Source organism: Arachis hypogaea, chromosome 13 (assembly GCF_003086295.3).
Source record: "Arachis hypogaea cultivar Tifrunner chromosome 13, arahy.Tifrunner.gnm2.J5K5, whole genome shotgun sequence".
Lineage (NCBI taxonomy): Eukaryota > Viridiplantae > Streptophyta > Magnoliopsida > Fabales > Fabaceae > Arachis > Arachis hypogaea.
Window position 1 is genome coordinate 118,507,922 of NC_092048.1, and position 72,089 is coordinate 118,580,010.

General features: G+C 33.1%; 4 protein-coding genes across 5 annotated transcripts; 2 read left to right on the top strand and 2 right to left on the bottom strand.

Moving 5' to 3' along the window:
- The first annotated feature begins 5,051 nt into the window (after window positions 1-5,051).
- Window positions 5,052-10,377, top strand: LOC112732906 (dual specificity protein phosphatase PHS1). Of its 2 annotated transcripts, none has more exons than XM_025781725.3 (11): window positions 5,052-5,246; window positions 5,578-5,667; window positions 5,762-5,919; window positions 6,149-6,350; window positions 6,704-6,880; window positions 6,983-7,143; window positions 7,375-8,452; window positions 8,770-8,916; window positions 8,987-9,214; window positions 9,438-9,595; window positions 9,798-10,377. In XM_025781725.3, the coding sequence occupies exons 1-11, from the start codon at window positions 5,187-5,189 to the stop codon at window positions 10,153-10,155; spliced, it is 2,817 nt and encodes a 938-aa protein (XP_025637510.1). In that variant the 5' UTR covers window positions 5,052-5,186; the 3' UTR covers window positions 10,156-10,377. The 2 variants fall into 2 exon arrangements, with proteins under 2 accessions (XP_025637510.1, XP_025637511.1); XM_025781726.3 differs by lacking the exon at window positions 5,052-5,246 and adding an exon at window positions 5,359-5,493.
- A 623-nt stretch (window positions 10,378-11,000) lies between these two features.
- LOC112732908 (chaperone protein ClpC, chloroplastic) lies at window positions 11,001-16,795 on the bottom strand. The gene is made up of 10 exons (XM_025781728.3): window positions 16,455-16,795; window positions 14,927-15,508; window positions 14,470-14,585; window positions 14,237-14,359; window positions 13,964-14,149; window positions 13,603-13,818; window positions 13,181-13,398; window positions 12,784-12,859; window positions 12,622-12,711; window positions 11,001-12,460 (listed from the first exon to the last, which is right to left on the bottom strand). The coding sequence occupies exons 2-10, from the start codon at window positions 15,489-15,491 to the stop codon at window positions 11,282-11,284; spliced, it is 2,769 nt and encodes a 922-aa protein (XP_025637513.1). The 5' UTR covers window positions 15,492-15,508; window positions 16,455-16,795; the 3' UTR covers window positions 11,001-11,281.
- Window positions 16,796-19,992: 3,197 nt separating this feature from the next.
- LOC112732910 (uncharacterized) lies at window positions 19,993-24,466 on the top strand. Its single transcript, XM_025781730.3, has 4 exons — window positions 19,993-21,483; window positions 21,655-21,915; window positions 23,311-23,481; window positions 24,150-24,466. Exons 1-4 carry the CDS (start codon window positions 20,287-20,289, stop codon window positions 24,240-24,242), a joined length of 1,722 nt encoding a protein of 573 aa, XP_025637515.1. The 5' UTR covers window positions 19,993-20,286; the 3' UTR covers window positions 24,243-24,466.
- Window positions 24,467-24,939: 473 nt separating this feature from the next.
- On the bottom strand, window positions 24,940-29,947 carry LOC112732909 (auxin response factor 2B). Its single transcript, XM_025781729.3, has 15 exons — window positions 29,464-29,947; window positions 29,252-29,364; window positions 29,062-29,157; window positions 28,904-28,960; window positions 28,623-28,778; window positions 28,443-28,527; window positions 28,231-28,321; window positions 27,985-28,149; window positions 27,683-27,802; window positions 27,453-27,528; window positions 27,200-27,371; window positions 26,191-27,104; window positions 25,912-26,102; window positions 25,620-25,819; window positions 24,940-25,464 (listed from the first exon to the last, which is right to left on the bottom strand). The coding sequence occupies exons 1-14, from the start codon at window positions 29,579-29,581 to the stop codon at window positions 25,642-25,644; spliced, it is 2,532 nt and encodes an 843-aa protein (XP_025637514.1). The 5' UTR covers window positions 29,582-29,947; the 3' UTR covers window positions 24,940-25,464; window positions 25,620-25,641.
- Between the last annotated feature and the right edge of the window lie 42,142 nt (window positions 29,948-72,089).

Genomic DNA, 72,089 nt, shown 5'->3' on the forward strand with positions numbered 1-72,089 from the left:
ATTAAGGAGGCACTCTTTCCCTTTACCCTCCACACGAGGTAACAGTAAGGGGTTTTAACGAGACCTACTGTTGAAAACCAAGTGATTAATTTACGTTATTCTTAGTCATACTTGTGGTTTATTATTGTTTTATAAAAACGACAACCCGGGACTGATCACCCCGGAGACCACGGTGATTGCAATTAACGGATATCTAACGTATAGCAGTTTATGGCCTAACAGCCAAGCAAAGAAGCAACAAGTAAAATAGCCAAAACATTCTATGAATGAAAATGTTAGTTTAAAAAAGGCATCACTTCGGTCCATTAACGTTCTAAAGTCGATGGCACCAAAAATCACGACAACAACTTAACGACAATAAAAGTGAAATTGTTTCAAAGTTATAAGTCGGGGGTACCACATCGGTCCAATAAAACAAAACGCAAATAGAAAGTACAAGATTTCCATTTTTACAAAGAGGCCTCATTTCCTCGGGATGTCCACAATTTTTCCGTCTTGAACCATCTTAAAAGCCCCAATCAAAGAGGCATTAAGGTCGGGAGCATGGAGGGAGACTTGATCCTTAATCCCCTCTTCGGTAGCCTTGACCACTTCTCGAGCATCCTTGACAATTTCCTTATTCTTTTTCTTCAAATCCAAGGCATCTCGTTTAGCAGCCTCGGCCGTCTTCACGGCCTCGGAAAGCTTTTCCTCTAGCTCCTTAACCTTTGCCTCAGCTACGGTGGCCCGACCTTGAGTAGTGTTTAGTGAACTTGAGAGTGAGAGGTCGCGCTCCCCCAGGTGATTAATCTCATCAGCACTCTCCTTAGCCTTCTTCTCCTCCTTGGCAAGCTATGTCCTCAGAAACTCTTTTTGGGCTTTCAAGTCAGTGATTTCTTTTTTAGCAGTCTGGAAGTTCCCCTCCCAAACTTGTCCCTGCGCTAGGATGGGTTCCACCTTCTTAGCAATGGCGGAAGCCCGGAGGAGGCTGCGATATATCCACCTCGTTTGGGCAGCCAGGTCCTCTTCCTAGAAGAACTCCTCTCTATCATAGTAAGAGTCTTCCCGGACTCCAGGGTTTTTCTCTTTTTGGGGTTGGTAGTAAGGATTAGATCGGGATCACCCTTGCCCTGAGCCTCTTTATCCCGTCCCCCTTCATCAGTGATCGGGATCTCCTCAACAAGCACCTCGGGAGAAGGTTGAGGTTCAGTCTGAGCACTTCCCTTGACGACGACCTGAGGTCCGTGCTCGGCCGAAGGGGTCGCCGAGCTATCATCATCGCTATTGTTATCAGGGAAGAGGTGTGTCATCAAACAAGCCATCGAGGTATTCCACCAACCATGGCAACTACAAAAATTAAAAATAAATTAGGAAGTCAGGAAAACAAGAAAGTTTTGAAGCAAGCAAAGCAAACAAGCTAATCGTGAGAATAGAACGACGAATAAGTTCAAGCTTTACCTACACACTCATAACCGGATTCCCAATCGCCTATCAATAGGTGGGGGTTAAGATTCTTAGTGCCAAAGATCGCTAACAAGATGTCTGCGATTTGACCGTCCTCCAGACTCAGCCACTTGTAGGACACTTTTATTAGATTTTCAGAGGCAACACCGAAACTCCAATAAGTGGGGATTCGCCTCTCACCCTCCAAAGTAAGCCAAAAAGGTGATGACCCTGAGCCGGCCTGATCATGAAGTAGGTACTTGACGAATGGTTTTTCTGCTAGTAAAGAATTCACAATAAATTCTCGTTGTTAGTATAGTTTCTAAACCAACAAAGAATCCTTTCATACAAAAAATTATTTGGTTGTCACAAGTAACAAAACCCCTAAAAAGTAATAACCGAAGTATTTAAACCTCGGGTCGTCTCTCAAGAAATTGCAGGGAGGTGTGTTACTATTGGTTATGGGTTTTTGTTTTCTGAGAAATTTTGGAATGAGGAATGGAAAAATAAATGATTGTGAATTAAAGCAATGTAAATTAAAAGAGATTTATGTATTCAAAATAAAAGCCTTGAACGGGAGAAGATTAATTGGAAGTTCTATCCTTGTTGAATTTTTCTAAGTGTAATAATAAAAGGTTGTTGTTCTACTTGGTCATCCCTTACTTAATAAGGGAAAGTCAAGTAACTAACTAACTAACTCTATCACCCAAGTCCTAATCCTCTCCTAAGGGAGGATTAGAGTCAGAGACTAGAGAGTCAGCCAACAACTTCCAGTTAAGATTAACACTTGAGTATTCCAACTCAAGGTTCTCCTCTTAATCAACTCCTAATCAAGTTAGGGAACTACTCCATTAACATGAATACCATCTTCGTTGATATGAAAAAAGAATAGAAAAGAGACATGATAATTGAAATAAAATTGGAAGCAATTAAATAAATAATAAAATTAAATGAAAAAGTATTCCTTGCATTAATAAATTCTAAAAACAATCCAATTATAATTCTGAACAAAAATTAAGGATATGAAAGAGTAAGAGAAAAAGAAAGCAAACTAGAATAATAAAGACTTCACGAAGGTAGTAACTCTTTGTAATATCCAACTCAAAAGTATAAAACTAGGAATCCTAAATTCTAGAGAGAGAAGAGAGCCTCTCTCTCTAAAAGCTACATCTAAAACCTAAAATTCTGAATAATGAGCAGTCTTCTCCCATTCCTCCACTCTGCAGCCTCTAATATGTGTTTTCTGGGCCGAGAACTGGGCTAAAAACAGCCCAGAAATCGCTGGGGCCGAATTCAGAAACGCTGAGATTTCGCAGATGCGACGCGTGCGCGTGATACACGCGTGTGCGCCATTTATCTGTAGAGCAACTATAGCAAATTATATATCATTTTGAAGCCCCGGATATTAGCTTTTCAACACAACTGAAACCGCCTCATTTGAACCTCTGTAACTCAAGTTATGGTCAGTTAAGTACGAAGAGGTCAGGTTGGACAACTTAGCAATTCCTTCAGTTTCTGTATTCCTTCCACTTTTGCATGCTTCCTTTCCATCCTCTAAGCCATTCCTGCCCTATGAACCCTGAAAACACTTAACACACATATCACAGCATCAAATGATAATAAGAGGGGATTAAACATAGCAAATTTAAGGCTAAAGAAGCATGTTTTCAATCATAGCACAAAATTAGGAAGGAAAATGCAAAACCATGCAATTAGTATGAATAAGTGTGCAAAGACTTGATAAAAATCACTCAATTGAGCACAAGATAAACCATAAAATAGTGGTTTATCAGTACTCTTGAACCCATGAAAAGAATCTTCGAAGAGTCCGAAGATTCCGCAGTTTTGCACTGCTCAAAAGGACATGTAGCCTTTTTTGTGTTTGCCTTCTCGGGTAGGGTTGGTGAGCAGAAAGAGGTAAAGGAACACGTTAACAGAGGCCGAGAGCTCCAAGTACTCACACACCATCTCGAAGCAACGGATGGCTGCCCAGCTGTTCAGATGGAGTTGTGACGGGGCCACGTCATATCAACCAGTCGGCCACCCGAGGAGACGACATATTTATTTGGCATATGCGCTCCCGGTCCCCCGGGACGAAAACGTTGTAGTTCGCTTCTTCCAAACCACCTCCATATAAACCCCCCAGAATTGCGAAACTCTTCAAGTTCCTCTTGGGTTTCCAGGAAGCCGTATCCTTTACATCAGAGGTAACCCAAGCATACCGATCTACCAAGTTTGGGTTCGGTCGCTGCATCATACCTACAGTGGGGGCACCACTTAAGTTAACTCGGGAGATTAAAAACCCAGAAGAAAGGAAAAAACGAAGATTATGTGTTGCTACATTACTATCCTACACTATTTCGTATCACTCTAAGGACTAAATCCAGGAAGAAGACACCTATGGTACCCTCCTAAGAACTACCTAACAATGGCAAGTCTAGCCCAGGCAGACAAAAGTCACGAGAAAGACAGAAGGAAACAAAACGCACCAGAAATAATGCATGCAGCAACAGTGGTAGCAAAAAGCAAGCATGATAATCAACAACGAAAAAAAATGCTTACCAGTAAATGAAGAAGGAATGAAGTAAGCACAAGTGTGATGGGATTCGCAGCAAGCAAGGCGTAGAATTTCGGATGCGCAGTAGTGAGAAAGTGAAGAAAGGTGAAGAGAGTGTGTGAAAGAAGTGAAGAGGTTGTGAAGGCAAAGGATGCAAAATGGTAACCGTTAGAGGGAGCGCGAAAAGACAGGGGTAAAATTGACTTTTTTCCCTACTTTCTCCAGTGCGCGTGAGTTGTCTCTAACCGACGCCCCAAGCAACGATTAGGGACAACTCACGCGCACTGGAGCCATGGACCTCGTCAACGGGTTCCCGGACTTATCAGGACTCGACCCGAGTGAGCGCGAGTAACTCGAACACACCAACCACGACTTCTAGCTTCATGGTTGATAAATTGGGGGCACTGTTCCGGCCCAGTCCAACAAGGGTCCCGGTCCGACTGTAGACCGTCGACCCGCCGGGTCACTTGATCCGAACCTAAAGGTGACCCGCGCAAGTGCGCACCATCCCACGCCCTGCTGGGGAGACCTGACCAGCTAGCAAAAGCTTCCAGGCAGATGGACCCAAGCGAATGGCCTACCCAAATTCAGAGTATAAATGGAAAAGGACCTACCCCTCTCCAAAGATACGTTACCTTTTTACCCTAATTGGCTGCCTCATCGTACGGACACTAATTTTAACATCGAAGTATCTTTACAAGTAGCCCCACCTGCCGATCCATCAACGACTTAGACGGTTATCCTCCTCGAAAAGCTTGCACCCAGGTCCAGATCTCCCGTGTCACACCAGTCAAATTACCACCCAAACCTCCCATCACCCGAGCAACCGAACATAAATGATTCTGAAGGCATATCACCACCATCATAGGAGTCACGATTTGGCTGAAACCTTAAATAGTTAAATGTTGTTCCATCTCCAAGGCCATTTCGACCCTACACGGGACCCACGACCACCACCACTCCCTCAACTGAAAGCTCATAAAACTACCCAATTCTACCAATACCATACTACATGCAATATCAATATTCAGTAGACATAGCTACTGCTGATCTGTTGAGTGTTTCCGATGTTGAAATCTTGCTGTGTATGAATGCAGTGGGTATCATCATTATTTGACTTCACTTCCCCTTTCTCACGAAAACGGAACACCGAACACCACACGCGTTTTCAACTCCATATTTATAGACAAGACTATAGTCTTAAAATATGGGAAAAGAGCAAAAGCAGGAGAATGCAATCATCACCACCATACCTCCACAACCCCAGGTTAACAACTTAACACCCTCTATCACCTACATATATATAGTCATATATTAAAAACATTATAATATAATAATAAAAAGGAAAATAGCAAATCACACCGCAAACTCCCATTAATCAACCATCATGATGACATCTGTATTTAGATCATTATGTGCATGCCATGAATATTGAATTGTGTTGCGAATGTGATGATGATCTTTACAGCCTCGTAGAGTTGTAATCCAAATGCGTGCCATCATCATCATCATAAGTTCATAGCCTGAACCTATCTGTGATGTAAAGTTACTCTCTTTTTCTTTTCTCTCACATTTACATGTGGGAGTGTACTCTGCAGGACAAGGGCCAAGAGAACCAATCGGAACCCCAAAACGACGATTTCGAGCCTGAAATTGAGGTCCCATTGCCTCTCACCGATACTTCCCGGGTATGAAAATTCCGCAATTCCCATTCTACTTCATTGTCTCTCATGGCATTATGAAAGTTGTTTGAAAGTATCTGACATTGTTAGGGGAATGTAGGTTTTGTATATGTTGGGAGATTTCACCGCAGGGCCTGCGTTTAGGTTCACGCAATGGCTCCAATTGGTTCGTAAACGCACTGCCAATTCCAATTCCAATTCCTCTGGATTCCCCCACCGTCGCTGCCGTTCTGCCACCACCATGCCTTCTACTCCGACGTCAGTTGTTGCTTCCACCACTCACCATTCTCTTTCATTTTTATTTGCAATCATTGCCTCTGAAAATTTCAACAATGTCACTATGTTTGATTATTTATTCATTCTTTAATCCTAAAATCTACTAGTATCTGTAGCTCAGCTCACTGGATTCCATTACTTTGGTTTTGATATGCTTTGAAGTGCGGACCCTGTGTATCTGTTGCTAATCTTCATCATGGTTGTTGTTCAGCATTGGCGAATCAATTCAGGGTGCAAAATGCGATACAGCCCCTGAGCAAACAGAAATTAGTTTGTGGGATAGGCTTGGGAAAGCTTCCATGTTGGACATTGAATCGAGTTCATTTTCTTGGGACAAGCTCATTTCACTTCACCACATTGAACACAGCAGTAGCAATGAACTTATTGAGGATGAAATGAACAAAGCTCTTGAGGTTTGGATTTATATACTCATAATATAATATGTACACTCACCAACGCACTACTTGCTGTGTTTAATGGAAGGTCTTTAAGTATTGAGATGTGAATATGCAAACAGGGATAATATCTTTCAAGGCTGAGCTTGTCAATAATTGTTAGCTTCAAAACTCAGAAGTTAGAAAGAACTATAATTTCTTGCTGGTTTAGCTTCTGCCCAATTGATTGTCACTAAGTACTTCTGTGCATAGCATATGCACCTATCCCATTAATTCATATACTAGTTTATTTGTTTGTAGTACCAAATCAGAGAGAAGTGTATATGCATACTTTTTGGTTAAAACTGTTTTTATCTCATGTGCACTCATAGGTAACTGTAAATTCTGGAGGGGTTGTCTTCTTTGCCTTTTTCAACTGCACTGGGAATGATGATGCTGTTCCAAAAGAAGCAGCAGCTGTTATAAAGATATCATCATCAAGAATGGCAACACAGTCTGAACGCCTTGGCTATGAATTTGCCAGGTGTTTGGGAGTCCAAACGCCACAGGTTGTTTGCTTAGTTTTATAACACAAACACCATATTGGCAAGCTTAGGCTATCGGATTGTGTTCCTACTCTATTCACTCTCTTCTGTCATTTGGAAATGCAGGCTAGAGTCATTCACAATACCAGTTCAGAATGGCACCAAATAAAAGAAGCTGCAGAAAAGGCTAAAGAAGCATCATCTGATGAGGGTGATGAAATTGGGGAAGTGACCTGTTTTGAACTTTTGGAAGCTCTTGAGCTTAGCAGATGTCTCTTTTTTATGAGGTGCAATCTAAGTCTGACAAATAGCTGATTTATTCTTTTGTACTCTTCCATTAGTGGCATTGAGATATAGATGTGCAAGTACTCCACCTTGTCCCTATCGAGTAGGAAACTAAATGAAGTAATAAATGATATCTATAGAAGCCTAGAAGGATAAAAGGATATTAGGTAACTAATATTCCTATGAAGATGTCATTAACTAGCTTATTCTAAGTATTTCCTATCTTCTTGCAGTTATGTACATGGATCACCTTTGCTTGAGAACTCTAGTGCCTTTGAGTCCGAAGAATTTGCAGAAAGTACATCAGCAGCTCTTGGCAGGGTGCTGATGTTGGACCTAGTCATCAGAAATGAAGATAGGCTCCCTTGTCGTGAACTTAGGTGGCGTGGGAATTCTGCAAATTTGTTGTTGGCTGAAAAGAAGATCTCTACAAATACAGATGCAATAGAAGCCGCCTTTGATTCTGCAATAAATCGATATAGACCAAAAGCAATTAGGGCTCTTCAAAAAGAAAGAAGGTCAACTTCAGTTGACAGCAGACTCATTTCTCATAAGCCTGACTTGATATCACAAGCTTCTGATCTGTCTGATATTTTAGAGTCTCCGAGATCCGTTGACATGAGCCTGGAGAGGCAAAAAGAATCTCCCGATTTTAACATTGTAGCCATTGATTCTGGTGTTCCTCGCCGGCCCCCTGCTGGAAAACGTGCAAATGACCAGGTTAATTATCCTAAGTTGGTTGAGTTGTTATTGCATAGTTCTGAGTTTGCCTCAAACCTTTTATATGATATAACTGGAGGGAAATTAGGATGTCCTCCACCAGAAGACATGGATACACTTGATACACATGATACACATGCAAGTGACATGACACCAGTAGTTCATGCATTTCGTACCGGATTTCGGTCTTCTCTTAGAGATTTGCAGGGTTTCCATATATTCCTACTAACACTTCACCAAAGACTAGATATCTTGTTTCGATCATTTATGAACATTATAAGCAAAATATCTTTGGGGGAAGGTGACAAAGAGGATTCAGTGGTACCTGAGTCACCTTCAATGGCTACTGGTAGTAATTGTTACTCTCCAACCAGTAGGGAGAGGTTTTCTAATGATAACCATCAAGATTTTACTGATTCAGAATCTCAGAGATATGCTTCAAGGGCATCATCTTGGGGAAATAGAGATAGTTGTGACTCTGCTTCAACATCAAAAGAAAGTCGGTATGGAAAGTTCTATAGAGGAAATGGGGAGCCACTTCGCAGTCTCCGCTTAACAACTAAGATTCGTGACTTTCACAAATTCGCAAAGGTTGTCTCATAGGTAGCATAATATTGTTTACTGGTTCCATCGTTTTGGAGCTGCCAATGAAAATTTTGATACATTTTTCCCCTTTGATTTTATGGATCAGAAATAATGATTCAGTTGTTATCTTTTGCAAAAGAAGAAGACTTTTATCTCATGTCTATCTACAAAAAACTGTATGTTGTGGACATTGCATATGATTATGACTAAAATATCGTTTTGCTGCTTTCAGAAGTGAGAGCATAGATTTTGTGGATCTGTTTTGGCTATTTTGGTTTTGGAGATGCTATGAGTTCTCAAATTAAATATATTATGATTTCCAGGTCGATGCTGAATCTAATAAAGAATTGGAGCAGTGGAATGAAATGCTTAAAAGTGATGCTATCAAACTATGCCAGGAAAACAACTTCTATACAGGATTTTTTGAGGGTAGTGATAATAACATCATTGTTGATGCATATGAACTTAAGGTATCTTCATTGTCACTGATTAAGGATTCATATTTATGAAATATGAATACATTACCATTTTAACTTTCAGGTCAGACTTGAGCATATTCTTGAAAGAATTGCATTGATATCTGACGCTGCAAGTACAGAGAAACCATCTGCCGTTACAAGCACTGTGTTCATTGGTGGAGCACTAGCTGCAAGATCTGTTTATACATTGCAATACTTGGGAATCACACATATTATATGCTTGTGTACCAATGAAATTGGTCAATCAGATACTCAGTTTCCTGATCTATTTGAGTACAAGAATTTCTCTGTAAGCAAGTCATATTCCAGATTCTAACTAATGCACTCAATTATTCTACACTCAATTATTCTATCTTATTTTTAAAGATCTACTTTATTTGAACTAGTTGAACTCCTCCCACTTAATTTCTGAACTATTCTTTTTTGTTCAACTTTTACTTTTAATTCTAATATTAGGTTACCTTCAGGAAAATGTCTTGATATAGGTTCTGTTCGCCCTCCTATTTGGACAGGTGTATGACAATGAAGATTGTAACATCAGCAGCATATTTGAAGAATCATGTGATTTTATAGATCATGTTGAACAAAATGGCCAGAAAGTTTTAGTTCATTGCTTTGAAGGGAAAAGCAGAAGTGTGACAGTGGTCCTTGCTTACTTAATGCTCAGGAAGTAAGTAATGGTAAATATAGAATCCTTGGTAAAATCATAGGAGAGAATCGTATTTAAATATTTGAATCTTAGTTGCTATCAATTCTTCATGAGCTATTTATTTGAACAGCCATCAATTCTTCATGGTTTGATACAATGAAGTAACTAATATGATTCAGCATGTGGCCATTATAAGTAGTATATCTTCTCTGATATGTTGCAGGAACTTAACTTTATTAGAAGCATGGAATGCTCTGAAACGAGTTCATCGCCGGGCACACCCTAATGATGGTTTCGCAAAGATCTTACTGAAACTAGATCAGAAACTGCACGGGAAGGTGTCAATGGAGTGGCAGCAGCGGAAACCGAGCATGAAAGTTTGCCCCATATGTGGGAAGAATGCAGGACTAAGCAGTGGCTCACTGAAACTGCATCTGCAGAAAGCACATAAGAAGCTATCATCTGGGAGTGTAGATAGTGCCATGTCAATGGAGATCCAAAAGGCATTGACAGCTTTGAAGATTAGCCGTGGCGGAAGTGTCAGCCGGACACAAAGGTCCTCTCATTCAACAGATGAGTGAATACAAGATACTGTAAATCCAACTTACTTTACTCTAGCAACAGATAGTAAGTATAGGAACTAATGAGGGTAAATATTTTACTTGAGCAGCTACGCCTGAAGTATAGTTTTTCTTCTGTCCATTTCTTCTAGCTTCTCTCCTGTAAAACCTAAAGGGTTAAAGGTTGCAACATGTGGGGGTTATTATAGGTGAATGTTCTTCTAAGATGATATTTTCTCAACATTTGCATAGTTGTCTCACCGGTAAATATGATAGTGATAGATAAAATAATCATCAAATTTACTAATAAGATACTGTAACTAAAATATTTCACTATTGATACATAATTTACTGATAAATACAAGCAGATTATTCAGAATCAGTTACTGTTTATGGGAGAGGGGAATATCACTTTCAAATTGAGAGCGTGCAGTTTACTTTGAAAAAGGTTCGAATACCCAAAGAGCATACTGCTTGGAGATCTCTCGGTAATCAGTTATCATACAATTAGAGATGGCATGTGATGGTGATCGGTCAAACTGGGCAATGACTTCTGAATTATAATGCACTTTTTTTTTTTTATAACTTTTCTTTCTTTTCTTTTTTTGGAAGCACTATTACTGAATACTGATACACTTCAGTTATAATAAACATGATCTTCTTAATCTGTTTTTTCGTCAAGTGTTATTTATCGAGTTTCGATTAGTTTTTTAATTTTATTTTACTATATATGACTTACCCTAATTAAATTAAATATCATAATTATAGTTTAACAATGTAACTATTCTTTTAATTCTTGGGCTACTAACTTGAAATAATTAAGAAAAAAAACCCAGTAATTTGTATTTTGTAGTTCACCGTAATCATGAATAAGTGAATATCGTGCTTATGATTGGAAGAGTAAAGACATCCCGCTTCCACTAAAATTGTACATTGATGCACAATATCCGAGGTACGGCTCAAGTTCTCATTGTCATGGTATTGGTCCCTGTTCTATTTTCTTTCTTGGTGATGGGCAAAACACGCCATCGGACTACCAGTGTTGAAATGAACAGCTGTAGGTTCATTGTTGACAACTAAACAAAACTAAGACTGACTATGTTCAAAATGAAACAAACACAAAACATCTTAGACAAAGGCATTAACGTTACACAGGAAGAGGCTCGGGTAGTGAATCCGGGGCACCACTGCTACCATTGAGCACGATCACATTGCCATCAGAATCAGCATCCACAATAACACAGTCTCCCTCTTTGATCTCTCTAGCAAGCATCTTCTCTGCCATGCTGTCCTCCAAAAGTCGCATTATCGCTCTTCTTAGAGGCCTAGCCCCATAACTAGGATTATAGCCCTCCTCAACCACTCTCTCTCTGAACCTCTCTGTCACCGAAAGATCAATATCTTTAGCTTTCAGCCTCTCAAACACCTCCTTCAGCATTATGTCAGCTATCTCCTTCACCTCAAGTTTCGTGAGTTGCCTGAAAACGATCATTTCATCCAGCCTGTTCAAAAATTCTGGTCTAAAGTATTGCTTCAGCTCCTCGGTCACCAAGCTCTTGATTCGGTTATAGCTGCTGTCCTTCTCATCGTATTCGAGATCAAATCCTATTTTGCGGCCTCCCTTCTCAATCACACTACTTCCAACATTTGATGTCATTATAAGAAGTGTGTTCTTGAAGTCCACAGTTCTTCCCTTACTGTCTGTTAGCCTTCCATCTTCCAGGATCTGAAGCATCATATTGAACACATCAGGATGGGCTTTCTCAATCTCATCGAAAAGTACAACTGTGTAGGGACGACGCCGAACTGCCTCGGTTAGTTGACCACCCTCAGTATAACCAACATATCCAGGAGGGGAACCAATGAGTTTTGACACCGTGTGTCTTTCCATAAATTCACTCATATCAAGCCGAATCATGGCTTCTTCAGAACCAAAGTAGTATGCAGCCAGTGCTTTCGCCAACTCAGACTTTCCCACACCAGTTGGCCCAGAAAAGATGAAGCTGGCAATTGGACGATTAGGGTTCTTCAATCCAACCCGTGCTCGACGGATAGCACGACTAATGGCTTTTACTGCTTCATCCTGACCAATGACTCGCTTGTGTAATGTCTCTTCCATCTTGAGAAGACGATCGGATTCATCTGTTGATACTTTCTCGACAGGAATACCTGTCCAAGAGGAGACAATGTGTTGTATGTCAACTTCAGTCACAACTGGACCTGCATCTCCTGCCTCACTCTCTGCCTTGCTCATCTCCTTGCCTTTCTCAACAAGAGCTGAGATCTGTGCCTTGAGATCCATTTCTCTATCTCGTAGCTCTCCAGCCTATAAAGAAATGCATGCTTCATTATTCAATTAATTGAGGTGAAAAAACCAACATACTTTCTGTTAAACTAAACAAAACTAGAAACAGAGACAAATAAAAGAAAAATGCCCTCCATCTCTATTGTACAACTTTATGAGTGAGATAGTAAGTAAAGCAGTACCTTCTCAAAGTCTTGGTTGCGTACAGCTTCTTCTTTCTCCTTCACAATCTGCCTGACCTCCTTGTCAAGTTCCTTTGCTTCTTCAGGTAACTGTAAGTACATAAGCCCAATTAGCATAACAGTGGACTAAAATAGCAATTCTAGTTAAGACAAACAATTTACCTGTGCATGTTGAAGACGGACTCGAGAACCAGCTTCATCAAGCAAATCTATTGCTTTATCAGGCAAAAATCGATCACTGCAGGAGACAGCATTCATTATAAGCTAGAAAACACTTATGATATCCCAAAAAGCAGTATAGGTTTGGGTGTGGGTGAGTGTAACCAGCATTTTGATTAATCTACTGATATCAAACAGCTATATTAGACTTTCCAAATAAATACAGATAGAAGTAATACAATTCAAAGAGGAGAATTTATGCTCAATTTCAGACGATTAAATGATTCTACATCAAGTTTAGTAGAATGGTTGAAATTTAAACATGAAAAAAAAGGTCTGATCCAGCACTATATTAAAAGACAAAACTCCACAGAGAAGGTGTAGAATAATTATGACAAACCTGATATATTGGTGTGACAACTGGGCAGCAGCTACAAGGGCTTCATCAGTATAGCGGAGCTTGTGGTGAATTTCATAGCGCTCTCTAAGTCCTCTCAGTATTTGTATGGTTTCATCCACAGTTGGCTCTGGCACTTTAACTGGCTGGAATCGTCTTTCCAAAGCTGGATCCTTTTCAATGTGCTTCCTGTATTCATCCAGTGTCGTAGCTCCTATACACTACATAAATTTTAAGCCAAATACATAGTTAAGTGTCATTTCTTTAATTGTATCAAAACAGAGAATAACCAGAACATAAAAGAGCAACTCTTGTACCCATGTTGTATTTTTATAATTTAGTTCAAAAGGATGCAAAAACAAATTATTGTCAAGTTCAGACAACCAAGTAGCCTCCTTTTTCAACTTGTTAAGGAAAATGACTACCTGCAATTCCCCTCTAGCAAGAGCTGGTTTTAATATGTTTGCAGCATCAATCGCCCCTTCAGCTGCTCCTGCTCCAATCAGAGTGTGAACTTCATCAATAAATAGTATTATCTCATCACTCTGTTTGATTTCCTCCATTAGTTTCTTAAGCCTCTCTTCAAATTCTCCACGATATTTAGTTCCAGCTACAAGCAGTCCCATATCAAGGGTTATAACCTAAATCATGCAGAACAGAGGGCTGCTCAATAGCGTAGAAATGAAAAGGCATATATGGGTAACTAGCACAAGTGAGAGTATAACATATGATCAATTATAAAACGGATCACCATTTACATTCTACAGAGAGAATAATCCTGCTTACCTTCTTTCCCTCTATGGTTTCAGGAACATCCCCATTTGCAATACGTTGGGCAAGACCTTCAGCAATAGCTGTCTTCCCAACACCAGGTTCTCCAATAAGGCAAGGGTTGTTTTTGGTACGACGACCTAAAATTTGAGTGACACGTTCAATTTGTTGCTGCCTTCCGACAACAGGATCCAATTTTCCCTGAGGTTGGAAGGAAGAAGACAAATAAATACAGAATGATACCTAATCTACAATCTTCATTGAAGAAGACTAGGAAAAGCCAATTACCTCCTCTGCTAACTTGGTCAAATTTGTGCCATACTCCTCCAAAGTCGGCATCTTATTGCTGCTACTACCTGAGCCTACAGTAGCACCAACACTGTCAGCACTCTCACCAACCATACGGATAACCTGCATCCAACCCATAGAGATTATAAGATTAAGAAAAGGAAGTTAAGATAAAAATATGCATATATATCGGAAATATGCAGAAAGGAAGTAAACAAAGCCATAATACTAGCCTGAGTGCGAATATTAGCTGGATCAGCACCCAGGTTTTCAAGAACACGTGCTGCTACACCTTCACCCTCACGAAGGAGACCAAGAAGCAAGTGTTCAGATCCAATATAATTGTGACCTGCAAGTTAGTCAATTTTAATCAGGGTAATTCATCCAATCCTCTGCTCCTTTACTTTGTTCATCCAATTCAAAACTCATCAAACCTTAACTGACTCTTCAAATAAAAAATAAATAACAATTACAAAAATTTGGGGAAAAATAATATGATCTTGACCCAATTTAACCAAATCATTCCTACCACATTTCAGGCTACATTAAGTCAATAACAACAACCAAAAAAAAAAACTGCTAAGTAATAGACAAATGGGTGACGGGAAGCAATTTCTCTGTAATGGACATCTTCTTTGCAACTACTTAATTAGATATATGAAATAGCAAATAAAGGTAGAAAGTACTTACCAAGTTGACGAGCTTCATCCAGTGAGAGTTCCAGAACACGTTTTGCACGGGGAGTGAATGGAATCTCAACAGCAACAAATCCACTACCCCTTCCAATTATCTTTTCAACTTCTACACGTGCATCTTTAAGGTTAATCCCCATAGACTTTAGAACCTTAGCAGCAATTCCAGTACCTTCACCAATTAGCCCCAATAGAATCTGTTCTGTTCCAACAAAATTGTGACCAAGTCGTCTTGCCTCCTCCTGGGCCAGCATGATTACTTTGATTGCTTTCTCCGTGAAACGCTCAAACATGGCTTTAGGTATGCATCTGCTAGCCCTTGCTCTCCTTGAAGAAGAAGCAGTTAACACCTTTGAATGCAAATCTTGAACATGTCTCGACTTAGTATCCAAAGGATTAAGAGTACGTAATCCTGAGAAACCTATCAGCCTTGATCCAGGCACTTGTAAGGCAGACATCATTACCACTGATCTTTTAAATTTTCCTAATCCCCTCAGTTGACTATGCCTTTGCCTAGCCACTAGGCCAGGTAAATTAATTGACTGAGCCAAAACCGTCGGCATGATTTCTGAACTGCTGGCTGCATTTTTCAATTAACCATAATATTAGCCAATGGGTAACACACTTGAAAAAACAGAATGCAGCCCCCCCCCCCCCCCCCCCAAAAAAAAAAAAAGCCACATCTTTGGACACATCAACCAGCCAAAATTATAAAATGGAACTGCAAACCATAAGTACAAGATTACAAGAAACAACTACAACCAAGCCTTTTCTCACTAAATGGGGTATGAAAAAGGTGTACATGGGCTCCGTCATTTTCACTAGTGAGCCCTCACTCCCACAAGCAAAGAAAAACTTCCAATGTATATCACCCAGGAGATTAAAGAGACGCATTACACAATCATTGTACAATTCCAAAAGAAGACATTACAGCTATGGAGAAAGCTGAAAACAAAAACATTTTCCATTCTGCTCGACAACTTCCCAATTTAAGCTAAAGTAAATCATTCAATCCATCAAAAAAACAAAGTACAGCCACCACTCCAGCAAGGAAACCGAACTTGACATGATGCCCACGGAGGTTCCAACAGAGTATCGAACGTGGACTAACAAATCAACACCATTGAACCAAAACGAAACCAATAATAATTATAACAAATAACAAGGAACTTGAAGCTTTGGAAACTTGACAGTGACAAACTTCATAAAATAATAGAGCTAAAGGCATATGAGAGAGAGAGAGAGAGAGAGAGAGAGAGAGAGAGAGAGAGAGAGAGAGACAGAGACAGAGACAGAGACAGAGAGAGAGACAGAGGGGTCAGCCCAACAACAAAGGCACATTAAAGCATTTAAACAAACACCTGGTGCGCAAAACCAGAAACATACATAGTAAAACCCACACAAGCAAACGGAAGGGAAAATGCAACAACCCATGTACTCAACACAACCTTAGCTGCAAAACCTAATCGAAGCAGCTATTGAACTACCACACCGAACAACAAACGCAAAAAGCGCAATGAACTCACCAGAAGCCCTCGCCACACAAATTCAACTTCGACCCAGAAAAGATTGAGAAATATAAATGGAAAAAATTAAAGGATTGTAAAATAAATTCAGATAGAAAGATAAAGAGAGGGTTTGGGTTTAAGTTCGGTTTGTATGGTGGGGCGAGGAGGGAGGAAAAAGGTAACAGATAAAATGCGGTCGTCGACAACAATAGAACTACGACAGCCTTATATATGTCGTTTGCGCCCCTCACCTCTACCTACCCTTCCCTGCACCCTCTCTTATTATATCAAACTCTCCCCATACTTCGATAACACGTGTTCGCCTTTTATTGGTTCACTCTAGTGCTTTGGAATGTGACACGCAAGAAACGAAATGCATGAGGCTCTTTTTGTTGGGATGTGAATTCTGATGACCAGTTTGCAATTGGCAACTCATTTTATCCCCTTCTTAGCCATTCATGGGTAAAGCGTAATTATTGTTCAAAAATGTTATTTTTTTGGGAGATAAACAATGACTTTTTTAAATAATATGAATAATTATTAATCAAATAAAAATATATTATATTTTTAAATTATTTATCTAAATCTTAATATTAAAATAATTATTTGTACACTTAATGAAATAAATATTCAATATATCTATTATTTACATTATTTAATATTTTTATTTTTTATCTATATTTTTCTTATTTCTTTTCTTCTCTATTTGTTTTCTATGGACAAAGCGGAAAAGGAACGAAATTGAGTTCAATAAATGTTTCTTGCAAGAAAGATAATCTATTGTTTCGTGCATAATGAAATTACTCAAATTCGTTCATAACTAGATTAGGCATTAGATTTTTGCCTCAATCCGCAAATCAATGTCAAGGGAAGTAAGCATTCAAATGAAAGCAATGGGCTTTCATGTACCTAAATATTGGGCTTTTCTCAAGGATCGCCGCTCTGAACCGCCCCTTAAATTGTAGCAAAACTTAAAAGTGGGTAAAGTATGGTCCAAAAATAAACTGGGTTACCCAAACCAGTACTTTAAGGTGGGCCTTATTCAAAGACCAAGAAAAAAGTTGTGGGCCTTATTTTTAAAAACTAGTACTTTAAATGCTATTTATTTTTCACACACAAAAAAAAAAGAAGTGTTATTCTCTAAAATTATTATTTCATAGTGAACGAAATTAGAAATAAGTTGCCCACCAAAAAAAATTATAAATAAGTTATTTCAATATCATGAAAAGAAAAATAATAATGAGAAATATTTTGAAAATTATAATATGTATTGGGGGTGTAAACAGCCAAAGTTTCCTTGATGGTGGCGTTTTTCACCGCAAAAATCTACTCCTTAAAATAGCCGTATAACCGTAAGTCATTAAATTTTTTTATTTTTAAAAATGTTAAGTAACTTTAGTTATAGTTAAACTAGAAAAACCTACTACTGCTGTCATTGATTTCGCGGGATGATGAGATGCATCACTTTCAGCACATTGATGAAATGATGTTGATTTAAATAACTTGGTATTGGTATACGGCATATGCCCCACACCATCAGACACAGGCAAATTAAACGTACGTTCTGCAACATGCTCACGAGCTTAGTGGACAAACATTAATACACCATATATAATATATACTCACAGCACAGCTGCATGCAACTTAATTAAGATCTTGTCCCCCTTTGTTTTTCCAAGCATATTGGGCATATATCTTATGATGATTTCAAAACATTTTTACAGAATTCATATACATGCAGCGGGCCTCAACGGTTTTGGAAATTCGGCTATGATTTTGAATGGTTTTTGGTAAAGATACTTATTAGATCGATCAGTATATTTTTATATATAAAAAATTATAGTGTAATTTGAAGCTAGCTTTTATCAGTACTCATTAGTAAATAATTCATGAGTTAGAAATTTAAAATTATAACCGTATGTAATTTTAATAAATATTTTGAAAATAAATAAATAAAATATATAAGTTGGAGAAGTAGGGAAAACAGATGAGCGTTGTGGTGCGGTGGGGAGAGAGGTGTAAAATTGGTTTCAAGATTGGGCAGTAACTGTTGTTGACAAAGAAAGGGGATTCACGAGATGCTCGAGATTATTCAAACTGCTATATCCATATCCATCATTTTTATTGATTCTCATAATTTCTCACTTTATTTAACCATGCCCTCTTTTTCTTGTTTTTCTACCATCTTCCTCTCTCTCATATCAGACTTGACTTTCAAAACCCTAATAAGGTACTACTTCTTTTAATGCAATCCCATGACAAAACACAGCACTGTATGTTTAAGTCCTCATCAGAGAAAAACTAAACTTCTCTTATATTAATAGAGTTTAATTTTAAAAGATGATTCATATAATTAATATAAAAATTAATTATTTTTACTGATATGCATTATGTAATTAGATATATATAATTTTATATTATTAATATATTAAAATTAAATTCATATTAATATATACATAGCATATGTAGTGGCTGAATATCAAACTAATATACATCTGTATCTAATACACTTATACACATAGTATATAATTTTTTTAAAATATTTATCATTATATATAATTATAAAAAGAGAAAAGGACAAATAGATCCCTGACCTTTTACTCTGTGGACATTTTCGTCCCTGACCATTGAAAAATACTTTTAAGTCCCTAACTTTCACAAAACTTGGACGGATCAGTCCCTCACGGAGGCATTTGGACAGATCAGTCCCTGACGGAGGCATTTGGACGGAGGGACTGATCCGTCCAAATTTTGTGAAGGTCAGGGACTTAAAAGTATTTTTCAATGGTCAGGGACAAAAATGTCTGCGGGACAAAAGGTCAGGGACCTATTTGTCCTTTTCTCTTATAAAAAAATTCTTTTTGAGATTTTTTAATTAAACTGTAAATTATTGATCATTTTAACTAATCTTAATTTTATTATTCTTACACATATTTAATAAATAAAAATTTTAATAGATATATTAGTATCTATTGATATAATATATGAAAAAGAGAAAAATATAAAGAAAAGAAAAACGTTTACCTTAATAAGCAAGTGTTCCCCGCCCTCCTCAGCACTTTACCGGTTTATATTCTTTTGATATAATAAATTATTTATTTATTTTTAAGAATTTAATTTTAACACATTATCAATATAAAATATTTTTATATATGTATCTAATTATGTAACTTTACATCAATCAAAATAATTAATTTTTATATTAATTACGTTAATGATTATTAAAAAAATAATATGATTACACTATTATAAAACACTCTACATTATTAGTGTTTTAAAATTAAATTCTATTTTTAATTGATATATATTCAATTAGGAAAATATTATTTGTATATTAAACTTAGCCACCAATATATTTATATATAAATATATGGGTAGTTTAATTTATTTTCAATGTGTAAAAATGTATTTTATACGAAAAGTTAATTTTGGTGATTAATTTTGGTGTCCTTTGTAGCATAACCCATTAAATTATAACCGAAGGAACATTAATCTGTACTGACTTGCACACTGGTATTTACAGATATATAAGTACAGAAGTGGGAGTGATGCAAGCAATAAGTAGCATGTTTAAACCCTGTGGTGTTATTCATTGAATAATTAATTAGTGATATATATCTCCAAGTCCAAGAACGGAACATGCTGGTTGGCGGTAAGGAAGTGACGATATAGCGTTACAATACGTTACGCGGTATTGGGTGGTTGTTGAAGCTGGTTTTGCGTTGTTTCCCCGGAAAAGAAGCCAAGGCCTTGAGACACCTTCAGTAAAAGCAAATCCCTTTACACCTTTAACTTGTCTACTTTGTTTTTTTCCCCCCAACTTGCGTTACTACAACAAGAAGCAACAAGCATGTCCAGCACAAACAGCACTTGTCTCATGGAAGAAAGAGAGCTCTCTGATGCCAACAACACCTATGAACTTGTCCCTATTCCTATCATGCCTCCTCCTCAGGTAGTCAATGAAGATTGGTACATGCCAAACAACAACATCAACAACACTGTTACTACTATCCAAAATCAACCTCCGGATTCAGATTCAGATACAAGGGACATGAACTTCTTTCACCAAGATAACAACAACAGCAACCCTTTCTTCCATCCCTCTTCTTTCCCTTCATCCATGTCCTTCATCACCAACCTTCAACACTACCCTCATCAGGCCACTCCAAAACCCATATTTTCTTCTCTTCTAAGTGGCATGATGATCCCTAGCAGCACCACCAATAACCCTTTGTATGATCAAAATGGTGGAAATAATAATAGTTGCCAACAGGTGATGGGGTTTCTTGAACCTCAAGCTTTCGCTACCTCTTCATCAAACGTAGATGCTACTCTCTTGGGGGGTTTAGGATTTCCAACAAGTTTGAACAACTCATCATCAGACCCCAATAATAATAGCTTATCAGCAACCATGAGCTGTGTAATCCCACAAGAACATGAAGAAGAAGATAAACCGCCCAATAATAAGTTTGGCCTCTTTGAGGGTTTTCACAATAACATTGAGAATAATACTGGTAGTAGTTCATCATCATGGATGATGAACAACAAGTACTCCAACATACTCATGAGACCTCTTGAATCTTTACCTCCATCATCAGGTGCACAACCAACACTCTTTCAGAAGAGAGCAGCACAACACAGGAAAATCAACGTCACAGATGAAAGAGGAAAGGGCAAACTTGATGAGGAGGAACAACAAGGGAATAATAATGAAGAAGAGAAAAGGAAGCTGGAGATGGAAGATACTGGAGATGGAAGTTTGTTAAACAGCTATGATGATTATTCTGATCATGACATGGTTGAGGATAGTATTGACAACAACAACAACATGATGAAGATGGAATCAGAGAGTAGTAGTAAAAACAAGAATATTATTGGTGAAAACAACAACAGAAACAGTAACAATAATCTCAATTTGCAGAAAGGGAATAATAACAAGAAGAAGACAGGGATGCCTGCTAAGAACTTGATGGCTGAACGCCGCAGAAGGAAGAAGCTCAATGACAGACTCTACATGCTCAGATCCGTTGTTCCTAATATCAGCAAAGTAAGCAACGTGTTCTTAATAGCCACTGTTTTGTTCATTCTTCTTCTTTCACTCAAATAATGTGAACTGCATGAACTTAAGGTCTTAGCTTAAAGCATTCAAAAACGCATTTTTTATTAAGCTAACATGTATATATAGCATGCATGGTTATTATATATGTGGTTATGAAAGATGGACAGGGCTTCAATACTTGGGGATGCAATTGAATATATGAAAGAACTTCTGCAAAAGATTAATGACCTTCATAACGAATTGCAATCAATGCCTCCTACGGCACCTGCTTCAAGCTTGCATCATCCTTTGACACCAACTAATAATAATACTGCTACTCTACCGCCAGCAGCTGCTTCTCTTCCCAGCCGCATGATGATGAAGGAAACTGCTTCTTGCCCCACTTCTTCATTGCCAACTCCCAATGACCAGCCTGCCAGGGTAATATTAACTATTATTGTTCTTGTTCTTTCTTATTAACTTAACTTTATTTTAACAATGAGCAATACCATGTCTATCTGGAAGTTATATGTTCAGATGATTCTTTTTCTTGATATGAGACTTACTACAGACATTTGTTTAGGAAAAGAGTGAATTGGACAACTTTTCATGTATTTTATGTTGCTAAATTTAGATGTAATTAAGATGAGCAATTCTAAGATGAAGAGGAAAGTTAGGTGAAGAGTGAAGATTATATACTCTTTACACTTAAAAAAATACAAAATTAAAGACATCATGTGTAATGTACACTTTTTTTCAAAAATTAACTATATTCTTCATTCTTCACTGTGAGGAAGTCAAAATCAATTTAAATTGTTAAAGAAAATTTTAGAATAATCATAAAATCAAGTTATTAATGTCTAGTTACACATGTCATACTGTGATATGCATAAAAGGTTTGACTATTACTCATGGTCAACGATATATATACAATTTATATTATCCAACTTGTATACAAGACCAAGAGTCTCATAGTTAGTGGTGTCTTGTTGCCTCCACAAAAACAATATAAATAAGTGGTTTGGTTAACTTAGTTTTATGATGATGCAATGGAAGTTAAAATGTAGTAATTTTGGAAAGAAAATTGTAAGGTTTTTTTTATATGTTGTGTCTTTATATTTATTTTGTGTATTAAGTTATTAGTCATTCTTTTAGTTAGAGAAGACTGGTTTTTTAATTTTAGTATTCTTTTTGTATTTTAAATTAAGTGTTTACATCATTTGATTTGGTATTTTGAGTGGAGTATCACAAATTACTACTTTGTATTTTTATATCAGAGATTTGATTTGAGTTGAGTGATTACCATTTAGGATTTCTTTAAAAGAAATTTTGCTAAGGTGAAGTAACATCACTAATTACTACTTTTTATCTTACTAAAAATTTGGTTAAGATAGAGTGATTATCAGATTTTATAATTTTGTTACATTATGTTGTTTTTAGTAAAAGATTTAATATTCCTTCATTGTCAATGGTGTAAATTTTGCACTTCTGCTTGCACACTCCGTTTTTTAACCTTCACCAAACATCACTCTTCACCAAAAAAATTTCAAATATGATTTGTTATTTATATTGTTGTTGAAGTGTTCATACAATATTAGATAGTGGACCTAAAATTCCTTCTAATTCAAGATCAGGTTTATTACTAAAGAGGGAAAATGAAAGAAATTCTCTAAAGATAAGTAGTGTTGTTATTATAGGAGATGATTTTAAATTCGGATAAGTATATTAGTTAAGAGTTTGTATATGCATATAGACTATCATTAACACAATGCAATGCAGGCACGCAATTATTTGTGATTTCTGTTTTTATTAATTAGTTGTGTTCACTATGTAAAGGTTGAGGTTGGGTTGCGTGAAGGAAGAGGAGTAAATATCCATATGTTTTGTGATCAGAAACCTGGTCTGTTGCTCTCAACACTCACCACTTTGGACAACCTTGGGTTAGATATCCAGCAGGCTGTTATCAGTTTCTTTAATGGCTTTGCTATGGACATTTTTCGAGCTGAGGTATATATGCGTGCTAACATGCACTCTTTTAAATCTATATCTTTTGTTCCATACCCACGAAATTATTACTTGATATATTCCCAATACTTACCACTTCAAACTCTTGGTATAAGTTCATATTATTATTGTACCTTATACAATACAATAAAAATGCTATTTGTACCCTAAAATCAGCCACCATGTATTTAGTTACCCGTGGTCTCTTAAATGAGTATGGGGAGACTATACCATTTGAGCTATAACTCATGGCATATAGTTAAGTAGTTTATTTCATTTTTAATATGTATTTCTTATTTCAATGTGTATTCTATATTGATGACTGATTTTTAATAGATATATATGTTATCACAAAAATGCTATTTGCACACCCAAACCAGCTACCAAAATTAAGTATCATGTATTTGTGTATTAATACATGTGTAGTTTAGCTCATTGTCAATATGTATTTTGTATTTCAAAGTATATTTTATTCAGGTGGTTAATTTTAGAGGCTAATTTTTTTTATATCTAGCATAGATGATGTTATAAGTGGCAGTTTATATTCCATGCATCACAAGAGTTATATTAATGCTACTATGATTTATGCTTCTCTAGTACGTGCATTCATTAAGTTTCTTGTTTATTTCATGTTTTTTGGGTGAAAGGGTTAACTTTCCTACCTTTTTCAGCAATGCAATGAAGGTCAGGATCTCCACCCAGATCAAATCAAAGCAGCACTCATTGAAGCATCTGAAGCATCCGGCTTCCATAACATCATTTAGTGTGTGATATTGCTAGAAACTCATAAGTTTCTATTATTTAGTTCTCTTTTGGTCAAAGTGGGAGAAATTTTACATGGATTTTACCGGATAAACAGCACGAGCACACTGTTTAGCACCGAGTACATGTACATGCACATGTTGAACTTGAATTAAACTTAATTTCAATTCATGGTCCCTATGTATAACGCTTTTAGCATGCAAATGCAGGAAAGATTTAAGGGTTTAGCCAGCCAGAGTCCCCACCGGAGCCTACTTTTAGTAATCAAAATAAATGACCAACCCTTAGGGCCAAAGCTTGATAGACATAAAGGACAGAACATGGAAGATGATGAGGTCCACAACGTGCTACAATAGCGTTTGTGTTTCTGGTTGAAAAGTTGTGTTTTTATTTAAATGAAAAACTATAATTGGACCTTCGACCTTGGTGCTTTCTAGGAAGGAAGCTTTATCACGTAACATTGGTAGAAACTAGAAACTAGAGAGGACCACATTGCAAGTAGTAATGCCACATCAACAAATACCCACGACACATTACACTACTAAATAATTTTCAAATCCCCCATCAAGATTTTCGGACCAAAGTGTCCACTTTCTTCTATCAGGATATGACTAGAATTTTAATCTTCACCGTTCACGCGGAAACCCTATGACCGTAATGCTACCTCACCCACCAAACACCAAGGCACAAATGTGGAAAGGCACAGAATTATAATTATATTATACATGTTGCAAAATCCAAATTGATATCCACAATGATAATGATCTCCGATGAGTTCTCATATACTGGCACAAGTTATCACTAAAATAAAGAGAACAATCAAATTTAACAATCAGATAAACCGCCCTTGTATATGAAACATAGTTACATTAATTAATGGGTTGGGGTTCTAAGGATATGGTAGAATAACTATGTACACGGCAGGATTGTTGAAAAATGCAAGGCCAACATAACCCACCATATCACCTTGATCAAGACATCATGCATTAACACTATACTAAGCCTATTACTAGAAATGCATATATACTAATACTACTCATTCCACGACATGGTCCAAAATTGGATGGATACCCATTCATGCCATCCATATTCTGATTCCAAATACATGCGTGTACTTCAGAAGCAGTCAAGTTCAGAATTGGAAATTTCTTCATATGGTCATATTCTCCAACTGGATGGCTTCTAACAGTCGTCCCATACTATATATCCACTCCAGTCCGGAATCTGGATCAAGACAAAGTTAAGTTAGACCGGAAGATTCTTCCAGGAAACTAAGGTTCAAAGTTCACGCAATGCAACAACATGAATTGGACAAATATCTGGGGATGGAAAACATCATTGACTTTGGTGCTTATAGGAGTAGGTGAGAACAGGGTTACCTGGAAGCTACAGGAAACAAATCTAAGAATGATCAGGCGTTGAAGTTGGGTGATGCGGCTGGCATCTGATTTCTTGTGCATCAACACCTTCACTAGCCAACTGGTTCTCTTCGTTTTTTGAACTTAAAGTACCAGGGCTCATTTTCTGGATCTCCTCTCTGGGATAGATGTAAATTTTACGTACCATTGCACAAAACTCCCTGAATTAAACAGAATGAAAGCAAATGATCTCCCCTTTCTTAAGAAAATATACGATTTAATACTAAGATGTGTAATTAATAGTGATCCTTACTGCCATGGATCATCACCAACAAGCATCATGTCGCCCTCATTGTCAGTGTATACAGTAAGCCAGTCCTTTTTGGCAGAAATCAGTTCACCCCCAAATTCAAACAACTGATCCAATTCAGCAATTAATTCACCATAGCCACTGAATTTCGTAAGATCCACTGACCTACCAAGGGCAATCCCCTTCTTGTGAACCTAAAATAAAAAACAATAGATTAATTTTACTAGAAAAAGTCCAACCTGTTATTTTCTTTAAAGTCCATCGAACACTAAAGAATCTTACTTTAGTGCAACTCCTAGCAGAACCACTGTGTGGTTTGAGTTGAACATCTCTCAGATGCAGCTCATCGACTACAGCTAGACCATCTGCTGCTTTAGAGCCCATTGAATTTTCAGACTTCTGTTCATTTTCAAATGTACGATGCTGGTGTGTGGGGTACGTGTGACTCACTGTCTCACTTGCAACATTTCTTTGTGATGTAGGAGTCTCTGGTGCAGGTGGGCTACTGAGAAGTGAGATGCCAAATAGTTTACAGTCACCATCTTTGGGTCTTGCAACATCAGAGGTTTTCGCTGATTTCGGTTTAGGCAGCAGTTCCTTGGAACGAGGACTCTCATATTGAGCAAGAGGTGGTGGTGGCATTGACAAGTTTCCATGTGAATTCTCAACTTTATGACCATGAAGCACAGGGTATTCACCAAATGCACCATACCTCAAGTTCCCTCGAATTTGGTAAGCTGCATCACCACCTTGGGCAGAAACTTTTGCATTAGGCTCCAAGAGGTTGAGTGATAAACTAGAAGGTATTACAGACCATGGACTGCTACTTGGCACATTAGTTTTGCCTTCACGATCTAATAAATGCTTTCTACCAGGGTTAGCAACAGAATCAGACTGATCAATCAAGGATGACCGGGAAGAAGGATCTCCATTGGCTCCAAAGCCTGAAAGAAGATCCGAGTATGGCAGCTCATGCCTCCCCATTGACATCCAGCTCTCTGGCCCATACCTTCTAGAAGTAGAAACAACATCAATCTTCTCATCATCTACTGCTGGTGGCCACACGACAGACTTCTCAGCAGTATCCGACTCATTACTTTCTGCAAAGTTGCCCCGCAAGGTCGAGAATTCTTGACCTTGCAAGACCCTTGGAAATCCGCTTGGTGGTAAAGGGTCTACGCTCGCTTTAGATGATGCTGTCTAACCACAAAAGAATGTATCAGAATTCACATAACCAGCAAGAAAGAATACTTAAACACCAAAGATCCAATGTCACTTATCCTATACATACCTTCACGAGTAAGAACAGAAGAATCTGGGGATGATGGAATGGCATTCGAACGAGGCCTTTTAGGCCTGGGCATTGGAAGAGGGTTTAGAGCTGGCGGAGCAAGAGCAGGCTCTATTTTCCAAGGGGAAACTCTCTCAGGACGAGGTATGGTAGATGTTTCGTCCCATCTCACCTGAAAGACACATCACACATGAGGAACTTGTCTAAAACATGCCTGTCAAAACAGCCACTATCATAAAAACAAGAGAACAACCTTTAGACTTCTCCATTTGGATTCTGGCCACCTCTTGGAGTCGGCATCTTCAATCCCAACAATAGTACCAGTGAACCTACACATTTAACATGCCAAGGCCAGGAATTTCTTCCATCAAATTGTATATTTATTAATAATAATGCAATACATCCAAATTTCATAAACAAACAAGAGACATAAAAGAAAAAGAAAATCACAATATATGACTAAGACACATTAACCATTCCTACCTTTGCTCAGGAGCCTCTTCACCTTCAAACCTCATTTTGAACCGCAATCCTATAGTATAATTGTTTTTAAGAGACTCCATATACTGATCATATGGTACAATGAATTCAGCTGGACTGGTCCTGCAAGTAAATATTGAAAGAATTACGGTAAATCCCACAATGGGCAATCAAACAGCAAGAAACAAACAATCAAACCAACCCGTGTGTGCATGCAGGCACCTAGCCATCCACACCCATAATATTCAATAATAAATTATTGCAAGCTTGAGATGGACATAGCTTTGGGGGGGAAAATTACAAACCTCGGCTTGTAATAAACAGTGAACATGGTCCCAGTCAAGATGGCATGCCATGCAGTTGCAAGCACACCAAGATGCATGCTGTGGCTAGAGATAACTGATGATGGAACATTACCCTGCTGTCTCATTGCGCGCCTGACACCAACTCGAAGTTCCCCATTCTCACCTCTGGAACTTACTAAATTAGTCATACTAAATAGAATAACAAAGCAGTTACATCTTAGAAACCCCACTCACGAAATAACAAACCTCAGAAATATAAATGCATCCCCAGCAACCAGCCTCTTGGAGCTGACAAAAACACTCCAACCACTTTGTAGTAAGTGTCTGCGCGGTTGACCTGGAATTTTCAGGCCTCCTCAGTGACAGACAAAAGAAATAACACAAAAGATACACTATCCAAACAAAAGATATGCCTCTCCTACGTATGTCATATAACTGCTAGAAAAATGAGTAATTACCGCGAAAGATATGCCTGAATCGCCACTCATTTCCATGGAGATCCTTGGCCACCAGTTCCTGGGTGGGTGGCTGCTTTGACATGTCCTGTTCACAAACAAACAGAATCGATGATAAATCCTCCAAATTCAGCTGTAATGAACCCAGATAAATGAACTGATAACGAATGGTGAAACCCATACCAAGGGAGGAAGACACTCGTCAGCGTGTCGTCTCAACACTGAAAATCCACCATGAGTACTAGTGTCGGATGCCGTTAGAGTCTTGCAAAACGAATGCACGTGAAATCGTGGCGGCGGAGCTGGCGGAGGCGCTTTCTCCACGGCATTCTCATCTTGCTGTGAATATTAAGATCCAATTTCCCAAAAGAAAACAATTAGAGAGAGAGAGAGAGAGAGAGAGAAAAGAAACAAGTTATTCAACAACTACCAAGCCAAAAGCCAAAAACAAGTGGATAACTTACATTTGGCTCCGGAAGTAAAGTCACCTGAGCAAACACCTCATCTGTGTCCGGCTCCGCCTGAAAATTTCAGTAAAAAAATTAGGAAAATAAGAAAACAAGAAATTCAGGAATCTCGTTGATTTATGAAAGGTCCATGAGTCCATCCAATTTCAGAGTACCTTGAGCATGACGTTGATGACGCGACAAAGGATCTTGGACGGGAGATCGTAAACCGGCATATGCTGCTCCGCAACTTGATTCGTGGACGCCTCCACCTACAGAAAGAAATATCCATTAGAGAAGGAAGAACAGGTAGAACCTCCGAAATGGAGAATTTAGTATTGAAAACAAGAGAGAAAGGTGCTAAACCTGCTCAATATGTCCTTGAGGGAAATAGAAGACGAGCTCTCCTTCTTTCGGCACTGTCACAAGGGGACCTGCACACGCGTGCCATAGCTCCTTGTAAAGCGCAGCTTCCGCGTCTGTGAAAACAAAGCAAAACCAGATACTCAAATCACGCTCCACGAACCAAATGCTTCTCATGAGAAACCATAAAAAATGAGAAGCTAAAAGACAGATACCTCTAGCTGATGACGATGAAGAAGAAGAAGAAGCGTTTTGAGCCTCTGCTGCGTTCATTCCACCATTGTTGTTGTTGGTTTCCACTTTTCTGTTCATCAATTCCTCTGTTGATGCCATTACTTCTTCCTCGCACTCTCAGATCTCTCAAAAAACACACACACACAAACTCTATCACATCACAGAAACAAGAAAAAGGAAAAACAACCGAAAATCTTTTGGCTTCGTCTCTTCCCTTCTTCTACAGTCCAGAATCTACACAAACAAACGCAACCCTCAAATTCTCAAACACACACACTCTTTCTCTCTCTAAATTATTGTTTCTTTGTGTTATTTATTTTTCCTCTCTGTGCGTGTGTGTGAGCTGAGAAATGGTTGAATGAGCAGCAGCACTGTCGGAGGGGGAAGACTTAACTAGAGTGGTCAAAACTGCGTGCAATTATTTCAACCGCGGTCAATTCTTAACCCACTTTCGATGGCAACCGGCTACAGCCGGTGATAAGCGCCGTTAACGTGACACATGAGTGATTGAGTGGGGCCGGGTGGGGATTGCCGAGTAAGGATAATAACTGTAAAAACTGAACCGATGATCCCGATCATGTTATTAGTTTATTGATTTATTAGTTGAATCGATAAATTATTGGTTGAACTGGTAAAACCGATCTCATATAAATGAAAAATGTAAAATAGTCAAAAATTTAAAATACACATATTTACTGACATTTTAAGAACAACCAACTTTTAAATTCTAAAAACAATTAATACAAAGATAGACATGAAATTAGTTAGTACTACTACAATAATATCTTAATTTGACACAATAAGAATAACAATTTATAAACTATATTCAAGAAGTAATTTTTAAGTTGGAGTATTGTTCTTCATCTGACAAATATTTTTCAAGGAATAGTTTCCAATTACTTCACGAAACCACACAAAGTTTGATTGCAAACAAGTTACATACAATACATTCAGTACACAACAATATGCATAACCTTCAATTAACTATAAATAAACCAACTTCACCTTTAATACCTGTATTTACAATTTAATCTCGAAATTTTTTACATAAGTAGCTACAATTAATCATAATTTGATTTATTTGTAATATCTTTTTATCTCATTGCCAAAAAACCGTTAAAAGATATGGAATAAAGAGATAAATTACAAATGAACAACTTGATAGATTAGAAGTGTGCACATTAGTACTTCTTTTTACATGAGAATCAACAATTAAATATTGTATTTTTTTAAGGATATTTTTTTGACTAATTTGCCCATAAAAATTCACATAAATTGAACAACATAGAGGGAGTTAAAAGATATGTACAATTTAATTGTCAACGGCGGGTTTATTTACATCATCTGCATCACTCCCACCAACATGTGCTTCATGGCTGACCCAATAATTGCTGACATTAGGACCTGAAACCTTGTACTTGCACATAAAGTTCATCGAAACAAACTACATGAAAAGAGAAGTACAAGGGGAAGAAGAACTTACATGCATATATGGATCCTCTGATTCGTCAGCCCGATCCAACAAGTAGGAGTATTCCATCAACTAGGTCATGTGATATAAAAACTCAATCAATTGGCATTACAAAATGTAACACCCTATCCTTTAAAGTTTTGTACTTAAGTCATAATTCAATGAGGGTTTGATGTTACGATACAAGGCTGAAATATAAATACTTATGTATAGAAGAAGATATTAAGCTAGAAGATTGTAAGAGGATTTAAACCTCATATAAAAGATAATTTGCCAATCGTTCACACTCGATAACATGCATACGCGCGACAGAAAAGTAGATAATTGAAAGCTTAAAGAAAGAATAAGAGTAAGGAGACATATGTAAGTATACATAACTATCTACTAGTCTCGGCCTACGAAGATTAAGCCAGCTAGAGTTATAATAGTATAACAGTTTGATATAAAAATTTATCTCTCCAAAAATACATTATAAGCCTCTAAAGGCAAATCTTTATAATAAATACATCACATAATTTTTTTCAAAAGAAAGAGAGAATCTAAAACCGAAACAGAAACAAAAGTCTTCTTCGCCATCTTTCAGATAAAACTCCCCCTCACTGAGAAGCGTTGGTACCTTCATCTGAAAAACAGAAATAATATATGGGTGAGAACTCAAACCACCAGATTCTCAGTAGGGTAAAAGTGCTTAATCGATACAATATAAGGTAACAGAAACTCTAAAGACAATCTTAATCTTCAAAGTTTCCTTGATCCAAACCTAGTGTTCTCACTACACCAGAAAATAGCAACTTGCCTAAGAATTTCTAATCTATCTATTTATTCTCAGTTTGTCACAAACCTCCAATCACCACATCAGGAATAACCCTCAGTGTCACCACCACTAACATAAAGGATCTCTCAGTTGTTCAAACACATACAAAACAGTATAAAGAATACACAAATAGATAGAACAGATAAAGCAATTAGCTAAAATAGCATATAGATACAATTATTCAAAAAGACAAGACAAATACAAGATGCACACCCAATCAATACACACAAATGTAAATGATGCATGCCTGCCCTACGGCCAATGAGCTCATCTGTCAGTTATAAGGCAAAACCCGACATGTCTGATAGCGAACTCTGAATAGTCCTTCTGTGCGCGCATCCCAAGAGGTATTCATATTGATCAACTTCTCTTGGGGGAATCATCTGGAAAGATCTAAGTGTCTGGCCATATCTTGCGACGGAAGGTCAACAAAGTGTCTCAAATTTCAACCCGAAGCAAATAAGACAAATCATAACCCTTGCATCTACCTAGGGAGTTCTAATCTCAACCCAGAGCAAATGGGGCGAACCACAACTGTTGTATCTACCCATAAAGTTCCAATCTCAACCCGGAGCAAGTGGGACCATAACTCTTGCATCTACTCAGAGAGGTATCATATCAATCAAAATCATTTCCATCATCCAATCATATAACTCATCCCTTTAATCACCCTCAACTCATTTCGACTCAATAATTTCCTTCCCAATGGTTTCTACCATCTAATCCACCGTCTCTATACTCAGGACTTGTGTATATGCAACACCTTGTGCGTGCGTACGAACAAATCAAAAGCATTTCCCTACTTGTGCATACCCATGACCAGTTGTGCGTATGCACAACTTGTAAAATTCCTCTCATGCGTGCGCACACTTCTTGTGCGTACGCACGAGTTGCTTCATCCGTTCTGACTTGTGCACACGCATAACCTTGTGCATGCGCACACATTCCAAATTTTATGATTTTTCTACAAACTCTTAGATTTTAAATTTAGGACCCAATTTTCAATCATTCATTACTTTTTCTACAAAAATATATTTTCTTTCATTCTTAGATGGTTTTAAAGATCTTTCCACTAGCTTTAATTTAAGACAAATTTTGCTTAAATCCAAACTCCGAGTGCCAAGTTATGACCCATCGAAGTTGGCTAAAAATTGGTTTTTTTTTTACCAAATTTACACCATTGCTCAATTTCATAAATTATCAATCTAATTCAATCCTAAACCATTCCAAAACCATTTTTACGTATTTCAAATACTCGTTTATTAATCCTCAACCATTCTAAGCCTAAATCAACCCACTTCCAACTTATTTAACACATTCCATCAACTATATCCATTCAATAACAACACACAACATTCATAATTCTAATATTCACAACCAAACCAAAGCCAATCATCGCACTCATTATCGTTATTTCCAATAATTTACAACTTGGTACACCAATGCTTATCTCAACTTACCAAATAGAGGATTTCTCACCCTATCATGGCCTCCGACTCGATTTTCTTATTAAACATTATCATAATCAATAATACCACTCAATTTATAATATCACAACTAAATTATAATCAATCATCCCATTCTCATTCAACAATGCACACCACTTACTTCGACTTACCACATAGGAGATTTATCATCCTATCACGGCCTCCGGCCCAATTTTCACAACAAGCAAGCATCATATTCAATCATACCACAATATCATTCACATATATGCATAAATTTATACCAATCTATCATCACATTTATTCCAAATCAATCAAACACCCAACATATCATAATTTTTACTAAACCAAACAATCAACCACAATAATTCAACAATAATTCTATGTCCATTAGCCTAAGATTTCCTGTCACATTACGTGGTATTTACCTGAAACTTAAATTTATACCTTAATGTCGCAAATTTCAAGCTTTTTCTTCCAACTTCCAAGCCTCAATTCCACAATCCTACCAAGTCAAGCTTCTGATTACTCAATCTAATACCATATCATACAATTTGGCACAATGTCAAAATTAGAGCTCATAGAAATTGATGAACCAAGTGGAAAAAAGGAATCTTTACCTTTACCGACTGAATTTAATGATGAAAACCACCAAGAACACAAGCTAGAGAACTCCTATAACATCAAAATCACTAAAAATCTTCAATACCCAAGTTCAAAACACAAAATCATATGTGAATGAAAAATTAGAGCTAGGATTTCAAGTTACTCACCAAACTAATCAGATATAATTGAAGAGGATGAGGAGAGCGTCGCGTGGCTGCAAACAGCTTGTTAATCGGAGTTTCGGAGCAAAAGTTATGGTAGATTGAAAGTGCATAAAGCTAGAGTTTATTTCTCTCTTCTTTCTCTTCTCCATCAGGGTTGCTCTCTCTCAAAATGAAGAGGATGAGATGAAATTTATTAAGTGTGTGAGCTATATATACTTAGCCTTGGGCCCAAGTGTGGCCCAACTCAAGTTCTTAGCCCCTTTATCCAACTTTGGGCCAAAACATTTAAAATAGGTGCTCGAACTTTCGTTTTAAATATTTTTCCTTATCGTTTTCACATTTTCAATTTTTCTCATTCGCAGTACCAGACAAATTTAAGCCGGTACAGCTAATTTTAATGTTGGAACGCGTTTTTCCAAAATAATTATATTGTTGCGCTCAATTTAATTTTCTTAATTTAAATTTTACTGTTAAATTTCTAAATTATAGTTTCTAATATTTTTACATATTCCGAGCGCTTTAATCCCAATTAATGCAGTTTTAATTAATCAATTTACTAGTTAATTTTTCTTGGATCTTACACAAAATATATAAATAATAACAACAAGCATCTCCTAGTTATCAGACCTCTGCCATTTTTTGAAGTATAGTCATTGGCTCACAGATAATAACTGGTAGTGTCACCATTGATGTTACATCTGCGCCAATATATTTCTGCATCATCTTCCAATAACTATCTCTATCCTATATATTCACAAGCCAAAAAGAGGGAACATGAATAATAATGTTCAGACAACAAGCACACAAAAACAACCATAAACACTAATAATTAAAAAAAAAAAACATCAATCTGCCATTAACCTATATATATTACACGGCCAAGAATCAACAAATTCAACAAGTTATGATTAACAATATAATATAAACAGATTCATAATCAACAATTTACCATCATTAATCAGTTATTCACTCACTTAATCAAATTAAAATCCAACGAATAACTAAAAAAACAGAAATAATGGGTTTCACTTCACGAACACAGAGAAATGAGGAGACCAACTTGTCCGAGAACGGCAAAGCAGACTCTGACGAGGGAGAGGCAGTAGAGACGGAGAGGATGCGACAACGACGACGAGAGACACGGAGCAAGGAGACGCGACGAGGCAAGTTGCTTGCGAGCCAAAGATGCGACGACGCAGGGAAGCCACAGACGCGGCGTAGTTGGAGACGCACTATAGCCGGCGAGACGAAGCAGAGGAAACAGCCAATGATCGTTAGTTATGGAGTGAGATTGAGAGAGACTGAGAGACTATGGTATGATGAGGTGAGGAAGAAAGCTTTCAGAGAGGAGTAACCGTTTAGGACATTAGGGTTAGGGGTGTTTTTTTTTAAACAAAGACCAAAATGACGTCGTTTTGGTAAAAAAAAAAAAAGAAGTTTCGAACCGGTCGAGTTACACAAAACTACTGTTTCTCCGATTTTATCAAAACTGACTGGTTCAAATCGGTTCTCTTCGATTCTTTACCTTGTGCGGTTTTCTAATCGAACCGGTCGATCCGGTTTGGTTTTTACAACTACGGTAGGAATTGGTGTGGGGAGTTAACGGCGTGTGTAGTTGACGGTGGCGGGAAAGTTGTTGTGTTTTTATTGGGAAATGGCACTGTCGTGCTATTAACGGGCAGCGATGTGCATATGCAATGGGGCATGGTATGGGTAGACAGGGCGCATTTAACACTCCCCACTCCCCCCTTAACCTAACCATGGTTTGCGCCTTTTTGTTTTCTATTTATTTATTATTTTTATGTGACGAATGACGATAAGAACTTTGATGCGCCTGGGAGGTAGGGCACCACACAACTGTGGACACCGAGCAGCAGCTGTCGCTCCATTTTCGTGTCTTTGCTTTGCCCTCTTCATGCTCTTATCTCATACTTTATATTTTTGCCCCTCCCTTCATTTATATTATCAATAGGGTCCATAATGTTCAACCTTTTTTTGGATCTCACTCTTCTTTTCCCCCTTGAAATCCATTCTTGTAATTAATATATTTGGATTATTAGGTTTTTTTGGTTCTTCGAAACAAGATTATAATGTTATTTGAATTTGAATTCTATATAAAACTGAAAATATTGTATTGAATATTCTATTTTAGCGAATTTATATATCTATCTTGCAGTGAATCCAATAATAACGAGCAAGTCATCTTCTACCACACATGTACAGTCCCATGACACATCTTTTATTATTTTCTTAACTTGTGCTCAAAGAAAAATGTGATTCTATCTTCCCTTCGCACGTTTCCAAATCCATTTTCTTTCACATTATTGTATGTATATTTAGCCATCTACTTGTGTCATCAATATATTAGGTAAGATACTATTTTTATTATTCTCTCTTTTAATTTTCATGTATATTACGAAATGCACCTAAATATAATATCAAAAAGAAAGACATTCATCCCTAAGTTATTAATTAATGCACTTTACATATTGTCTACGCATCTAAGTTTTAAATGACTAATTTCATTATAATTAATTACTAATTTCCGAAAGTATGTAGTTAATTAGTAATTACTTGGTTCCCGAAAATAAAATGAAGAACAAGGCTACAAGTAAAAGAAATTGAAATTTTGATTTGCATATGATCCTGTAAACGTTGCCACCTTTTACAAGTTCTAGCCGTAATTGAATCAAATCAAACTGCTAGTCAAAAGCCAAACATATCTTGGTCATGTTCAATGAAACTTATGAAGAATACGCACGCATGTACTAATTATAATTTGTGTACACACAACACGGAAGCATATCCCCTTATTAACAAATTAAAGTTTATAAAGTCTTAACGCATATAAACATGTCCTGCAATTTGGCACGTGCATGGATTACGTTCCAGATTTATTGTATTCGGTTTATACATAACAATTAACAATGTAATCTATGATTAAAACCGCATGCAGGGAATTAGTATTTTCTTCTGCAAGCTGTACGTGCCTACATGAAATTAAATGTTATCTGTGTTTTAATATTTATTAAGTTGTTGTATATTTTTTGCTAGCAATTATGCCATCACTTCCGATATTATATGAATTAATGGGGGAAAATAATACAACAATATTATTAATACTTATGGTTGCATTGCCACGCTTGCTTCATATGCATCAATTTTTCTTACATCACGTCTTCTTTGTAAATTTGATACGTATATAACACACGTAAAAGTAAAACAATATATATTGGATGGACACAAAGCAACAACTAGCCTTATTAAGAATTAATTATTCTATTTATTTTTATAGTTTTATCAAATTTTTAATTAAATTTTTATAATTTAAAAATTTATAATTAAATTTTATTTTTAAATAATTTTTGTTTAAATTTAAAAAAAAAATGTTTGTTTGCGTGTGTGATGCGGAATGAATTATGAAATACTATAAAAGAAAATATATTTTAGGATTACTATATTTTAAGAAAAAAAATCAATCACTAAGATTTTAATTATAAATTTTTATTTAATATAAAAATCTAATGACAAACTTTTAAACTGTAAATACTTAATTAAAAAATGATAATAAAAATATAAGATCATCAAAAAATTATACTAAAAGAAAAAGTACCACGAAATTCCCTATTATTGTAATGTGAATGTTCTTGATTTTGGTTCAGTTAGAAGTTATAATTTGTGTATATCTAAAGAATACCAACTTATAAGTATACAATTTATGACCTTATATAGTTAATCAATGAAGGAAGATTTTTTAAAAAGAATGACATAATTATAGCAGCTTCATCTCTTTTTTGGGATAAAATGGTACAATTCTAGCTGGACAATTTGACAATTATTCCTAGATACTCTTTGCTTACCAATTTTAATTAGTTGCATTATCTAACGTTGATTATCACTTTGCTTCTTAAACATGAAAACAAACAACTGTTTTTTTTTTTTTTTTTAACCATAATTAAGTCTCCCCTCCTAATTCCGTTTTAAATTTAATCCTGTACGCATACGGTTGCCAAATTTAAAACATAGTATAATAATTATATGGTCAATATACGTATATATACACCCTAATATGACTTGAACCACGCAAAAGTGCTGTGGCCTGTTGCTAACCAATTACCACTCATGTAGTTTCACCCGAGAGAGGGGAAGCTTCGTTGAAAACTAACTGATGAGTCACCTTTTTTTTTTTTTTTCATTATTTTTATTTATTTTCTCGTATTTTTAGTTTTTTACAAATGAGATGTTAGCGTACACGTTACGTTTTTCTAATTACCGATCACTAACAAAACGGAAATGGAATACTTGTCTGAAATATCCTAGTATTTTGCTTATTTAGTTATGAAAAAGTATAAGTAAATATTTTTCAATTAGTTAATTTTAAATAATTATAATTAATAATTATTAATTTTATATTTTTAAAAAATAAAATTTAAATAATCATTAATTAATAATAATTAATTAGTATGAAATATAATTTAAATATATTTGTTGATTTATTGTTAATTAAACTCTTATTGATTAGTTAACGGGATTGTTTGTTATACATTACAATGTACAGTATAATTATCAGCCAATTATGGTGCAAATTTGGCATAGCAAAAGTAAATTGAATTTCGATTCTATTTAATGACTCACTTGTTTAAAATAAGATTAACGCGGAAATTGGTAGACAATTTATCTAGAAATGAAATTTAATTTTACCTATTAATTAATTATGTTTATATATATATACACACATGATTGAAAACATGTTGAAATAATCACATTTACTCTCTTTGTTAATACATGTTTATTCGAAATTCATAATTAGTGATATTAACAAGTTTAATCACCCGTGCCATGCACGTGATAAGATTGAAATTATAATTTTAAGTTGTTATGTTAAATTTTATTTTAATTATAATAATTTAATTAATGAAAGAATAACTTGTATGCGTTGTTTTTCTTTTCTTAATATAGTGTTAATTGTATTAACTATAAAATAGTTATTTAATCTACTTTTTTCAATAAATCAGGCATATATACTCAATATGACTATAAATAATCTAGTAATACTTAAATCTACCAACAAAGTTTTATACGTTGGTTTACTGTGAAGTAAGAAAATATCAAAATCAGCTCAAAATGAAGAACAATTAACCCGTGCCATGCCATGCACGTGATAAGATTAAAGTTGTTATTTAAACTTGTATTAACCCGTGTCATGCACGTGATAAGATTAAAATTATAATTTTAAATTATTTTGTTAAGATTAATTTAAATTATAATAATTTGATTAATAAAAATATAATATGTTATGATTTATTTATTTTTTCTTAATCAGTGTTAAATATATTAATTCTAAAATAATTATTAATTGGTTTTAGTAATCTACTTTCATCAATAAATTAAACATACATACTCAATGTGACCATAAATAACTTAATAATACTTAGACCCACCAACAAATTTTTATATGTTGTTTTACTGTCAAGTAAGAACATATCAAAATTAACTCAAAATAAATAATAAATTATTAGAGAATTATAATGCACAAAATTCTCTAATAAACAATAAATAATTTAAATCTACTAAAAAATAACTCAACACTTTTCTTTGATGCCTGCAAAATATATACTTAAAATAATATTATATCAATGTTAGCATACAATTTTACAATCATCGACCGTATTTACTATACATGACTCTTTCTTAAAAGTTATTCTACACACGTGTGCAGTCGGAAGATAAATTACTGGACTTTATTTTTCTAAATTATTATAATTATGTATTATTCATTAAATGCTAATTGTAATATTGTAATAAAATTATAATAAAGATTTTTTTCTAAAATAATTTAGAAGAGAGAATAGTGCTTTCATTTTGGAGAAAAAATAAATTCATGAGGAATTGTACCTCACTTTTATTAGTTGATAATGTATTAAATATTGATTTTATATAATTATAATAAAAATATTTCTCTAAATTAGTATAATCATGCATTATTCGTTAAATGTTAATTGTAATATAATTATAATAAATATATTTTTCTAAAATAAATTTAGAAAAGAAAATAATGATTTCATTTTAGAGAAAAAATGAATTCATGAGAAATTAACACCTCACTTTTATTAGTTGGAGAAAAAATCCAATTTTAGTATATTTTGTCATTATTATACATTTTTCTCTAATCATATATCCACCGTTTTCTTTTCTTTATTTCAACATTTTGAACCTAGGTTTAACTTCTCGTAGTTCTCACTTCTTAGTTATTCTATTAGATGTAGTTGATAACTATTAAAATTCTTCGATTAATATAGGAGAAAAATATATTATTATATGATAGAATTAATATGAGTATATTTTATTATTAAATAAACAAAGTTAATATAAAATAAAATGATACATAAAAAAGCAAAAAAAAATTAAATAGCAAAAGTGATAAAAATATTATTTTTATAATTTTGTTTTGTCATTTTATGTATAAAAGATTAGAAAATAGTAAATTTTTAACTAAATTAATTTATATTTGTTGTATTCAATTTAAATAAGTAATAAAGTATCTTATTTTAATTTATTTCTTAAATTTATATATCATAAAAATTAAATCAAATAATTAATATACCTAATTTTAAATTGTGTGATACTTAAATATCTATTCAAATCAATTAGTTGATATAATTAATTCATCATAATGAATTGTCTTTAATGAGTTAAACAAAATAAAGTAGAAGCATGTTATGTTAATTCTATGATTAAAGGTAAAAATTCGATTTTTATATAATAAAATAGATAGCATAGATAATATAATAGACGGCGAGAAAGAGAAAGATAAACATTTTAGATTCTAAGTTGTTTTATTTAGATGTTGCAATGTGGGTATCACATTATTTTACTTATTCTACCCTATGGACCCTTTTGTAATTTTATTTCAGTATCAATGAAATTTCACTACCTTTGTGTACTAAATTAAAATTCAAAATGAAACTGAAAAAAAAAATAAAGAGTATAAAATTATTGATTGAAAAATACTCTAAATAATAAAAAGCCAAATTAATTTTAATATTAAATTCATTAATACGATATTAATTTTATATAATAGTTAGATAATAAATTAGTAAAAGCAAATAGAAGAATGACTTTAATTAGTATTTGATAAAATATTCATTTAGAATAATAAAAAAATATAAAATTATGACATTATTAAAAATAATACATTTTTATGTTAAAAAAATTATATTTAAATAAAATATTTATAAAATATAAAATTTAGAGTAACATAGTTTCATAAACATTAATCATTAATCAATTATGAACTAACATAAAATTATAATATAATTTATTTATGAAAAAATAATCAATAATTAATATTAATAAATATAAAAATTATCCAAATACTTTGATCAAAAGTATGAGTGGTTAATTATTATTCATTATTAATAATATTTTGTTCATAACAAAAACTGAAAATATAATTATTCAGATTTAGATTTTAGAAAAATAAACGTAATAGTAACAAATGATCTATTTTATCATGTATATTATAAATTAATTAATTAAACTAACTGATATAATAAATTATAATTAATTAATTGGTATAAATTATAATAAATTATATGATATTAAAAAAATAAAATGAATACAAAAAATAAAAAAAATAGAAGAATAGAAGACTACAATAAAATAAATTGAATGTGAGTTTTTTTTCTTTTTACAAATTTTATATCACATCCGCTTCGATAATAATAAATAAAAATATATCAACTTAATATCTAAGAGAAAATGATGAGATAAAATCATAACACAATTCTAAAATAAAAGCTTAAATTAAACCATAATATCGTTGCACAACACAAATTAAAATTAATTTCACACTACAATATACCACACAAATAGGTAAATAATTTAAGTTTAATTACGAATTTTTTACGGATTTTTTTATTTATGTATTCATGATAACACCATGGTCTATAAATGCTTAATGGATAACATATCATATATTGCTTTGAATGATGAGCACATGAGTTGAAGAGTGTGTGCTGATTTGTGTCCATGATAGTTGCCTTGTGACACGCCTCATAGGAAGAAAAATAACTGTTGTAAAAGCTACCCAACGAAAGGGTAATTAGTAAATGAATAATATTTTCTTCTAGTATTTTTATAGTGATAAAATAAAAACAGAAGAAATAAAATTATGTATTTTTATATTAGAAATAGAATTTGATATTTATCCTTATAAAATTAAATAACTAATTAGCTATATTTAAATAAATAAAATAAATTAAATAAAAATATTTTTAAGAATTAACCAAATCAATTAGTCGATGCAAATAATTAGTATAATTAATTTTATTTGATTTATTGAATTCAAAAAAATAAATTAGAAAATAATTGATTGAATTAATTAGTTGATATAATTAATTTATTATAATTGATTGGATTTAATGAATTAAAAAAAATAAATAGAAAACATAGGAGACAATAATTTTTTTAACTAAATTAATATGTATTTATTGTATTTAATCAGTATAAGTAACAAATCATTTATGTTATTATGTACCTTATAAATTAATAAATTAAAATAATTGATATAATAAATTAGAATTATTTGATTGATATAAATTATACTAAATCGTGTGATATTTAAATACCTAATCAAATCAATTAATTGATATAATTAATTTACTGTAATAAATTGTATTCAATGAGTTATAAAAAATAAATTAAGAAACACGCTAAGAAGTATCCCACGTCCATCATGAAGTACAGAAATTCAATTTTTATATAATAAAAATATACATTCTTATATATGTTATAGAAATATGATTTGATTCCATTAACTTGCTTATTTTTTTTAACTTGCCACCTATATTCAGCGTGGAATTTTTATTTTTCTAAAATAAATTTAGAAGAGAGAATATTACTTTTATTTTGGAGAGAAAATAAATTCATTAAAAATTGACACCTCGCTTTCATTAGTTGATAATGCATTAAATATTAATTTTATATAATTATAATAAATATATTTTCCTAAATTAGTATAATCATATATTATTCATTAAATGTTAATTGTAATATAAATATAATAAAGATATTTTTCTAAAATAAATTTAGAAGAGAGAATAGTGCTTTCATTTTAGAAGAAAAATAAATTTATGAAAATTTGACATATCACTTCAATTAATTAGGAAAAAATACAATTTTAGTATATTAAGTAGAAGTATATTATTATTATTATTATTATTATTATTATTATTATTATTATTATTATTATTATTATGATTAAAAATATTTTCAATTGATAATTGATAAGTAGTTTAATAATGTATTAAATATGAATTTTATATAATTATAATAAAGATATTTTCCTAAATTAGTATAATTATGCATTATTCATTAAATGCATTCATTTTGGAGGAAAAATAAATTCATGAGAAATTCATACCTCATTCTCATTAGTTGAAAAAAAATCTAATTTTAATATATTAAGTAGATTATATAAATAGAAATACTTGCTAAGTATATATAAAAGAGGAGATATATAATTATATATAATATAATTGCTATATATGTAACAGATATAAATTGTTATAATTATAGAGACTTACTATAATTATATTAAATTTAATTATTAATGTAAATAAATAAAAGTAATAATAATTAATATTATTTTTTTCTATATTTAATATTTACCGTAAATATAAAAAATATTGAGAAAAAAAGTAGATACTGACTTTATTTTATTTTATTTTATTTTACGTCATGGATTTCTTTACTAAAATTAATGAAAGAAAAAAAATCTTTGTTTATATATCAATCTCAATCACAATAAATAAGATGAATCGATTGAGCAACTAACAAATTTAATGGGCAAATGTTATTTTCCATTTATGAAAAAAAGGAGGTAATATGCATGCGTATATTAATATAGAAAGAATATATACTCACAACTTTAAAATCTTCAAGAATATTCGATTGTATTATCTTTCAAACCAAAAAATTCATCCTTTATTTTCATTAAATATTTATATTAATTCAATTAGATGAGTGTTTTAATTAAAAAAAAATATTATTATTATTATTATTATTATTATTATTATTATTATTATTATTATTATTATTATTATTGAATAATAATGATAATTATCGTTATTAATATTAAATTGGTTATTAATATATATATATTTTGTTACTTCTACAATCAATCGTGTAATAATATTTTCTTTCATTTGTTAACTAATTAAACTTAGTTATTTATATTAAATATATTTAATGATTACTAAAAATTAATCATATAAGTATCATTATTAATAACCAATTTATATTTTTCTAAAATATTATTTTCTATATTATTATTATTATTATTATTATTATTATTTTTATTAATGTATAGGTTACCATTAAGATAATAATTTGTCACTAATAAAATTTTAGGATAATGAATAAAAAATAGAATTATATCAATATAATTAAAATAGTTACAAATATTTCTGATTGATAATTAGGTTAATAATGCATTAATTATTGATTTTATATAATTATAGTAGAGATATTTTTTTAAATTAGTATAATTATGAATTATTCATTAAATACTAAGTATAATATTATTATATAATTATAATTAAGATAATTTTCTGAAATAAATTTAAAAGAGATTAGTATAATTATAATAAAGAGATTATCTTAAATTAGTATAATTATGTATCATTGATTAAATATTAATTATAATACAATTATATCAATTAAAGATAATTTTTAAAAATAAATTTGAAAGAGAGAAATAGTGCAATCATTTTGGAGGGAAAATGGATTCACGAGAAAATGACACCTCACCATCATAAGTTGGGAAAAAAATTCAGTTTTAGTATATTAAGTAGATAGATTGGTATAAATTATAATAAATTATATAACATTTAAAAAGAAAATAAAATGAATAAGAAGAAAATAAAAATAAATAGAATAGATAGAAGACTACAATAAAATAAATTGAATGTGAGAGTTTTTTTTTGGTACATTTCATATCACATCCGTTTCAATAATAATAATAAATAAAAATACGTCAACTTGATATCTAAAAAAATGATGAGATAAAATCATAATACAGTTCTAAAGTAAAAGTTTAAATTAGAACATAATAATATCGTTACACAACACATATTGAAAGTAATTTCACACTACAATATACTACAAATAGATAAATGACTTAAATTTAAATACGAAATATTTTTTATTTATGCATACATGATAACACCATGGTCTATAAATACTTCATAGATAACATATCTTATATAGCTCCGAATGATGAGCACGAAAGTTGGAGAGTGTGGTAGTGTGTGTCCACGATAGTTGCCTTCTTGCAATTACGCCTCATAGGAAGAAAAAGAATTGTTGTAAAAGCTATCAAATGAAAGATTTATTAGTAAACGAATGATATTTTCTTCTAATATACATGATCTTTTATAGTGGTAAAATGAAGATGGAAGGAATTAAATTTTATATTTTTATATTAGGAATAGAATTTGATATTTATTATAATAAAGTTATTATTATTATCAATATAAATGGGTTAACAACTTGCCACTAATAAAATATATGTTCTCAAATTTAGATTCATGTACCACAGAAAAATACCATATATAGACTTTAGTAAAACAAAATAAATATGTAAATTACCTATTATTAAGGTAATTTTGTAATAATGCATTAAATTTTGATTTGATACAATTATAATGAAGATATGTTTCTATATTAGTATAATTATATATTATTCATTAAATATTAATTACAATATAATTATATTAAAGATTTTTTTATAAAATAATTTAGAAAAATTATTTGATATATGTGAATCGGGTAACAAAAATTTTTTATTATTATTATTATTACTATTATTGATATTATTATTATCATTAAAATTATTAAAAGTATTTTTAATTGATAATTGATAAGTAATTTAATAGTGCATTAAATATTGATTTGATATAATTATAAGGAAGATATGTTGCTAAATTAGTATAATTATATATTATTCATTTAGTATTAATTATAATATAATTACAATAAAATAATTTAGAATAGAAAAAAAATTTATTCGTTTTGGAGGGAAAACGGAGGCATGAGAGATCGACACATCACCTTTAGTAGCTGGAGAAAAACCCAATTTTAGTATATTAAGTAGATTAGTAAAAAATGACCAATTTGAGTTAATAGTTAATTTATTAGTCAGATTAAATAAATATTCAGAGTTTAAATTTTATTTTATATATGTAATAATTTATTAATTAATAATAAATTTTTAAATAAAATTTTAATTTGTAACGAATTATTTTTTGATTGGCTAAATCGAGGGATTTCTAGAAAAAAAATGATAGAGAATTAATTAAGATTTACTAGAAAATAAAAAGAAGGCAAAGTAAGTGTGGGGGATGAAAGGACACAAAAAAAAGTGGTGGGATGAAAGAAAATATGGAGCAAAAGGAGACAAAGGGAAATGGGAGAAAGTGAATGCAAGTCACGTGGAGACGCAGAGAGTGGGACCCACATGCGGAGTCTAATGTACGTGCTACTATACCACATTTGTATGGTCCATACTCCATACCAATATCCAAGAGAATATTCTTTCTTCTCAAGACAAATTAATAAAAGGTTATATTATATGCAATATTTTATTATATTTTTTATTTTAAAAATATAAAAAAATTAAAATACTGTTTTAGTCCTTAACATTTAGAGTGAATTTTATTTTAATTTTTCATATTTTAATCGTTCTATTTTTATTCCAAAATATTTAAAATGATATCAATATTATTCCACAATCAAATTTCTTACTAACACTTAATAAAATTAATGTACTATTAATAATACTTTTATTAAAACTATGTCTTATTTTTATTTTCTCAACAAACTCAAACTCTATTTTCTTATTTCTTTTTTCTATCTCTTCAAACTTCTCTTAAAAAATTAATAGTGTAAAAGAGAAACCAAAATAAAATTTATTCCAAATATTAAAAATCAAATCATACAAACATCAATTTCTAATGAATATTATCAAAGTAACACACCTATGTATACATCACTCCGCTCTGTCCAAAAGTTCACTCCGCTTTCAATATATTTTTTTCTTACCAAATGCGGGATAAACTCCGGTTAAAATTTTTGGTTGATCAAATTACTGAAATGATAAGTGCATAGATATATATACACACAACACATTCCTTTTTTTAAAAAAAAAAGCTTAATTAGCAAATATATATATATATATATATATTCTAAAGATCAGGTTGACCGAATTTTTATATATATTTTTAACTATATTATCAATGATACAAAAAAGAAACAAGACATGAATTGAAATTAATATAAAAAAGACATTAAAATTGAAATAAAAATAAAAAAATAAATTAAAATTGAATAAAAAATAAAACAACTCTACTTTTTATTTAATTTTTTGACGCAATAAGAAATGACTCTTCCACCTAACTTTTTTATACTATAGTTTAAAAATTGAATAGAAAGGACTCCTCAATTTTCTACCAAATTTTTTGATACAACAAGAGAAGAACTCACTCAACCTCACTTGCTCACATCATAGTTTTATCATGAAACCAAAAGGGGAGTTTTCAAACCTCTAATACTAAATACTGCATCTATAATAGTTAAAGAGGTATTTATAACCTCTTATTAGATTAAAATAAATAAAACTCTAAAACCCACAAACATAAAATCCAATTTAATAACTAGATAAATAAAAACCAAAATATATCAAAATAAACTAATAAATTTTAAATAATGTTTAATATCTTCATATCACGAACATTTGAAGCACGTATCATTCTCTTCCTTTTTAAAAAAGATTCGTCATTGAATCTTATAGCTGGAAAAATAATATATGAAAAGGGACAAATATAAAGAAGATAATTTTTTTTATATTTTTCTCTTTTTTTTATTGTATATTTTTTATTTGTTTTTTAAATATAAAATCAACAAAATATTAATAAAATACAAACAAAAAGGACAAGAATATAGAGAAGACATGAAAAACACTGGAATCTTTTATTTTTTGAATATAAGAAGAACAGATATAGATTAATAAGGATTAATCTAAACCTGAGTTCTAATACTAAATAATAAGAAAAAAAAATAAACAAGACATGAATTGAAATTGAATAAGAAAAATACATTAAAATTGAAATAGAAATAAAAAAGATAGATTGAAATTGGATACAGCGAGAATCACTCAACCTTTTACTCAATTTCCCAATGCAACAAGAGAAAGGCTTACTCAACCTCACTTGTCCACGTCATTGTTTCATCACAAAACTAAAAAAGAATTTCAAACTTCTAATTACTAAATACTGCAACTACAATAGCTAAAGAGATATTTAACTATTTATAATCTCTTATTAGATTAAAATAAAGAAAATCCTAAAATTCATAAATATAAAATCTAATTTAATAACTAAATAAGTAAAAATTAAAATATATTAAAATAAATTAATAATTTTTAGATAATATTTAATTTTTTGTATATCACAAACATTTAAAATATGTCAATTCAGGTGCATCCATTTCTTCAAAAATAAATAAATTTATCCGAGTTTAAGTTATTTAGCTAAATCCGGCCACTCTAACCTAGCTAGCCATCAATTTAGTACTTTATTATTTGTTATTTATATTCATAACAACATATATCATCTGTTACTGATAATGAATTAAGCTATAATTCTAATTCTACTTGATTCGTTACTGAAAATTATTGTAATTTGATATTCACCGTACATGATGTGTTATAATTCTTTAATTATTATTAATTAGGTTAAATTACACAGTTGGTTTCTATATTTTCAGTGAAATTGTAAATTAATTTTTATATTTTAAAAATTTGTAATTGAATCCTAAAAAAAATTAAAATTTTTAATTTAATTCTCACCGATCAAAAAGTGTTGATTTAACATAATATTCTTAAAATATGTTGAAAATATTTTGTTAAAATAGAAAATATACTAAGAATATTCTATTAAATCAAATGCTTTTAAACTATAGGGACTAAATTATAAATTTTAATTATCTTTAAAGATTCAATTACAAACTTTTAAAATATAAAAACTAATTTATAATTTTACTAAAAATGTAAGACCAACTGTATAATTTAATCTGTTAGTTATTTTGAACTTGTCACCCATAAATTTAATAATGATCACTATCAACTTAATAGTCAAACGATCATAATAATATTATTTATCAATACTATGTTTATAAAAGGTACTTTTTATATCTTAACAAGAAAATAAGTTATATAATAAGTTTTATGAATTCTATTTTATGATTAGCTTATAAATTATTTATAATATTTTATATTCATATATCTCTTAAATATTTATTTATTTAAGTGTGGTAGTGTCTTTTTTTAAATATACCTACTTATTTTTAATTGGTTCGACTCTATTCACAAATATTATAAAAAAAATGTTAAATACCATTAAATTTATTGACGGATTTAGTATCGCACGTTAACGACAGATTTATCGTTGAATTTAAGCAATAATTTTTTTGGAAAAAAGTTATCATCAGATTCATATTTCTAATAATAAATTCAACAGTAATATTTGGAGAGAAAAAAAAAGTTGGCGTGCACGTTTACTATCGAATTTATTGACAGATAAATCCGACGGTAAACGTGTCCTAAATTTAAATCGGGAACCATCTCTACCACACTCATTTTCAAACTACTCTTCTCTCCCCCTCCCCCAAACCACCTCCAGCAGCTCCCTCCGCCAACGTCAGCCACCACCAACAGCGTCCAAAGACTGCGTGGACTTGGCTAGTGCTCCTTGCGTCGTGTTCGTCGTTCTGTCGACGTCGTTTTTGTCGCTCCCGCTACTCCCTATGTTGTCGGAGTTGCCTCCTTCCTCCTTCTCCCTATTATTTTTTTGCAATTTATTTAAAAAAAAACCTAATGCACCCTGCCAGTTGGTCACTATTGCCGCCATTGCGCCATCAGTGCTGTCACAACACCAGAAAAGTCCTCCGCACCACCACACTACAAGAAATGCACTAAGTACCGTCGGATTTAGCGTTGCACATTAACATCAGCTTTACCCACGGATTTAGTGATAGTTTTATTGTGGGATTCATCATGCCAAATAATTACTGGTGGATAGCCTTTTCTGACGGTAAAGTCGCCGGTAATCTTTAGCGGGAAAATAAGACAAATAGGCGCCAAATTTAGCGTCGGAGTTGCCATCGAAAAAATCTTATGGTAGACACTTTTAATGGAAAGCTACGTTTTGGTGTTCCGCAGTGTGTTACCGTTAGAGATATCCGCCGGTCAACGGTAACCGTGCCCTAAATTCAAACTGTCAACCCTCTTCGCCTTCATTTCGAATTCGCTTTCTCTCTAAACCTCTCACCTTCCTCTCTCCCTCTCTAACCACTCGCCCTTCCACACACACACACTCTCTCTCTAACCTTATCATCTATCCTCCGTCAACCTCCTCTGCCACCGCTGCTATAAACGCCCTTGCCGCCGCTACTGCAAACCCCCTGCCGTTGCTACAAAACTCCTGCTGCTTTCGCTTTTGCTGCCATTGCACCTCCACCCCTCTTCTCCATTTTCTCTTGTTTTGCATTCAAGATTTTTTGTTTGAACTTTGTTTCTTTCAAATTCTATTACTTAAAGTTAATTAATTAGTCAGTAGAGTTTAGTTAGTTTAATTTTCTATTTTAGTTGATTTAGGTGGTTAGAATAGGTTAGAATATGTTATATTAGACTCTGAGATTGTTGGAAAGTGTTGAATTATTTAGCTGTTTGCTAATTTCTGTCGCTAAAATTGTTTGAAAAATGCTTGACTGTATTGATAAGTCGTTGTTTTACTGTTGATTTGATGAATTTTAATACTGGAATTGTTTGGATAATTTTGATTGCGTTCATTCACTGCATTAAGGTCTTTTTTGCTGAAAATTTGCTGCTGGACTTGTCTGCATTATGCTTCGTTGTTGCTTGTTGTGACTGGCCATAACTTGATTAATCCTTGTTTTGAATTGTCGCTTGTCAATTGCTAATTGAGTGCAACAATTTTGCATCTTTAATGTTTGTGATATTGTCTTAAGAATGTTCTTTGATCTTTTGAATTGCATGTGTGGCTACCAGGTGATTTGAATTCATTATCTATATCTCGGTAATTGCTTATAATGATGCATTTGGTTACTAGATGATTCTTGTTTTTATGGTTTATTACCTTGATTACCAAATTTTTATGATCTTTTGAATCATGCTTGGTATGTGATGGAATTCAACTTCTATATCTCTTTTACTAAGTAACATAGCATTCATGTTTCTTCACTTTTTGTCCACTAGGTGATGTGAGAAAATTTTAAAAGTGTTGTTGATTGATGTGTAAGTTCAATATTTCATTTAGTTCATTAGGTCCTTTTACACATTCTTTATGTAGTTCCTGGGTTTGTGAATTCAAATTATATTTTCATAAGGAGCATCTTCATGTCTGCAATGATTAATTAAGTTTTGAAACTTTTGGCCTTTTATGTTACTTTAATAATGATTGAAAAAATTAATAAGATGAGAAGGGTTGATAGATATTTTACTGTGATGAAGTCTTTGAAGGATGGAAAAATTCGAATTTTAGGGGAGATTTTGTCAAAATTTTTATAAGATTTTGAGTGAAATTGAAAAATTAAAATTATGTTTTGAAAAGTTAGAATTATGTTCATGAGTTTTAGTAAATTTGAATCAATTGTTTAATTGGTACACTTTAAAACTTTACTTTTGCAAAAATTCACCATAAATGGTTGTCTTTTGTATCTATATTAATAGTGTTAAAGTGAGTGAATATAACTGTCTGTTGATTGATGCTGTGGATTGAGATTGGTAGAATTTGTATTAATAATAATATGTGCTAATTAGTGTTAATAATACATTCTCTTTGCAGACATGACGACCGGTAGCAGAGGTAGATCGAGTGGGTCTCGGGGTCGTGGTAGAGGGTGGGTTTCCACCGAATCCCCTGCGACTGTTCAGTCATCGCCCTCTACTCCGACTACCCCGTCGACCCCTGTGACGTTACAGACGGGTCCAGTGGACCAACAATTCATCATGGTCCCAAATCTGAACTACGTGCCTCCTTCTGCTACGTCCCATACAGATCTAGTGACGACAAAACTCGCGATGGGTGATTCCTCTAGTGTCATCCGGCTGAGAATTTGGCCCGATGGCATGCAGTCGTGAGTTCAACTTTTTAATGTTAAGTTTGTTAATCTTAAGTTTACGTATTTTTATGTGTTTGTTAATGTTATGTTTTTTCTTTGACAGGTTTGCACTAACCCCAATGCTTGCACACATGAGATCTCTGAGGTCATTAAGTCTATGTATGACCACCCGTAGCAGACCTACACACAGATCCCGGCTGAGACCAAAGAGTGATGGTTTCAGAAGTCAACGGTAAGAACCCAATTTGGTTTGAATTAAATAATTGTATTTAAATTGTATTTTATTCCGACTAACTAATGTTGGTGAATCACTTTGTGCAGTTAAAATTCATATGGAATGTAGAACACAATCTCATGATCAAGAAGATCTACGACCATCGGGTAGCCAAATGACTTCAGCAGATGATGATCGACGTCCATAAGGGGGCAACCACCTAACAAAGTGGATCTGTTTAGCCATCAGGAAGGAACTGGAGGCTTATTTTAGAGATAATGAGAGGTTCAAGCATCACTGTCTGACGAACGTTGCTAATAGGGCTTCGCCCAGGTCATCGAAGTATACGGGTGGGTCGGCGACCTTCATGAAGACGAAGAGCAGACTCGTAAAAATTTTGTCATTGCTTAATATTTTAGTAGTTATTTGAATTAGATTTTTAATTTATTCATTTATTTTATTAGTTGATATATTAATTTGTAGTCTAAGTCGTTGGATCATGAGGTGATACTGGCGGAGACCTTCAAGTATACCTATACTTTGAAGGCTAACAAGTAGAGATTTGCTGACGAGTGGTCTGCAACCCATTAAGTGAGTTTAAATTAATCCTAAGCTTCAAATTTATTTAGTTTAAATTCAATTATTTAACTATTATCCTAATCACAACTAACGTGTGTGATTCAGGAGGATTACACACAGAGGTTGGAGGCTGCGACCCAGCAATCTCAGCCGCCTAGTAAAGACGACGAAGCCGGCTCCGAGATCTCAGTGGTAGATCCTGATAGGGTTTGACGCAAGACCACCTTTGAACCCCACAAGAATCGCTGCTTCGGGTTGGGGTCGTTCTTCACCAATGGCCTCTGCTCCTTCGTATTGGCGACTTCCTCTACCTTTACCTCTACCACCAGCCCTGCTGATCCCTAGGAAGTTATCAACTTGAGGGAGGAGGTGCAGAAGCTAACATAGAAGCTTCACCAGCAAGTGGAGCAGTTTGAGCAGAGGTACAACGACCTTCTTGCACGCATGGGAGGAGCCATTGCCATCAGCTTGGACCTGACGGAGAAGCTGGAGGAGTACAACCAGTAGATGCATGCTGGTTCCAGTGACGACGGCAGCACCTACTCCGCCGCCTCGGCAGGGGTACCACGACGACGACAATGACGAAGACGGTTACCAGGATCTGTAGGGGTTAGGGTTTATTTTAACGCATTTTTGTTTGTCTACTTCATTGTATTCTAATTCTGTGACATTTTATTATATTCAAACCATTTATTTTTAATAAAATAATTTGTTGATTTATGCTAATTTTATATTTTTGCTAATAATTTTATTAACAAGAATTTTAATTTGACTACTAATTGTGATTTAACTATGCCAGGAAAATAAAAAAATACAAAATACTATTGTAGAATTTACCGACGGATAAATCCGACGGTAATTTGGTGCCTAAACACGTGAAATGGCGCCAAAGTTACCGTCGGATAAATCTGACGGTAATCATCAACTCACTCTCGACAAATTCATTGAGAATACCTACGAAAAATCTACCGGTAATTAGCATTGGACAAAAAAATCCGCCAGTAAGCAGTTCGGTGACGTTTATACCATCAACTCTAGGACGATAATAAATTCGACAGTATTCAACGTTTTTCTTGTAGTGCCATTGTCTCCAGCAAGTAACTCACCCACTAATTAGTTTAGAATAGTTAAACCTTAAACTCTAATTTCTCTCTTCAGGTTCATTCTCCGATTTTTTTCTATTCACGTTTAGCTTGTAATAACTCATCGAATTTGTTCAATAACTCATGTGTTTGTTTAACTCTTCTATTTTTAACTACTATTGCTTATTTTTTGGAAGTTCTTTTTGATATTAGGTAATTGTTTAATTCTGTTATTTTTAGCTCTGTGTAATTTTACAAACTAAAAATTATGATGAAGTATCTAATTTTTTTTGAGTGCGTAACGATTTAAATTTAGATATATAGTAGTTGCTAGGCTTATGGGTTATTGCCTCATGTTTATGCTTGACTTGTTAAATCTTCTCTAATTTTTGTGTCTTTATTTTCCTTGTCCTATTTATGAGTTTTTGTTCTTATTTTATATCTATTGTTCTTGTTTTTTTATCTATTTAATTAAATCTGGTTTTGGTTCTTGTTATAAATCTGGTTCTGGTCTATTGAATAGTATACTGGTTAATGTAGTGATGGGGATTATAAGCAAGGGCCTCAATGGAAGGTGAATTCCTTAGAACTTAAACACTGGTCATATAGCTAGATAGGTTCTTCTCCCAATGAATATAATATCTTATACGCATAAGTCGCATAATATTAAATTATATTATGTTACTACAGTGAGTATAATTAACGCTTTTATCCATTATTTAAATGCCAATTCGTTACTAAAATGGATTGAGGATCCATTAAAATGCAGTGTTGTATAATATTCATTAGGAATTGATTGGTTGAATAATTATGTATATTTATGAGTGATGGTTCGATCTACTATATGTATGATAAGTGAAAATATGTATGTATTCATTGGTTGAATAATTAGAGTTGATTGTTATTAATTTTTTGAATTAATTATTGATTTATTATTGCTTGTTATTTATTTTTTGAATTTATTATTGTATGAGTTAATTATTTTTTGAGTTAATTAGTGTTGATTATGATTAATTCTCTGAATTAATTTTAATTTATTAAATTTTTTGAATTAATTATTGACTTATTATTGATTATTATTAATTTTTTAAATTCTATTATGTGTTGCTTCTGACTTTTCGTATTTGGTGGAGTATGTAGTCATGCAAAAACTGAATGTTAGTATCTTAATATACTTCTGTATATCAATATCTATAATATCTAATCATAGGGTGTTATACATAATTTGAGTGTTAAATGAAATGAAATGTTATTTTTTAGAGAAAATTATACTTTTTTTTTCTGCGAGATGCTAAAATGACACTTTCCTCTCTTTTATTTTATAAATATACATTTTTTTCCTTCTAACTTTTAAAAAACATCCTCTTTAATTCATTTTAAACTTTTTGTGTTAACTAATGTTAACTTTATCTATTTTAAAAAAAATAAATTATTTTTAAAAAAATACCATTAATAAAAATTTTATTTTTTATCATTAAATTTTGCTTACCAAAATATCCTTTAATAAATTATTCTTTTATTGATTAAATTGTATTTTTTTAGAAAATTTACTAATTATATAATTTTTTTCTAAAATACCCTTCAATAATTTTTTAATTATTAAATTATAATTTTACCAAAATTTTCGTTAACAATTTTTTTATATTTTACTATTAATTTTTCGATATCTATATATATTATTTTAATATTAAATAAAAAATTTTAGTAAGATTATTTTTCAATATCAATATATATTAATTGTTATATATATTAGCAGTGGTAAGGTTTTTATTTAATGTTAAAATAATATATATTGATATCAAAAAATTAATAATAAAATATAAAAATAATTGTTAACAAAAATTTTAGGAAAATTATAATTTAATAATTAAAAAATTATTGAAGGGTAGGTATTTTAGAAAAAAATAATTTAATTATTAATTTTTTTAAAATTATTTTAATAAAAATACAATTTAATCAATAAAAATAATAATTTATTAAAAGAATATTTTGATAAGCAAAATTTAATGATAAAAAATAAAATTTTTGTTAATGGGTATTTTTTCAAAAAATAATTTATTTTTTTTTAAAAAATGGATAAAGTTAATATTAGTTAACACAAAATTTAAAATGGATTAAAGAAGAGATTTTTTAAAAGTTAAAAAGAAGGTGAATGTACATTTATAAAATAGAGGAGAGGAGAGTGTCATTTTAGCATTTCGCAGGAGAGGGGAGTAAAATTTTCTCTATTTTTTATTAATAATAGGAAAAAAATCGAACAGAAAACATAAATTTATGGCTAAGGTGAGAATTGGAGTACACTGAAGTCTCACAATTGCTGTTACCTCTTATACTATCTTTATATATTTTATTGACTGTAAAATCTTGTCTTACTTTGTTCAAGTTTATAAATGGAGTAACTTGTTACTAGTAAATCTCTAAAACTACTGATTACGTCAATTAAAAATTTGTTTCTGCTGCAAAGAAAACAAATAATCAAGGTTACATACCATTTGTAGCTTTTTGTGACAATATATGCATTATTTAGATTTTTTATCATTTCTAATACATGTTTCTTGCTCTATGTAATTATAGTTATCTCCATTTTGTATGTAATTGCAAGAAAATGCAAGTTATTTTGTAGATATGATAATCCAAGCATTCAATGATAAACTAATGGTTATTGTAAAAGGCTTTCTTGATGTATATATATTGGGCGCAGTTTCATCAAGCATTTGTTTATAAATTGGACATTATATTTTAGTTGTGTTTATTGAAAGATATCATATATTAACTAAAAGTTATAGATAAATTATTATGAAAAATTATAAAATTTTAAATTTTGTTAGTTTAGATATTATTGAATTTAAATATTTAAAATTATATATTAAATTTTTAAATATTTTTTTAATAATTAAAATTTAAATTTATTGTCGAATTCAATTATTAATTTATCTCTAATAAATCCAATAGTAATATATAAGCTTCAGAATTTTACCAATTAAAAATTTATATTTTTCATTAAATCCGCTAGTGGTAAACAAAAAAATTTATCAATAAATAATTATCGACAAAATTTATATTGTCAAGTTTATTTCACTGCTAAATCTAACAATAAATAGATTATCGTCAGATTTTTTGATAAATTTGTCAATAAATTTGACAACTTTTTTATAGTAACACATTGAATTTCTTGTGTCGAAACTCTCCAATCAAATTATAGTTCAAAATTATCACTTCATTTTTTGACTATGTACCCTATAAAAAAATATGGAACAACGAACCACATGCACAACAAGCTATACGTAAAAAATAAAAATAAAAAAGATAAGTGATCACCAATAGTTGGATGGCATAATTTCAGTGCAAAATCTAGCAAAATTTTCTCTTTATATTGGTATAATTATTTTCTATTACAATTTCAGTACATCATCAGTCCTTTTATCAAGTATATATTCTATATATTTCTATTGCTTTATTTTCAAATGATATCTTATTTAATATATGTTGCAACTTTTTACATATTTATTATTTCAATTTATATTATTCATGTCATATTCGATCTTTATTATAAAGCAAATATTTTGTAATTAATTATTTTAATTAGCATGTTCATATAATGAATCCCACGGTAATCACCAATTGTAGTGAGTCAGATTCTTTCAACAGATACACATCTTTGGATTTTACACTAACTTGTTTATAAATATTTTTCTAATTTTGTTATAAGTAAATATAAATTGTCATTAAACTTATATCTTTTAATTTTGGTGAAGATTAATATGAAATTAATAATTAAAAAATATTAGATATTTTGACATATTTAATTAATTTATTATTTAATAATTTTTAACTATTAATTATTTTATATAAAAACAACAGCATATGAATTTTTATCTCTAATTTTTCTGGACAACCTCCCTCCTTAGCTTGGATCTAAGATTTTTTTTTTCTCGTTAAAATCAGCTTTGAGTTTAATTTATGTCTTAGCCATTCAGGTGAGTCTTTTGTGTTCCCCGGTCCAAAAGAGAAGATAAATCTCGATTCATTTTTTATCCGGTCATTCTTTTTGAAATTGCACCATATTAGTATTGTATCTACTGATATTTTGAACAAAAAACAAACTACAATAATATTTGTCATCTACAAATATTCAGAAATGATCAAATAATAATAACTTTTTTTTGGAGGGTTGTGAAAGCTAGACTAAGTAAGGTAATAATCGATATTTAATATTATACGAAAGATAATAAATGATAAAGTCTAATAATAAATATAAGATGACCAATTTTTTTTTAGATTTATCTTAAATTTTAGTCAATATTAACAATTTTTTTAGTTAAAAAATCTGCCCTAATAATTTTCATAACTAAAGATTCATGATGTGACTTATGGGAGAACCAAATAAAGACGCACGTGTTTCACGGTTTCATCTGTGTTGTGTCAAATGAGTTACTATTTTTGATGCAAGAACATGGACTATGGAAAAAGGAAATAAGATAGATATATGTAGGACAAGACTTGTCTAAGATGAAAAAATATGAATTAGAAACGTGCATTATTACATTTATTCTCTGCTTTCTTCAATTCTTATTAGAAGAACGTGCATGATAGTGCCCTTTCTTTAGAACCAGCTGTGAACAGAAGAGATTTTTTCAAAATAAAAATAAAAATGAAACACTACTTAATGGTAAAACTATTTTTGGAAAAACATTCGGAAAGAACAGGATACAAAATTGGTAATTTCAAGTCGTGTAATCTTTGATATCTGTCATGCACAGCATATGGCGAAAATTTTCAGTTCTTTTTAGTAGGGAGCCACACATCACACATGAATACATGCTATGCTTTAGACAATGTGTCATAAATTATAAACCAATCGATGTTAAATTCAAAAAATATCTTCTTATGTAACCCGCACAAACATTCAAATCAAATGTCCGTGTGGTTGAAAGTTCGTTATGGTTATTATACTAGCTAATATCAAACAAGACTATACAAGAAGAACAAAATATTATTGTTGACACATATAGTTACGTTCTATGTGTTTGCATGCATAAACGTTATTATTAATTAGGAATTATATCATATTTTATTATCTGATTATGTTGTATATATTATTATATATTCCCTTATATCAGATACGAACAAGTGTGGAACAAGTTATCCCTGGTAGAAATATGGTGGAAATTCAGATGTAAATATTTTTATGTAAAATTGATAATTAAGAATGATTAAATAATTTGATGATATGTTTGATTAAATTGTCATCGAATTATCTTTAATTAAAATTTTGCATAAAAATAATTCCATACAAATTTTAACTTTTAGAAATATAGTAATTCCATCTTGTTTTCTGGTAGAACCGTAGAACTTAGTAGGTGGTTGGCAATCGTGATGCTATTTGGTAAGTTTAATTTGCATTGGTACTTTCACAATTTTAAAAAAAATGGAATAAATAATAGTTTATAGTTAAATTAATGCATGCAGCATATGATGAATATAGTTTAAATGAATGGTTTATTTTTAATATATATTCTAAATTATAAACAAATTATCTGTCTTATTAATTAATTTTTAAAATAATTAATATAATGTAATAATAAGCATTTTGTATTATTAATGAAAAGTATATACATCTAATCATATTATATATTAAAAATTTTAATTAAAATTATCAATATATAGTAAGCGAATTTAAGATTGAAGCTTTAGTAGAAAAAGTTCGTCAACCAATCTGAACTAAATTATGTGTTGGAGTCTCTGGTGACTTTCATAAGATTAACAACATAAAACAAAATTCCGAAAGTAACCTACCCCGGGCTAGTATGTGTTACATACCATAAATAACATTGATCTCTTTTGAGTTCAATAATGTAATTAATTAAATTTACCCCCTATTTTTAATTGTTAAATTTACACTTGTTATTCTTATTTATTTTGTTCTATTAACGTTTATAATATTAAAATAATTATTCCTGATAATAATAAATTTGAATCTCTCAATTATTATTTTCAAAAAAATTAAAGTATATTTTTTGTACTTGAAATTTGTTAAAAATTTTAAAAATATCTCTAAATTTTATTTTGTTTTAATTTTGTTCCAAAAATTTTTAATTTACATTAAATATATTTCTGACAGTTAATTCTTAAAAAATTTAAGATCAATTTAATAATAATTTTACAAGAACAATCTTTAATTCAAGCAAATCAGACATAATTATAATATATTATTGATAGATTTTTATCTTAAATTTTTAAAAATTTATCTGTTTAAAATATATTTGATATAAATAAAAAATTTTAAAAATAAAATTAAAATAAAATAAAATTTAGAAATATTTTTAAAATTTATAATAAATTTTAAAGATTTCTAAAATAAATAAAAAGGTTATTTGAAAAATAAAAGAAAAAAAGGTGGAGTTAATGTAGTGTGGTTAGGCGTAGAGTGGGTCCCTAATGAATGTTCTACTATTATAAACGGTGTGGGGCCAATCCAGTTGTGCCTCCTCACTTGTGAGCAATAGTTTTGTGATTTTGTCCCTCTCTTTGACCCCTGACCTGCAGACCAGACCTCTCTCATTTCATTTATTTATTTAAACCCTTTACTCACTCACTCACTCTCCTCCCTCTTTTGGTTCTTGCTTGCTTTGCTAACCTCACTAACGACACGGACACATTCTGCTTTATACACAGCTCGCACTTCTATATTAGGATTTGCTAACTGTTTTTATATTTTTAATACATTAAATATATTTAAAATCTTTTATTATTATATTTTTAAAATATACTCTTAGAATACAAATTAGTTAAATTTTTATATTATTAATCAAGATTTAGTTAAGAGTTATATATTAAAATTATTATTATTAATAAAAAATTAAAATTTTCATTTCAATAAAATATATAAAAATGATATTAAAAATTTAAATTTCATATATTTCTTATATGAAGAATTTATTAATATCATTAATATTATATCCTTAATAGTTAATTAGTCTTATTCTTATTATGATAATAATATTGAGTATCTCAATCTAGTTGGTATCCGTTGTGAGTTTACACTCTGCTCTATCGCATAATGTTATTAATGTAGGTGATAGTTACACAAACAAAAGTTGCTACTTTTTAATCACAATAATGTTTAGGAGAAAAAAGACTACATACAGTTAGAGAATCTAACTCCACTAACATTAGCGGTGGAGTTAAACCCTAAAGTGATCTTTGAGATTGGTATCGTATGTTTATAAAATTTCAATTGTACTAATTATGTTTTTGAGATTAACAAAAGTACAAGTGTACAACACGTTAGTCCCTAACCAATTTTCTGTTAACAGCGTGCTGATATGGCTTGATAACATGAACCATTAGTAACATGCATCACTTCATAATTTAATCATGTGTAATGATATGATGACGGGTCGATCAGTGACACATGGTATGCTGACGTGGACAAGTAAGCCACATGCCACAATGCTATTTGGTCATGTGTGCAATGATCCAACCTTCAGTATGTCATAATCATACTAAAAATCGAGTGCTACCAATTTGCTTTCCTTAACTTTAGTTATTAATTATTATATGAGCCTAATTTGTTGTTAAAATATAGTTTACCTTACATGGTAACTTTTTTTTTTAAAAATGTTTGGATTGACAAGAAGAAACATACACAGATAAAATCATAAATAATAATAAATAAAGCAGTTATAATAAGCAACCACACATATATACGTACATCTCGTATCAGTTAATAGTACTCAGTCATCCAGTCCTTAGTGGTGCACAAATCTTAGTTAAGACACCCCTAGTAGTAGCTAGATAATAACTATATACACATAATATCCAAAGTCTTGACCTATTTAAGAAGCCCCTAAGTTGGCGCTCAGCCTAGTTTAGATTATAAATCTACCTAATCCCTCTAGACTACAAAAGTGAGAAACAATATATTCTAGGTCTTCAAAATTTGGATCATGTTGAATGTCATCAAAAGGCAAAATGTCATATATTACTCTTCTGCACGATCATACGTCGTTACGGGACAACTCACTGGTACTTCATCAAGTAGCCACATAACAGAAGCCTCGTGTGGAGGATCTAGGTTAGAGTCCGTAAATAAACGGAGTCTGATGAGCGGATAATTTATACGCTTTTTGGCATTGTTTTTAGTATGTTTTTAGTAGGATCTAGTTACTTTTAGGGATGTTTTCATTAGTTTTTATGTTAAATTCACATTTCTGGACTTTACTATGAGTTTGTGTGTTTTTCTGTGATTTCAGGTATTTTCTGGCTGAAATTAAGGGACTTGAGCAAAAATCAGGTTCAGAGGTTGAAGAAGGACTGCTGATGCTGTTGGATTCTGACCTCCCTGCACTCAAAGTTGATTTTCTGGAGCTACAGAACTTGAAATGGCGCGCTTCCAATTGCGTTGGAAAGTAGACATCCAGGGCTTTCCAGCAATATATAATAGTCTATAATTTGGCCAAGAATAGACGACGTAAACTGGCGTTCAAACGCCAGCTTTCTACTCAAATCTGGCGTCCAGCGCCAGAAAAGGATCCAAAACCAGAGTTGAACGCCAGAAATGGATCAAAACCTGGCGTTCAACTCCACAAATGGCCTCTGCACGTGGAAAGCTAAAGCTCAGCCCAAACACACACCAAGTGGACCCCGGAAGTGGATTTATGCATCAATTACTTACTCATGTAAACCCTAGTAGCTAGTTTATTATAAATAGGACCTTTTACTAGTGTATTAGACATCTTTGGTCTCAGTTTTAATCCATTGTTCATCTTAGGAGACTATTGATCACGTTTTAGGGGGCTGGCCATCTCGGCCATGCCTGGACCTTCACTTATGTATTTTCATACGGTAGAGTTTCTACACTCCATAGATTAAGGTGTGGAGCTCTGCTGTTCCTCAAAGATTAATGCAAAGTACTACTGTTTTCTATTCAATTCTTCTTATTTCTCTTCTAAGATATCCATTCGCACCCAAGAACGTGATGAAGGTGATGATTATGTGTGACGCTCATCATCCTTCTCCCTTATGAACGCGTGCCTGACAAACACTTCCGTTCTACATGAAATAAGCTAGAATGAATATCTCTTAGATCTCCTAACCAGAATCTTCGTGGCGTAAGCTAGAATGATGGCGGCATTCAAGAGAATCCGGAAAGTCTAAACCTTGTCTGTGGTATTCCGAGTAGGATTCAATGATTGAATGACTGTGACGAGCTCCTAACTCGCGATTGCAGGGCGTTAGTGACAGACGCAAAAGGATAGTAAATCCTATTCCGGCATGATCGAGAACCGACAGATGAATAGCCGTGCCGTGACAGGGTGCGTGATCATATTATTCACTGAGAGGATAAGATGAAGCCATTGACAAGGGTGATGCCTCCAGACGATTAGCCGTGCCGTGACAGGGCATTGGATCATTTTCCCGAGAGATGACCGAAAGTAGCCATTGACAGTGGTGATGTATCACATAAAGCCAACCATGGAAAGGAGTAAGACTGATTGGATGAAGATAGCAGGAAAGCAGAGGTTCAGAGGAACGAAAAGCATCTCCATTCGCTTATCTGAAATTCCTACCAATGATTTACATAAGTATCTCTATCCCTATTTTATTAATTAATATTCGAGAACCACATAACTGTTTTATATCCGCCTGACTGAGATTTGCAAGGTGACCATAGCTTGCTTCATACCAACAATCTCCGTGGGATTCGACCCTTACTCACGTAAGGTATTACTTGGACGACCCAGTGCACTTGCTGGTTAGTTGTATCGAAGTTGTGAACCATGGTATTGGCACCATGTTCTTGGCGCCATTGCCAGGGAAAGAAAGAGCCATGAATTTTACATCATTAAAGTGTAATCACGATTACGCGTACCAAGTTGTTCACGTTGCCAGGGATTGTTCGAGCCTGGACATCACAATTTCGTGCACCAAGTTTTTGGCGCCGTTGCCGGGGATTGTTCGAGTTTGGACAACTGACGGTTCATCTTGTTGCTCAGATTAGGTAATTTTCTTTTTATTTTGTTTTCAAAAATTTTTCAAAAGTATTTCTAAAATTTTCTCATCTGTTTTTCGAAAAAAAAAAAATAAAATAATAATAATAAAAATGTTTTCAAAAAATTTTATTCAAAATTTTTAAGAATGAATTCTAGTGTTTCATGAAGCATGTGAAGCCTGGCTGGCTGTAAAGCCATGTCTAAATTCTCTTGGACTGAGGCTTCCAAACCATCAGAGGCAAGTTACATATTTGATAAGTAATGAGCAGCAATTTGTTATCAAGAGCAATATACTCTGGTGTTAAATGCTGAAGCTTGGCTGGCCATTGGCCATGTCTAGTGTTTTGGACTGGAGCTTTCTTTGAAAGCTTGGCTGGCTAGTGAGCCATATCTAATTCCTGGACTGAAGCTTTAGACTAAGAATGCAAGATTCCTGGAATTCATGTTAAAAATTTTGGAATCCTTATTTTTTCTTTTTCATATAATTTTCGAAAAAATCCAAAAAAATTTAGAAAATCATAAAAATCAAAAAAATATTTTGTGTTTCTTGTTTGAGTCTTGAGTCATATCATAAGTTTGGTGTCACTTGCATATGCATCCTGCATTTTTTCGAAAATATCATGCATTCATAGTGTTCTTCATGATCTTCAAGTTGTTCTTGGTAAGTCTTCTTGTTTGATCTTGATGATTTTTTTTTTGTTTTGTGTCTTTTCATGTTTATCATATGCATTCTTGAATTCTTAGTGTCTAAGCATTAAAGAATTCTAAGTTTGGTGTCTTGCATGTTTTCTTTGCATTAAAAATTTTTCAAAATTGTGTCTATGATGTTCATCATGATCTTCATAGTGTTCTTGGTGTTCATCTTGACATTCATAGCATTCTTGCATGCATCACATGTTTTGATATAAAAATTTCATGCATTGCATCTTTTTAGTGTTTTTCTCTCTCATCATAAAAATTCAAAAATCAAAAAAATATCTTTCCATTTTTTCTCTCATCAAATTCGAAAATTTGAGTTGACATTTTCAAAAATTTTTAAAATCAAGTTGTTTCTTATGAGTCAAATCAAATTTTCAATTTGAAAATCTTATCTTTTTCAAAATCTTTTTCAAAAATCAAATCTTTTTCAAAATTCTTAGTTATTTTCGAAAATTTCAAAAATATTTTTCAAAAATCTTTTTCTTATTTTTATACCAAATTTTCGAAAATAACATAATCAATTAATGTTTTGATTCAAAAATTTGAAGTTTGTTACTTGCTTGTTAAGAAAGATTCAAACTTTAAGTTCTAGAATCATATCTTGTGATTTCTTATGAATCAAGTCATTAATTGTGATTTTAAAAAATCAAATCTTTTTCAAAAACTAATTCCTATCATATCTTTTCAAAAATATCTTCTTATCTTATCTTTTTCAAAAATATCTTTTCAAAATATCTTTTCTAACTTCCTAACTTCTTATCTTTTCAAAATTTGTTTCAACTAACTAACTAACTTTTTGTTTGTTTCTTAACTTTTTCAAAACTACATAACTAACTCTCTCTCTCTAATTTTCGAAAATATCTCCCCCTTTTTCAAAAATTTCTTTTTAATTAACTAATTATTTTTATTTTTATTTTTGATTTCAAAAATTTTCAAAAAAAAATACTAAACATTTTTCAAAAACTATTTTCAAAAATCACTAACTCTTTTTCAAAATAATTTTCAAAAATTTTCCCTCCCCCATCTTACTCTATTTATTCATTCATATCCTAACATCTCACATCTCTACCATCCTCACAGTTGTGTTTCTTCCATTATATTACATTCCTTGTCTCCCCCTCTTCTTCTACTCACACAGAGGTCCCTATACTGTGGTATAAAGGATCTCTATTATTATTATTATTATTATTATTTTTCTGTGCCTTCCTCTTTGTCATATGAGCAGGAGCAAGGATAAGAACATTCTTGTGGAAGCAGATCCAGAACCTGAAAGGACTCTGAAGAGAAAATTAAGAGAAGCTAAATTACAACAATCCAGAGATAACCTTTCAGAAATTTTCGAACAGGAAGAGGAGATGGCAGCCGAAAATAATAATAATGTAAGGAAGATGCTTGGTGACTTTACTGCACCTAATTCCAATTTACATGGAAGAATCATCTCCATTCCTGCCATTGGAGCAAACAACTTTGAGCTGAAACCTCAATTAGTTTCTCTGATGCAGCAGAACTGCAAGTTTCATGGACTTTCATCTGAAGATCCTTTTCAGTTCTTAACTGAATTCTTGCAGATATGTGATACTGTTAAGACTAATGGAGTAGATCCTGAAGTCTACAGGCTCATGCTTTTCCCTTTTGCTGTAAGAGACAGAGCTAGATTATGGTTGGATTCTCAACCCAAAGATAGCCTGAACTCTTGGGATAAGCTGGTCACGGCTTTCTTAGCCAAGTACTTTCTTCCTCAAAAGCTGAGCAAGCTTAGAGCTGATGTTCAAACCTTCAGATAGAAAGAAGGTGAATCCCTCTATGAAGCTTGGGAAAGATACAACCAGTTGACCAAAAAGTGTCCTTCTGACATGCTTTCAGAATGGACCATCCTGGATATATTCTATGATGGTTTATCTGAGCTATCAAAGATGTCACTGGACACTTCTGCAGGTGGATCCATTCACCTAAAGAAAACGCCTGCAGAAGCTCAAGAACTCATTGACATGGTTGCTAATAACCAGTTCATGTACACTTCTGAAAGGAATCCTGTGAATAATGGGGCGCCTATGAAGAAGGGAGTTCTTGAGGTTGATACTCTGAATGCCATATTGGCTCAGAATAAAATATTGACTCAGCAAGTCAATATGATCTCTCAGAGTCTGAATGGAATGCAAGCTGCATCCAACAGTACTCAAGAGGCTTCTTCTGAAGAAGAAGCCTATGATCCTGAGAACCCTGCAATAGCAGAGGTAAATTACTTAGGTGAACCTTATGGAAACACCTATAACTCAACATGGAGAAATCATCCAAATTTCTCATGGAAGGATCAAAAGCCCCAACAAGGCTTTAATAATGGTGGAAGAAACAGGTTTAGCAATAGCAAGCCTTTTCCATCATCAACTCAGCAACAGACAGAGAACTCTGAACAAAATGCTTCTAATTTAGCAAATCTAGTCTCTGATCTATCTAAGGCCACTATAAGTTTCATGAATGAAACAAGGTCTTCCATTAGAAATCTGGAAGCACAAGTGGGCCAGCTGAGTAAAAGGATCACTGAAATTCCTCCCAGTACTCTCCCAAGCAATACAGAAGAGAACCCAAAAGGAGAGTGCAAGGCCATTGACATAAGCACCATGGCCGAATCTACAAGGGGAGTGGAGGACGTGAATCCCAAGGAGGAAGGCCTCCTGGGACGTCCAGTGATCAATAAGGAGCTTCCCTCTTAGGAACCAAAGGATTCTGAGGCTCATCTAGAGACCATAGAGATCCCATTGAACCTCCTTATGCCCTTCATAAGCTCTGATGAGTATTCCTCTTCTGAAGAGAATGAGGATGTTACTGAAGAGCAAACTGCCAAGTTTCTTGGTGCAATCATGAAGCTGAATGCCAAATTATTTGGCATTGATACTTGGGAAGTTGAACCTCCCTTGTTCATCAATGAACTGAGTGATCTGGATCAACTAACATTACCTCAGAAGAGACAGGATCCTGGAAAGTTCATAATACCCTGTACCATAGGCACTATGATCTTTAAAGCTCTGTGTGATCTTGGTTCAGGAATAAACCTCATGCCCCTCTCTGTAATAGAGAAACTAGGAATCTATGGGATGCAAGCTGCTAAAATCTCACTAGAGATGGCAGACAGATCAAGAAAACAGGCTTATGGACAAGTAGAGGACGTGTTAGTAAAGGTTGAAGGCCTTTACATCCCTGCTGATTTCGAGTCCTGGATACTGGAAAGGAAGAGGATGAATCCATCATCCTAGGAAGACCTTTCCTGGCCACAGCAAGAGCTGTGATTGATGTTGACAGAGGTGAAATATTCCTTCAATGGAATGAGGACTCTCTTGTGCTTAAAATTCAAGGATCTCCCTCTGCAACCATGGAGAGGAAGCAGAAAAAGCTTCTCTCCAAGCAGAGTCAACCAGAGCCCCCACAGTCAAACTCTAAGTTTGGTGTTGGGAGGCCACAACCAAACTCTAAGTTTGATGTTGAACTCCCATATCCAAACTCTAAGTTTGGTGTTGGAGAGTCTCAACAAAGCTCTGCACATCTGTGAGGCTCCATGAGAGCTCACTGTCAAGCTATTGACATTAAAGAAGCGCTTGTTGGGAGGAAACCCAATGTTTATCTAATTCTTATTTTTATTGTTTTTCATGTTTTCTTAGGTTCATGATCATGTGGAGTCACAAAATAAATATAAAAATTGAAAACGGAGTCAAAAACAGCAGAAGAAAAATCACACCCTGGAGGAGTATCTGTCTGGCGTTCAGCGCCAGAACAGAGCATGGTTCTGGCGCTGAACGCCCAAAATAGGCAGCTTCTGGGCGCTGAACGCCAGAACAGGCATGGTTCTGGCGTTCAACGCCAGAAATGGGACACAAATGGGCGTTGAACGCCCAAAATGGCCACCAACCTGGCGCTGAACGCCCAGAGTTGGGTACAAAGGCATTTTTACATGCCTAATGGGTGCAGGGATGTAAATCCTTGAACACCTCAGGATCTGTGGACCCCACAGGATCCACTCAGGATCTGTGGACCCCACAGGATCCCCACCTACCTCTACTCACTTCTTCTCACCACTCTCTTTCACACAACCCCATAAACACTCTTCCACAAAACCCTTCACCAATCACCTCAAACTCTCTTCCCCATCACCTCTTCACCACTCACATCCATCCACTCTTTCCCATAAACCTACCTTCAAAATTTAAAACCAATCTCCCACCCAAACCCACCCATATGGCCGAACCTTAACCCCCCCTCCCTTCCCTATATAAAGACCTCCATTCTTCATCAAATTCACACAACACACCCCTCTACACTCTCCTTGGCCGAAACCACATCTCCCTCTCCCTCTCCATATTTCTTCTTCTTCTTCTTCTATTCTTTTGTTTATTGCTCGAGGCGAGCAATATTCTAAGTTTGGTGTGGTAAAAGCATAGCTTTTTTGTTTTTCCATTACCATTGATGGCACCCAAGACCGGAGAATCCTCTAGAAGAGGGAAAGGGAAGACAAAAGCTTCCACATCCGAGTCATGGGAGATGAAAAGATTCATCTCCAAAGCCCATCAAGACCACTTCTATGATGTTGTGGCCAAGAAGAAGGTGATCCCTGAGGTCCCTTTCAAACTCAAAAGAAATGAGTATCCGGAGATCCGACATGAAATTCAAAGAAGAGGTTGGGAAGTTCTAACAAATCCCATCCAACAAGTCGGCATCCTAATGGTTCAAGAGTTCTATGCCAATGCATGGATCACCAAGAACCATGATCAAAGTAAGAACCCGGATCCAAAGAACTATGTTACAATGGTTCGGGGGAAATACTTAGATTTTAGTCCAGAAAATGTGAGGTTGGCGTTCAACTTGCCAAACATGGAAGAGAACGTACACCCCTACACAAAGAGAGTCAACTTTGATCAAAGGTTGGACCAAGTCCTTATGGACATATGTGTAGAAGGAGCTCAATGGAAGGTTGACTCCAAAGGCAAGCCGGTTCAACTAAGAAGATTGGACCTCAAGCCTATAGCTAGAGGATGGTTGAAGTTCATTCAATGCTCAATCATTCCCACTAGCAACCGGTCTGAAGTTACTATAGACCGGGCCATCATGATCCATAGCATCATGATTGGAGAAGAGGTGGAAGTTCATGAGATTATATCTCAAGAACTCTACAAGGTGGCTGACAAGTCCTCCACTATGGCAAGGTTAGCCTTCCCTCACCTCATTTGCCATCTATGTTACTCAGCTGGAGCTTTCATAGAAGGAGACATTCCTATTAAGGAAGAGAAGCCCATCACTAAGAAGAAGATGGAGCAAGCAAGAGAGTCCATTCATGGAGCTCAAGAGGCGCAAGAAACTCATTACCATGAGGTTCCGGAGATGCCTCAAATGCACTTTCCTCCACAAAATTATTGGGAGCAAATCAACACCTCCCTAGGAGAATTGAGTTCCAATATGGGACAACTAAGGGTGGAACATCAAGAGCACTCCATCATGCTTCATGAAATAAGAGAAGATCAAAAAGCAATGAGGGAGGAGCAACAAAGACAAGGAAGAGACATAGAAGAGCTCAAGGACATCATTGGTTCCTCAAGAAGGAAACGCCACTATCACTAAGGTGGATTCATTCCTTGTTCTTCTTTCTTCTGTTTTTCGTTTTATATGTTATGTGCTTAGCTATGTTTGTGTCTTCATTACATGATCATTAGTAGTTAGTAACTTTGTCTTAAAGATATGAATGTCCTATGAATCTATCACCTCTCTTAAATGAAAAATGTTTTAATTCAAAAGAACAAGAAGTACATGAGTTTCGAATTTATCCTTGAACTTAGCTTAATTATATTGATGTGGTGACAATGCTTCTTGTTTTCTGAATGTATGCTTGAACAGTGCATATGTCTTTTGAAGTTGTTGTTTAAGAATGTTAAATATGTTGGCTCTTGAAAGAATGATGACTAGGAGACATGTTATTTTATAATCTGAAAAATCATAAAAATGATTCTTGAAGCAAGAAAAAGCAGCAAAGAACAAAGCTTGCAGAAAAAAAAATATAAAAAAAAATAGGCGAAAAAAAAAAATAATAGAAAGAAAAAGAAAAAGCAAGCAGAAAAAGCCAATAACCCTTAAAACCAAAAGGCAAGGGCAAATAAAAAGGATCCCAAGGCTTTGAGCATCAGTGGATAGGAGGACCTAAAGGAATAAAATCCTGGTCTAAGCGGCTAAACCAAGCTGTCCCTAACCATGTGCTTGTGGCGTGTAGGTGTCAAGTGAAAACTTGAGACTGAGCGGTTAAAGTCAAGGTCCAAAGCAAAAAAAAAAAAAAGAGAAGAGTGTGCTTAAGAACCCTGGACACCTCTAATTGGGGACTTTAGCAAAGCTGAGTCACAATCTAAAAAGGTTCACCCAATTATGTGTCTGTGGCATTTATGTATCCGGTGGTAATACTGGAAAACAAAGTGCTTAGGGCCACGGCCAAGACTCATAAAGAAGCTGTGTTCAAGAATCATCATACTGAACTAGGAGAGTCAATAACACTATCTGAACTCTGAGTTCCTATAGATGCCAATCATTCTGAACTTCAATGGATAAAGTGAGATGCCAAAACTATTCAAGAGGCAAAAAGCTATAAGTCCCGCTCATATGATTGAAGCTCTGTTTCACTGATAGTTTGAAATTTATAGTACATTCTCTTCTTTTTATCCTATTTGATTTTCAGTTGCTTGGGGACAAGCAACAATTTAAGTTTGGTGTTGTGATGAGCGGATAATTTATACGCTTTTTGGCATTGTTTTTAGTATGTTTTTAGTAGGATCTAGTTACTTTTAGGGATGTTTTCATTAGTTTTTATGTTAAATTCACATTTCTGGACTTTACTATGAGTTTGTGTGTTTTTCTATGATTTCAGGTATTTTCTGGCTGAAATTAAGGGACTTGAGCAAAAATCAGGTTCAGAGGTTGAAGAAGGACTGCTGATGCTGTTGGATTCTGACCTCCCTGCACTCAAAGTTGATTTTCTGGAGCTACAGAACTTGAAATGGCGCGCTTCCAATTGAGTTGGAAAGTAGACATCCAGGGCTTTCCAGCAATATATAATAGTCTATAATTTGGCCAAGAATAGATGACATAAACTGGCGTTCAAACGCCAGCTTTCTACCCAAATCTGGCGTCCAGCGCCAGAAAAGGATCCAAAACCAGAGTTGAACGCCAGAAATGGATCAAAACCTGGCGTTCAACTCCACAAATGGCCTCTGCACGTGGAAAGCTAAAGCTCAGCCCAAACACACACCAAGTGGGCCCCGGAAGTGGATTTATGCATCAATTACTTACTCATGTAAACCCTAGTAGCTAGT

What these genes read in the sequence shown, in the direction of transcription:
- LOC112732906 (XM_025781725.3), top strand. Translation starts at nt 5,187, where the DNA reads ATGGGAAAAGAGCAAAAGCAGGAGAATGCAATCATCACCACCATACCT. An exon ending in AAATGAACAAAGCTCTTGAG is followed by an intron (nt 6,351 to 6,703) that starts GTTTGGATTTAT and finishes GTGCACTCATAG; the next exon opens with GTAACTGTAAATTCTGGAGG. An exon ending in TGGGAGTCCAAACGCCACAG is followed by an intron (nt 6,881 to 6,982) that starts GTTGTTTGCTTA and finishes TTGGAAATGCAG; the next exon opens with GCTAGAGTCATTCACAATAC.
- LOC112732908 (XM_025781728.3), bottom strand. Translation starts at nt 15,491, where the DNA reads ATGCCGACGGTTTTGGCTCAGTCAATTAATTTACCTGGCCTAGTGGCT. An exon ending in CAGCTAATATTCGCACTCAG is followed by an intron (nt 14,360 to 14,469) that starts GCTAGTATTATG and finishes GGTTGGATGCAG; the next exon opens with GTTATCCGTATGGTTGGTGA. An exon ending in AAACCATAGAGGGAAAGAAG is followed by an intron (nt 13,819 to 13,963) that starts GTAAGCAGGATT and finishes TGCATGATTTAG; the next exon opens with GTTATAACCCTTGATATGGG.
- LOC112732910 (XM_025781730.3), top strand. Translation starts at nt 20,287, where the DNA reads ATGTCCAGCACAAACAGCACTTGTCTCATGGAAGAAAGAGAGCTCTCT. An exon ending in TTGTTCCTAATATCAGCAAA is followed by an intron (nt 21,484 to 21,654) that starts GTAAGCAACGTG and finishes TGGTTATGAAAG; the next exon opens with ATGGACAGGGCTTCAATACT. An exon ending in TGGACATTTTTCGAGCTGAG is followed by an intron (nt 23,482 to 24,149) that starts GTATATATGCGT and finishes TACCTTTTTCAG; the next exon opens with CAATGCAATGAAGGTCAGGA.
- LOC112732909 (XM_025781729.3), bottom strand. Translation starts at nt 29,581, where the DNA reads ATGGCATCAACAGAGGAATTGATGAACAGAAAAGTGGAAACCAACAAC. An exon ending in TCATCAACGTCATGCTCAAG is followed by an intron (nt 28,961 to 29,061) that starts GTACTCTGAAAT and finishes TGAAATTTTCAG; the next exon opens with GCGGAGCCGGACACAGATGA. An exon ending in CTTTACTTCCGGAGCCAAAT is followed by an intron (nt 28,779 to 28,903) that starts GTAAGTTATCCA and finishes TAATATTCACAG; the next exon opens with CAAGATGAGAATGCCGTGGA.